This window comes from Ovis canadensis, chromosome 16 (assembly GCF_042477335.2).
Source record: "Ovis canadensis isolate MfBH-ARS-UI-01 breed Bighorn chromosome 16, ARS-UI_OviCan_v2, whole genome shotgun sequence".
NCBI classification, from domain to species: domain Eukaryota; kingdom Metazoa; phylum Chordata; class Mammalia; order Artiodactyla; family Bovidae; genus Ovis; species Ovis canadensis.
In genome coordinates this window covers 44920497-44992585 of record NC_091260.1, presented here as the reverse complement: position 1 = coordinate 44992585, position 72089 = coordinate 44920497, and the positions used below count along the sequence as shown (strand labels likewise).

The 72089-nt window shown below is 47.6% G+C and overlaps 1 pseudogene; it reads left to right on the top strand.

The window, feature by feature from the left end:
* The first annotated feature begins 42752 nt into the window (after positions 1-42752).
* Positions 42753-43673, top strand: LOC138421800 (alpha/beta hydrolase domain-containing protein 17C-like; annotated as a pseudogene).
* Positions 43674-72089: the final 28416 nt, after the last annotated feature.

The window sequence follows — 72089 nt, the reverse complement described above, 5'->3', positions numbered from 1 at the left end:
TCACATCCATTGAGTCCATGATGCCATCCAGCCATCTCATCCTTGGTCGTCCCCTTCTCTTCCTGCCCTCAATCCCTCCCAGCATCAGAGTCTTTTCCAATGAGTCAACTCTTTGCATGAGGTGGCCAAAGTACTGGAGCTTCAGCTTTAGCATCATTCCTTCCAAAGAAATCCCAGGGTTGATCTCCTTCAGAATGGACTGGTTGGATCTCCTTGCAGTCCAAGGGACCCTCAAGAGTCTTCTCCAACACCACAGTTTAAAAGCATCAATTCTTTGGCACTCAGCCTTCTTCACAGTCCAACTCTCACATCCATACATCACTTCATGGGAAATAGTGGAAACAGTGTCAGACTTTATTTTGGGGGGCTCCAAAATGACTGCAGATGGTGACTACAGCCATGAAATTAAAAGACGCTTACTCCTTGGAAGAAAAGTTATGACCAATCTAGATAGTATATTCAAAAGCAGAGACATTACCTTTAAAACTTTAAAAACGAATTCAGTCAACCGGTAACAGAGCAGGACCCCATGGGGCCTTTGTGGTGGTGGTGGTGGGGGGGGAGTGGCCGTGTGGAGGACCAGCCTTCCCCCATATCCTCTACTTTAGCTCCTCTCTGAAGTTCCTAGATAATAGTATTTTATGCAAATGTCCTGAGTTGTTTTGCAGATGTGAACTTCCACAAGACCACCACCAAAAGGAAAATGTTAACTACTCGATAATCTGAAGCACGCACTCCCAGGCCTCCTGGAGCCTAAGGCCTGATAGGCTGTGAAACCGCCTGCTATCTCACCATCAACCAGTCAGAGGGCTGTGCACAAGCTGACCCTAGACACTGCCTCCACACCCGCCCCCCTCACCTGGCCTTCAAAAGAGACCTTTTAGGCTTTGCCTAAACCTTTTGGGGAGCTCAGGTTATCTTAGGGCATGAACCACCCTTCTGCTTGCACGGCCCTGCAAGAAACCCTTCTCTGCTCCAGACTCTAACATTTCTGTTTATTTGGCCTCACTGTGTGGGAACTGGCACTAACAAATCTGGAGTAAATCTGCCAGGTGATGCCTGCGGAGCTCCTTCTGCTGACCACACTTTAAATAGCAAAGTAGACTACACACTATCCCAGCTGGCATCCCACCCAATGGGAGGGCAAGGTAGGAAGTGGGGAAAGCCATTGCTGTTTTCCATTAACCAATCAGGCCCTGCTGTTGGCAGCTGCAGCCACTGACTTAACAGTGCAAAGGTGGAAGGTAAGTCCACCTGGGGAGGTATGAATGAACTTCTTTTGAGGGGGACAGCTGGGAATGGGGTACAGGATGAATAATATCTAAGCAAACAAACAATGTTCTGCACTGTTTCTGTTATAAGTCAGTCAGAAACATTCATCTTCCAGGATGTGATCTGGAGACAGCAGTCAGAGCAGTTTCAAATTCTGAATGACACTGAGGTTTTAGCGATGTTGGAGAATAAAGTTTCATTTTAGGCAGTGAAACGCATTTTGAAATCTCACGTCTTTACATTTCCAGATCCAATGATCTCTAGAGTGGTTAAGAATAGATTTTATGAATTACCATTAGCTATGTTTAAAATATTTTCTCTATTTTCTAAAACATCTTGTCACAGACCTAAAAATAACCATAACCAATAGGAGATCAAGAGAGTATCTTTTCACAGCTATTGGTAGGAAACCAGGAAAGTAGAATTTATTTATCTGAATGCTACCATTTATGAATCAAAATTAAGTCCCTTCATTCTTGAGTGAAAGTCACTCAGTCGTGTCCAACTGTTTGCCACCCCTTGGACTGTACAGTCCATAGAATTCTCCAGGCCAGAATACTGGAATGGGTAGCCTTTCCTTTCTCCAGGGGATCTTCCATCCCAGGGATTGAACCCATGTCTCCTGCATTGCAGGCGGATTCTTTACCAGCAAAGTCACAAGGGAAGCTCTCATAAGAGAAGGAATCCCTTTTCTTCCATCCACTCTCTATGTTATTTTTCCCCTCTATTTTTCTCAATCTAAATCAATATGGTGAGAGGGGAAAGGGAGAAATTTCACTTTTCCATCACAAATTATGTCCTTTACCAATAAGAAGATGTAATGAGACTCCTTTATGGAATCCTGAAAGATGGAAGAAGATGGTAGCCAAGGGAGAAGCCAGGCTCTCTCTCTCTGTCCATGTATATATGGAGCACACTTGGGCTGAAGCTAAACACCTCTGAATATAATTTGTAGATTTTTATTTGAAAACAAAGTTTGCTACATTAAAAATTGTTTATAATTATGTAAAATAATTTTTAAAATTGGAACCAAAATGAATAAAAAAGATGCTAAATGTGTAAAAGCTGGTGTCATAGCCACACAAAGAGGAATTCTTTCAAGTGACTTTAAAGACAGTAATTTTACAATTTCTCTCCAGTGGGATATACCTAAGATTGGAAAAACTGCCCCCAAATTATAGCAATTTTGGTTATCGTATTATTGGTGTTGAAACTGTTGTTCTGACAAGGTTTTGTTGCATTGTGTTTGTATTGGAAATGACTGGGTCATAGGAGGGGGAGAGAACAGGGAGGAAACTTGTTTCATCTGGAGGAAACTTCTCTCTCTGGTTCAAACGCCTTTCTGTGCTCCCATTTTTATTTTTGTTTTATTTTTTAAGAAATACAATATAATGATTTAATATACAGTCTGTTGTGAAATGATTAATATAACCAAATTAACACATCCATCACCTCCCGTAGTTGTGTGTGTTGAAAACAGTTAAGAGTGTTCCCCATTCTTCTTTAGTGTCAGGCGGGTGTATTCTCGGTTCTGTCTCATCACAACAAAGATTGGGAGTGATGGACATTAAAGTCCTTGGCACGTCACAGCTCTAGGGTCTTGGACAGACCGTGTAGACAAATCAGTATTACAGCTCTGTGTTACAGTTCTATTTTATTTAGAAAATAGCAGGAAAATCCATCCTTAAGGCGTGAGGGCATGTTGACCCTAAGATGCGAAAAGAGTGCCACAGCACGTGGAAGAGAAAGAAAGAGAGCCCTGGCCCTTTGGCTTCTCTTTTTATGTTTTCTCCCCAACCTGGGCCTGCCCTGTGTAAATTTGGCTAGCCAGGAGAGTTGTTTGTTCTACCTGAGGTCCTCATTCCAGTCCTTGGACCTTCCTTTGTTCTATTTTCCTGGGCTTTTTCCTTCCTTGTCTTTTAGCCACCGCCATTCTGGACTCCTGTTTCCTATTCTTGTTACCTAACATTTAGGTTTCAGCTTTTTTGCTTTAATGGCTACTAACCACTTGGTCACTTTTAATGTAATGTCTTCTTAGTGTTGCCTAATAGTGCTGTGCAATTGGGTCACTAGTCTTATTTTAAGCAAACTTAGATTTGAAATGCAAGCTAATACTTTCAAATACACGCCAGGGCTTAACCTGGAAGGCAAAAGATGAGCACTAAAGACTTGCATTTTCCCAGTTAACTGAGTTCTTTGCTCTCCTCAACATCTAAAGAAAAAAATCAACGAAATGACTTACTTTAGGGCTGGGAAGGTAAATTGTCATGTAAAACATTTCCTCATAATCTATAAAACCTGTCAGGACAAATTGTTACGTTATTATTGACCAAATGAGGGTGATACAGTTTGGGAAATTTTTTATATGCGTAGAAAACGAAAGGTACGGAAAGGAAACTGCCCCTGCCTGCACTGAAGCCCTCGATCACTGTGTATCCCCAGGTCATGACCTCAGTCCGCACTGCGCCCCCCTTTCTGCCTGCTGTGCCCAGTCCCAACACTCGTAAACCCCACAGCGCCTGCAGAATTCTGCACCCGCTTCAGGCTGAAGAGAAGTGGGCATTAGTTGTCTTTGTATTTATAGTGAAGGAGGAAACAGAACAGGCTCTATCTTGAAAGCAGGACTCCATCTTGGCCAGACTGTGGAGCTATATGCCCAGTATCTATGGAAACCACAAACCAACTGGAAAAAACAGGCCCTCTGAAGGAAGAGCCCCAGGGCTCTCCATTGCCTGAAAGAATACCCTAATTATCTGTGTAACAGAATAGAATCATACATTCTATTATGCTTATTGGGGTATGACGACAGGCCTATTGATAATTATCCATTGTTAACTACCTAGGCTTAAGGCATTTGAATCAACCGTTAACTTTGATTGTCAGGGAATTTGGGGAGGTGGGTTTGTGCACAGACACTTAGGGTATATAATGTTTTCCAAAACCTGGTCGGGGTCCTTGGCTAAGAGGAGACTCTACCTTGGGCCTGCCGGCGTAATAAACTGCACTCCACTATATGCATTGTCCTTCTGAGAGAATTTGTTTCCCAGAACACATGGGTACAGTAGTAGCTCTTTTCATAAAAGCTGACAAATGCCAGGCTCTCCATAAAGGATTATTAAATTAATGGCATTATGCAAAGTTTACAACACTGGAGAATAAACTTTGGTCATGAAAGGTACTAAACAGAGGATGGCTATTCTTGTTACAGTTTTACTGTGGATCCATATAATAATGTAAAAATCTACCTTAAGGATATTTTTAAAGGCCATTGGTTCTTCATTGGGAGTATCCTTCTATCATAACGTTGTTTAGTCACTTAGTTGTCGAACTTTTTGTGACCCCCATAGACTGTAGCCCGCCAAGGTCCTCTGTCCATGGGATTTTCCAGGTAAGAAAACTAGAGTGGGTTGCCATTTCCTTCTCCAGGGGATCTTCCCTGCATCCAACACGCCTCTCCTAAATTGCAGGTAGATTTTACTTTACCACTGAACCACCAGAGAAGTCCTCTATCATAATAGTATTGATCAAATAATGATGATTATACCTTTACTAGGGTTATTAATTATATTGTGTTAGAAGTTAGCACTATAAATAAATAAAATTACTTTTTTTTTAAAAAAGAGCAGAGGAATGAGAGGAGAGGAATATATGCATGAGAAAGTGCTTTTTCTTTCTCTTTAATATTTTGAATTACAGTTTTGATCTACAGAAAGGCAAAGGGCAGGGGACCACACTGATCTTGAGCTCTCCTGCTGTCTGCTAACAGGTCCTCTCTTGGTCCTGGGCATGGCAGTGGGAAGTGTTCAACCTGGCCAGTGGCAGAGGCATACTGATTGTCAGCCTCACACAAAGCCGGTCTTTAAATCTGGGCAGCTATGAGAGTGGATATGCAGTGAGGCAGGAATCTGGTTAAGTGGGAGATATTTCTGCTTGGAAAATGTTCCTTTCCTGAGAAACATCTTTTAGGTCTTCCATTTCTTGACCCTCTACGCTTGTCACTGTTATGCCCAAGTCGCGAAATCTCCCAATGACCACCAGGGAGCCGATATCCGATGCAAAAGCAAGAGTTTTTATTACCAAGCTCGAGCTGGGGCTCCCACCGATGACGCAGCAGCTATAGGGAGGAGCCCTGAGCTCTGGGTTACATTGCTTATATAGGGTATTAGCTCGCAAAAAATTCAAAAAACGGGAGTGTCTGGGGCTGATTAGTCACCTTCTGGTGAAGGGTTAGGTGTTGAGTTCTGATTGGTTCTCCTTTCCCGGGCTTGACTCGAATTTCCCTGGCTGGCCAAGGGTTCTGATTGGTTCGCAGGTGGTGGGGTGAGGTCAGGGGATTTCCAAAGGCTCTTTTCCCTGAACCTTACAAAATGGAGTAGCTTTGATTCTTCAGTCACCAGTCCACCACCACCACTCCCAGACCCTAGCCACATTCAGACTCCAGTCTCTGGCCTAGCAGAGCAGCACCCAGCCTGGATCCCACGAGGTCCCAGGATGCAGCCCTCCTCGATCCTGTCCTAAGATCCCCATGTTAATGAAAATTATCACAAAATATCTTTATTTTGATAAGAGATAATTCATAATAGAAAGGCTGATAAGAAAGGAAAAATAAATTCTTAAGATGAAATATTGAGAAAAAATTGGGTTTTTTTCTTTTATATTTCCCTTTTTCTCATCTAAAAGTCATGAATGATATCAAACTAATATTCTCAAAATATCCCAAACACAGAAAAGAAAAAAACCTTGAATACTTGAATATTTTCTAAAGATAATCTAGATTCATTCTATCAAGGTTGTTAGAAGACAGAGAGACTGTAATAAACTTTAAGAAGTATAAAGTTGAATGTCACTGTTGTTTCTTTTTCTGGTGTTTAGCAACAGAAATAGAATGCACTTAACAGTTTAAGCATAACAGGATTTATTAGGATATAAAGATCACTTAAAATTCAACAGAAAGATGAATCCAGATTTTAGACTGAACAACAGAGAGTATCTTTCAGAAGCTCACTGCAAACTAAGGCACAAAGAGAGATTCTGTCAGAAATCAGAAAATACTGCATCTGTGGCTACCACCCCACATCTGCTGAGAACCATGCAGCCACTGGCAAATGTTGGGATTTGGGGTCATTCAGAGTGTTTGTGGGAAATGTGTACATCAAGTGTTAATAAACTTCATGCACTATTTTTAGAGGGTAAATACTACATTCATTCTAAAGAACCACCTAGCAAAAGTTGGTAGAGTTAGGTTTATATATTTTCTATGACATGATTCTGCTCATGGGTATATATCCTACAGAAATTTTCTCACAGATCCATAAGGGACTATTAATGTGGTGGTGACTTAACAGCTATCTGAGCACCCGCCTGGGACAGCAAATATATAATGTGCAGATTTATCAGAGGCTAATGTGCCAGATGTGGAAGCAGATCAAAAGTCCATGTAAAGATCTTGAAGTGAAGTGAAGTGAAGTGGCTCAGTTGTGTCTGACTCCTTGCGACCCCATGGACTGTAGCCTACAAAGCTCCTCCATTCATGGGATTATTCAGGCAAGAGTACTGGAGTGGGTTGCCATTTTCTTCTCCAGAGGATCTTCATCTTAGGAATTTGCAAATGAGTGGGAAATAATAAATAAAATAACATGTTTAGCCTAATATCTTTTACATGAATTGAAAATATAAGCACACAAAAGAATAAATCACATATTACAAGATGGACACAAGAAGAGACTTTTAAAATAAAATATTCATAGGAAGAAACTGCAGTGGAAGAAGGGAAAGCAAATAATAACTAGTTGTGCCTCCCCCCACATTGGATTTCAGCTGTGACTGGAATTCTGAGTTGGCCTCACTCTCCATCCACAAACACAGAGCTCTGCTATGTACTCTGAATATCTTTGAATCTTCACCTTAGCTGTAAATGTCTTTAAATTACCTCCTAAATTCATCCAGCTAGAGTTCTCAATCATCTGCCATCTTTACTGTCTGTTCTGTTTGATTTTTCAGTTTTGTTACTTTTACCATTTATTGTTTCTATTATGGTGTTCCCCCACTGCAGCTAACAATAAAAAGCTGGCTTTCAAAAACAGAAATATAGATCAATGGAACAGTACAGAAAGCTCAGAAATAAACCCATACACCTATGGTCAATTAATCTACAACAAAGGAGGCAAAAATATACAATAGAGAAAATACAGTCTCTTCTATAAGTTGTGATGGGAAAAGTGGACAGCTACATTTAAAAGAATTACATTAGAATATTTTCTCACACCATACAAAAAAATAAAATGGACCAAAGACCTAAATGTAAGACCAGATACTATAAAAATCTTAGAGGAAAACATAGGCAGAACACTGACATAAATTGCAGCATAATCTGTTTGGATTTACCTCCTAGAGTAATGAAAATAAAAACAAAAATAAACGGGACCTAATTAAACTTAAAAGCTTTTGCACAGCAAGGGGAAGCATACACAAAATAAAAAGACAACCCACAGAATTCAAGAAAACATTTGCAAATGAAGTGACCAACAAGAAATTAAGCTCCCAGGTATACAAACTCAATACAGGCTCCAAAGTATTCAGCTCAATAACAACAACAAAAATTCAGTGAAAAAATAAAAGATCCAAATAGACATTTCTTCAATGAAGACATACAGATGGCCCAAAAAACACATGAAAAGATGCTCAACATCACTAATTAATACAGTAATACAAATCAAAACAACAGCTTACATCATCATAAAGTATACAAACAATAAATGCTGGAGAGGGTTTGCAGAAAAGGGAACTTCCTACACTGTTGGTGGGAATGGAAATTGGTACAGCCACTATGGAGGTTCCTTTTAAAAAGTAAAACTAGAGCTACCATGTGACCCAGCAATCCCACTATTTGGCATGTATTTGTATAAAAGCACACTTAGATAAGATACACCCCAACGTTCATTACAACACTATTTACAATAGCTGAGACATGGAAGCAACCTAAATGTTCATCAACAGATAAAGAAGACAATATAGGTATATAGATACAATAGAAAATTGCCTGCCTGCTCAGACTCTGAGACACTATGGACTGTAGCCCACCAGGTTCCTCTGTCCATGGGGATTCTCCAGGAGCAGGTCGCATGCCCTCCTCCAGGGGATCTTCCCAACCCAGGCATTGAACTTGTGTGTCTCACATCTCCTGCGATGGCAGATGAGTTCTTTACCACTAGCCCACCTGAGAAGCCCTTCTATACCCCAGTGTTCGCTCAAACGTTTTTTTCCCTCCAGTGTACTAGTACTTTTCCCTTTCAACCCGAATCCAGCCTATCTTGAAGAGATTTGATCTGTGCAATTTTATCCGAGATATATGTTTTTGTATTAATAGTATTAGGTATTCTGATGCAGTTATATCCTAGGATTAATGCCGCCACCCAACCTCCTTCTATCTGATTCAGCCGCCAGGAGGCCAGAAGAGCATAAAAACTGCGGACTGAGGACTTCTGAATCTCAGACACTCCTGCATCTCCTGGTGTGAGAGCCACGCGTTGGCGCAGCGCTTTCCCAGCTGTGAGCTCAGAGCCTAGGGTACAGCCGGCGGCGCTCCGGGGCCCTAGAAGTCGCCAGACCAGAGCTCCGCGGACTCCCCGTGACCGCCGCTCCCTTTTCACACTGCCCTGTGTCAGCTCTCCTGGCACCGTCCGGGTTTCGATGGGGAAATGCTCTCTAGGTCCTGCGGGCTCCGGCGAAATGGACGCTTTGCTGGAGCCCGGAGCGCCTCGCAGGGGGATGCAGAGCCCCCCTGCCCCGGACACTACGCTGGAGACCCACCCGGACCCAGAGGAGCCCGGGGGAGAGGCGGCCGCCGCCCCTGCAACTTCCCTCGCCGGGTGGCACCTTTTCCTAGACCGACGAGAGGATCCAAGGAGCGCCGAGAGAGGGGACACTACGGAGCCTCGCGCGGCTCCTGCCTTCAGAAGCCACCGCAGGTGCCAAGGCTGGAGGCACCGGATACGACGCGCAGGGGCCTGGAAGACCCAAATATGCCAGGAGTCCGAGGTTTGCGCTGAGTCCCTCATCTCCGCGGGCATATGCTACCGTAACAACTCTGCCTTTGCTCCGCAAGGATGGAGGCCCTTTGCCTTCAGAGTTCTCGGATGATTTTCCTTTCTCTAATCAATAAAGACGACGAAAAACGATGTCACAGTTAGTTGTTCCTCCGGTGAGTGAGTCTCTGGTTTGTCTGTTTGGGAAGACGACACGCACGGACGACGATGGCTGCCTGTTCCCAGCGGAGATCCTGGGTCGCCCGACTTTGATGGACGCCGTTGGGACCCTGGGGTCGCCCGTGCACCCAGGGGAGGGAGGGGGGATATTGGGGGAAGGGCGAGGCCTCCCGTCGACTCCCCGACCCATCTCCAAATAGAGCAGAGTAGCCCCGAGGACTACGCTCGCCCGGGAAGGGCCCGGCTCCAAGGCCGTGGTCCCTTGGGCTCCGGGTCCAGCTCAGGGCCCTCCAGAACCTGCACGAGGTTCTGGAGCCGCCTCCACCGCACTCCTCCACCCCTTCCCCAAACTCTCGCAGAAATTCAGGGTTCCTAAGGCCCAGATGTTTCGGCTTTCTCAGACGCAATCCAAATCCCAAAAGAGTCCTTTAATCCCTCTGACCCTAGCCACCCTCCTTGCCCAACGGAGGCCAGCGACGGGCAGAGATGACCTGCTCCGAGACCGCTGGCGTGGAAACCGAGGGGATGATGACCGTGGACTAGAGGAAACCAGACACCCAGCTCTACTGGGACGGAGCGATCCCGGTCTTTTCTACTCCAGCCGAGTAACTTGGGAAGGTGGGACTCCCAAATAGAGACGATTCTACCACTGAACGGAAACGACCAGGAACGAACCTCTCTCAAAGGGGACCCTCCTCTCCTCCCCTCCCCCTCCTTTAATCCCATCACCGAAAACCACTCAGAATTTACATGCCCCTCCCAGAAAGATGTAGTTTTCTCCACAGTCTCCGGAAACCCTGACGTAATTTGCAAGGCAAATTTGATAGGTGTAACCCACCTATCAAAACCAGAGTATCCCAAAACCCGGTCAGGCCGGCACTATAAAAGGCACACTCCGCACCCAGCCCAGTCATTCGCGCCTGTGCTTAGACCCACTGAGCTCTGGGCCTGGTGAGGAGGCTGAAGCCATGGAAGCGCAGTGCTGCAGGAGGGCACGTCCCGAGCCCGCCTTGCCTCCGGGCCTGAACCGAGAACAGGCCTGGGCCTGGGCTCTGGATAACTTCCCCGCGCTGAGCCGCCCCTCCTGCCTCAGCCCCGAGTTCTGCGGGGACGCGCACTACTGCGCCTGTGGGCTGCCGCGCCACGCTTGCCCCGGACCCGCGGACGGTCTCCGCGTCGAGATGGGCCAGAAACGCTGGCGAGAGCCGCAAGGCCACCAGCCGGCTGCTAGTCCGGGATGGAGCGACAGTCCCGTCAAGAAGAGGCCCAAGCCGCCCAGCGGCGGGCCCAGCAGGGTCTGAACAGCCAGCCGATGCCAGCAGCTGCGGAGGCTGCCAGACCCGCGGCCAGATCGCCGCCAGGAGGCCAGGAGGCCCTCCACCCCACCCCACCGCACACACCTTGAGGTTGCGGAAAAGTGAGACTTGAAACCCGGTGGAACCCGGCAAGGAAAGGAATAGCAGCCTCCTGTCTGGCGCACAGCACCCTTTCAGTCACCACCCTGGACTGGAGCCTGGGTCACCCCAGCGGAGGCCCAATGTGCTGGGGGCGGGGGAGGGGAGGGGACTTCTCCCCTCGGCTCCTCTTCTCTCTGGGACGAGCCTGGAGATATCTGTGGGGCAGAACATTCCTTTTTTTTTCTTCCGTTTTTGGATAATTGACGGGCTTCTCAATTAGAAATCTCTAAAGCCATAAAAAGGAACGCATTTGAGTCTAGTCTAATAAGGTGGATGAACTTAGAGCTTATTATTCAGAGTGAAGTCAGTCTGAATGAAAAAGAAATCTATACTAACGCGCATATACATGGAATCTAGAAAGATGGTGCTGATGAATTTATTTGCAGGGCAGCAATGGAGAAACAGACAGAGAGAACAGATTTATTGACAGGGCAGGGGGAGAGAGGAGAGAGTGAGCTGTATGGGAAAAGTAAGAGGGAAACTTACATTAGCATATGTAAAGTAGACAGCCAATGGGAATGTGCTGCAAACTCCCTGAACTCAAACTGGGGCTCTGTAAAAATCTAGAGGGGTGGGATGGCAAGAGAGATGGGAGGGAGGTTCAGACCAAGGCGGGACATATGTATACCGATGGCCGATTCATGTTGATAGTTGGCAGAAAACAACAAAATTCTCTAAAACATGACCCTTCAATTAAAACATAACTTAGAAAAAAAGAAATCTCTCTTTAGGAATCTATGCTATCAAGGAACTTTCCTGTTGATGTACTCAGAATTGTCATACTTCTTACATTAATTCCAATTTGCACAATGATTAAAACATACTTCCTTATTCTCTGTTTGTGAATTGATTTGGGTGGGTGGAGTCAGGACTGGAAGTGGTATTGGAACGGGGGAGTCTTTGGCTGAAAGAACTGAGACCCAGGTCAGGGATCCAAAAGATTAAGGAAATACAAAATGAACCCATGATATATAACCTTGAGTACCATGGTGGCCTATATTAATCTGTTTCATTTGTTCAAATATTGGTGAAGTAGTCCCCAACATAGCTTTTGAGAAAAATTTTGAAAGGATCTTTGGAAAGCCAGTATAATACACATTAAACATTTCAACAGGAATACTCTTGAGCCAGAGTACTAATTCCATAAGCAGAAATTGTACTTAAAAACAGACATGTATGCCAATACAAGATTAAAAAATGTAAATGATAGTCATATCTGCACAATTCCAAACAATACTGCTCTTAGAGATAAAATGGAAGGCATGGTATTTAAACCATATTACTTCTTGACTGTTATTGCTTTGTTGCTATGCTGGCTTTTCTCTCCTTGTGGTGAGTGGTGGCTACTCTTCAGGGGCAGGTGCGGGCTTCTCATTGCCATGGCTCCTCTTGTTGCAGAGCATGAGCTCTAGGGCTTCTGAGCTTCAGTAGTTGCAGCATGTGGGCTCAAGAGCACGGACTCAATGGTTGTGGCACCAGGGCTTAGCTGTTCCCACAGCATGCAGGATCTTCGCAGATTAGAGTTTGAATCCATGTCTCCTGCCTTGGCAGGCAGATTCTTTACTGCTGAACCACTAGGGAAGACCGTGCAAGACATGATTTTTAAAAGACACCCAGAGGCTGAATCTTAGACAGGTAGTGGCTATAGCAACTAAGCTTGAAGGGCGTGCTTCTAAGCAAGTTGGAAGGGAAAGCACTGAGGCACAGCTACCCATAAGGCTGAGGGAGGGCAGACTTTCCAGAGCCTTTCCTATGAAACATTCTGCTGCAGTTCCTTCCTCAAGTGCCTACCTCGGTCTTTCATGGCTTTTCTGGGTCTCACGCAGCCACCTGATCTACAGTATTCAGCTTCCTGGGGGCTGAAGTTAGAGATGATGGGGAACCATCACTCACCACACAATTCCCATCCCAGTTCAAGTGGAGCATTCCCCCAGGCTCTCAGCTCTGGGGGTGGTTCAGACCCAAGTTCCTGTCCCCTGTGGGTCAGGGATTAACCCAGACTACCCCTCTGGCTTCCAGACAACAAAACGCTTGAGAGTAGACACATGAAGTTCCAAACCTTTGACCTCCTAGATGCTGAATCAATATATCTGGGCTAAGAGGTTGGACCCAGAAAGAGTTTTGTGGAGAATGGGCAATGCCCACGTGACAGTAACATGCAGAGCTGTGTAGCTTTCCAGTGGAAATTACAGATCCCATCATGTGCTAATCAGCACTTCATGCCCAATATGACTTCAATTCTGTAACCCTATATTTTCTTACTTATAAAATGTAATTTATAATAGCACTTAAATAAATGGGATAAGAAAAATGACACAGCACAGTGCTTATCATAAGTTCTTCGTGGCTGTTACCTGTAGTAGCTTGAAAGGTAACGTGAATAGGCATTAGAATCCTTCTATTTCTTGTTGAACTATCTCTAAACATTTTAATATCAAATATTTAATGTAACTATTTTAAAGTGAAATAGGACAGTACCTTATAAATTGAAAATAAAACTTACACCCTATCCCTTACCAACTGATGAGTCACTATATTGATAGATTTTGAAGTCTGTTTTTATGTTTTACAAATGTAAACATACTCATGCAAATTAATGAAACAAGTATTATTTCCCTCCAAAGAACCACATTGTATGCATGGATTAATAACTTGACTTGTCGGTCATTACTACTTTAGACACCTTTCTTTCTTTATTCAAAGGTGCCTGTGTGCATGCTGAATTTCTTCAGTTGTGTCTGACTCTTTGTGACCCAATGGACTATAGACTGCCAGGCTCCTGGGTCCATGGACTTTTCCAGACAAGAATACTGGATTGGGTTCCCATTTCCTCCTCCAGGGTTGCTTCCTACACCAGAGATCTAATTGGAGTCTCTGTGGCTCCTGCATTGGTGGGTGGATTCTCTACCACTGGGCCACCTGGGAAGCCCCATCACACAGGCTACTTGCTGCTAACCTCTGTGGGGGAAGTAGCTGTCATTTGTATTCAAACAAAGTTCTGGGAAGTTTCCACACCACCAGAGCCTAATAGCATCACGCTGAGCCTTCAAAGAGGACAGTGTTGTTGTCCTTCCCTTAAGCCTGGACCAGCAGAGCTTTCAGCCTTGAATATCCTTATTAGATGTCCCCAAGTCAGTTGCTTCCCAGGCGACTCAGTGGTAAAGAATCTATCTGGGACACAGGGAGACTTGGGTTCAATCTCTGGGTTGAGAAGATCTCATTAAGAAGGAAGTGGCAACTCACTGCAGTATCCTTGCCTGGGTAAAACCTGTGGACAGAGAAACCTGGTGGGCTACATATAGTCCATGGGGTTTCAAAAAGTCAGACTAGACGCAGTAACAACAAGAACAAAGTCAGTTGCTCTAATGAACCCCTTTAACTTAGCACTCTTGGCTGCCTTGACCAGAGCTTCCAACGTCCTGCCTCTTGTGTTGTCCATTATTTTCCATCCTCTTTATTTCCTTATTACTCATTTTTGGTTCTGATTCTCTTCCCTTTTTGTCTCTATCTCCTTTCTCACTTTTATTTCTACTTCCCCTCCCCCCACCTCCAGCTCCTGCACAATATGGGCTTTAGTGGGGAACATTTTAGAGTTTACTTTCCTGGCAGAGAATCAACTATCAAAGAGAAGAAGATTCAGCTGTGTCCTCACGGTCTCTTGTCTATGCTCTTCCCTTAAAATTCAGCTCTGCCAAAGCAGGAGCGGGTTCTACAAGTCGGCGTGCAGGACCCATCACAGCACCTTGCTCACGGCAGGTTGTGGAAACACACTTGATTAAAACGCTTTGAATTAAACTGACTTTGTTAAGTTGAAGATAAAAGACTGATCAAGGACATCTAGGCTTGGATGCACTGACATGCTTGCCAAGACAATGTCTGAAACATCTGAGAAAGGATATAAGGAGATGCAATTTCACTATAAATCTGACACTAGAAAGGAAAAGCAAACCACTACGATTATTAAACACAGGAAAAGACAACGTTTTGAGTTTGCTATTGATTGATGTTTTGTTTAATAGCCATGATTATACTATTAAGAATGAAAATGAAAATAACAATAACTGTAATAGCCAACTTGTTATTTTGCCTGAGACTATCTAATTACATAACCTTTGTTAATGAATTTACTCCAAAAAGTTGCCTTTAAAATGGTAAACTTCAGCTACCATCCAGGTAAGAATATGAAGACACGAGAGGTTAGACAACTAGCTGAGTATCTTCTACCAAACAGTCTGCATCTAAATCTGTAGATCTTGACCCTGACACTTCTACTTGTTGGCTGAAAGTCTGAAGCAATTTTGTCTTAGAATTGAAGACCAAAAGGAAAGTCTGAGCAGCAGTGTGGTTTCATGCAAAGATGGTCACAATTTGGTCATCTCGGTAAAATCTAATGATACTCTGTTTCTAGGCAAAAAGCCCTGAGAATCCATGGACATAGGAACCTAAAAATAACAGGCATTTAGGATACTTTTCATAAGAGTAGCCTCCCAAATAGCTTTTCTTGACAGAGCCCCTGTACCTCTATTTCCTTTAAACAAACAACAAAAGTTTTAATCCTCTCAAATCAACAAAATCAACTCAGAGTCTAAGAACTCCACCCAAGAAGTTTGAATTCACCCTTCATCTTCTCAGATCCCACCTGCTGAAGCAATTTGCAACCACCCACCCTAAGCCTCTGGTTGGACGCCTAAGAACCCAGAACACTATAAATTCGTAAGCAAGGGGTCCCAGAAGACTTCTCTTCTCCCCGCTGAAGCGATGGAGCACTTTCCCCGCTGTGTGCGCCAGGCCTGGGATTCCGCGGAGGAGCCCCAGGAACCAGAGGTGCGGCAGCTCCTGCGCTCAGTGAACCCTAAGGAATGGCAGCTCCCTTGCTATCCTACGCTGGGCGAACTCTCTCCGGACGAGGAGGACTTCAATCGGGAAGAACCTTCGGCTCCCTGCCGCCTTCTGCGCCTATATTGCCCCAAACACCGACCCCGAGAACAGAGCCCCTGCATGCGATACGGCCAGTCTTGGGCTCCAGACACCACACCCGCTCCCGGCCAGGAGTCCCGACGCCCTCAGGACAGGAGGACGCCGCGCGCCCAGAAAGTTTCCCTGATCCGATTTTGCCACAGGAGGAACCCAGTGTCTGAAACCGGAGACCTCTGACGCCGGACATGCTTCCGGAGCATCGCCCTCTTGCTGATCTGGAGAGACACCAACAGACGCCCCACGCGCTGGACTGAAAGACCCTAGGTTGTCTCTCAGGTCGCCTTTGTCCCTAGGACCCCTCCTCTCCGCTGAGACCCTTCGTTGGAGGATTCCCTGCGACAGATGCTGTTACAAGAAAACCTCTCCGTTGAGCAATCGTGGAAGGATTCTTCATAGGCTTTTGGGGATCTCTCTGTTATCTCATAAATTGCATCTTTATTACTTACTTGATGGTTAAGTAAATCTCTTAACCAAATTCCAACGTCTTTCTGCTGCTTTGGCTTTTCGGGGAGGACCAGGCGCGCGGGCGGGGTGGCCGGTTCAGTTCTCCCGCGGGACCCTCGGTCCCCTGATTTGCTGAACTGGGGTGGGGGGGTCGTGGGATATCTTGGGCACACCAGGTGGCCAGGGGGCCGACACAGCTGTTGTCAAACTGGGTCAAACTTGCCAGGATCCAGGAGATCACACACAGCGCAGCCGGCAGCCCTGAGAACTCCGCTTCGCCCTGGAAACGCTCCTGCTCGCTCGACCCGCTCTTTCCCTTCCTGTCCATCTGCGGGGCGTCCGGTCATCTGCACGCGGCTCCCCGGCGCCCAGCGCAGGTCGCCGCTCCAAATGCGTCCAGAAGCCTGGACCGCAGCAGCACAGAGCTCCTGTCTCCCTCGGACACTTTCCTGGGTGCGTCCCTTCTTCCTCTGAGCCGCTCCAACCCAATTTCCAGCTCGCACGTCCGAGCTGACGTGGAGCCAGGGTGCTGGGGCCGCGGACAAGCGAAAACTCGAGACTGGCTTCGTGAGGAGGGATTTCTGCGGCCAGATTCTGGAGCGGTTGGCTCCCTTTACATCCTAACTTCAACCCGGCGACTTGCCAAGGCTCCTGACTTCTCATTACCAATCGCAGCAGAACTCCTGTTTCCACCAAACCCGGGGGTGAAATGGGGGAGCTGAGAGAACAATGCAGGCCACCTTTAAGACCTTGTTTGGTTGCTAAATCATGTCCGACTATGCTACTGTGGCCGCCAGGCTCCCCTGTCCATGGAATTTCTCCAGCCAAGAATATTGTAGTGGCTTGCCATTCTCTTCTCCAGGGAATCTTTCTCACCCAGAAATCAAACGCGCACCTCCCTCATTGGCAGGCAGGTTCTTTACTAGTGAACCAACATGGAAGCTCATGTAGGAGTGTAAGAAACACTCACACCGTCATTCTGAGATTTTCTCAACTGCTGTGATTCTTCTGAGGGCAAATCTGTCACTGGGATTAAACTAGTAGGAGTCTGAAAGTGGGGGCTCCTTCCCCAGGGAGCTATTTCCTAGGATTCTTTCAACTCACCTTTCTAGTTTCTGGTATCGCACCTAAGCCAAACTTTTCCTCTTTCCTTGCCAGGATTCCGTGCATCTCCTGCGCCCAGTGCATGGGGTGGCTCAACCAGTGTGTAACCCTGACCTGTACCAAGGAATTACAGAAGTATTCTTTTCACCCCTATTGGAACACAGGATGATATTTTATTTTTTCAGATTCAATTACAAAATTTCCAGCAAGGCAGGAGCCTGTAACATACAGCACATAACCAGAGGACGTGAGGACAGGGCTGTGTGTGGTATTTACTGCTGTGCCTCTATTAATGTACTTTTCATGTTCTACTTTGTCCTTTATTTCTTCAAAAGTGTATGCGAGAAATGAAATCAATAAGAACTGGAAATAAAGACATTACTTTTACATGTCATCTTCATTTTTCAGTAGTAATTTCAAATTCTTAGATAAATAAATGAAATAGCCCTTGAATTCATGGAAACACAGGGTTCTTTATAAGCCCACTTATGGAGAAGCACTGGCAGGCTTTGGAATATGCAGTTCTAGAGGTCTTTTGGAAATTTGAAAATCCAAAATGTTATGCAACCTAACCTTTAATCCAATCACCAAAACCACTCAGAACTTCCGTGCCCCTCCCAGAAAGATGTAGTGATTTCCTCAGTCCCCAGGGACCCCGAGGTAATTTGCAAGGCAAATGAGTGTGGATCCCACCTATCAACACCCGGGTTTCCCAAAACCAGGACCGGCCGGCACTATAAAAGGCACACTCCTCACCCAGCCCAGTCATTCGCGCCTGTGCTTAGACCCACTGAGCTCTGGGCCTGGTGAGGAGGCTGAAGCCATGGAAGCGCAGTGCTGCAGGAGGGCACGTCCCGAGCCCGCCTTGCCTCCGGGCCTGAACCGAGAACAGGCCTGGGCCTGGGCTCTGGATAACTTCCCCGCGCTGAGCCGCCCCTCCTGCCTCAGCCCCGAGTTCTGCGGGGACGCGCACTACTGCGCCTGTGGGCTGCCGCGCCACGCTTGCCCCGGACCCGCGGACGGTCTCCGCGTCGAGATGGGCCAGAAACGCTGGCGAGAGCCGCAAGGCCACCAGCCGGCTGCTAGTCCGGGATGGAGCGACAGTCCCGTCAAGAAGAGGCCCAAGCCGCCCAGCGGCGGGCCCAGCAGGGTCTGAACAGCCAGCCGATGCCAGCAGCTGCGGAGGCTGCCAGACCCGCGGCCAGATCGCCGCCAGGAGGCCAGGAGGCCCTCCACCCCACCCCACCGCACACACCTTGAGGTTGCGGGAAAGTGAGACTTGAAACCCGGTGGAACCCGGCAAGGAAAGGAATAGCAGCCTCCTGTCTGGCGCACAGCACCCTTTCAGTCACCACCCTGGACTGGAGCCTGGGTCACCCCAGCGGAGGCCCAATGTGCTGGGGGCGGGGGAGGGGAGGGGACTTCTCCCCTCGGCTCCTCTTCTCTCTGGGACGAGCCTGGAGATATCTGTGGGGCAGAACATTCCTTTTTTTTTCTTCCGTTTTTGGATAATTGACGGGCTTCTCAATTAGAAATCTCTAAAGCCATAAAAAGGAACGCATTTGAGTCTAGTCTAATAAGGTGGATGAACTTAGAGCTTATTATTCAGAGTGAAGTCAGTCTGAATGAAAAAGAAATCTATACTAACGCGCATATACATGGAATCTAGAAAGATGGTGCTGATGAATTTATTTGCAGGGCAGCAATGGAGAAACAGACAGAGAGAACAGATTTATTGACAGGGCAGGGGGAGAGAGGAGAGAGTGAGCTGTATGGGAAAAGTAAGAGGGAAACTTACATTAGCATATGTAAAGTAGACAGCCAATGGGAATGTGCTGCAAACTCCCTGAACTCAAACTGGGGCTCTGTAAAAATCTAGAGGGGTGGGATGGCAAGAGAGATGGGAGGGAGGTTCAGACCAAGGCGGGACATATGTATACCGATGGCCGATTCATGTTGATAGTTGGCAGAAAACAACAAAATTCTCTAAAACATGACCCTTCAATTAAAACATAACTTAGAAAAAAAGAAATCTCTCTTTAGGAATCTATGCTATCAAGGAACTTTCCTGTTGATGTACTCAGAATTGTCATACTTCTTACATTAATTCCAATTTGCACAATGATTAAAACATACTTCCTTATTCTCTGTTTGTGAATTGATTTGGGTGGGTGGAGTCAGGACTGGAAGTGGTATTGGAACGGGGGAGTCTTTGGCTGAAAGAACTGAGACCCAGGTCAGGGATCCAAAAGATTAAGGAAATACAAAATGAACCCATGATATATAACCTTGAGTACCATGGTGGCCTATATTAATCTGTTTCATTTGTTCAAATATTGGTGAAGTAGTCCCCAACATAGCTTTTGAGAAAAATTTTGAAAGGATCTTTGGAAAGCCAGTATAATACACATTAAACATTTCAACAGGAATACTCTTGAGCCAGAGTACTAATTCCATAAGCAGAAATTGTACTTAAAAACAGACATGTATGCCAATACAAGATTAAAAAATGTAAATGATAGTCATATCTGCACAATTCCAAACAATACTGCTCTTAGAGATAAAATGGAAGGCATGGTATTTAAACCATATTACTTCTTGACTGTTATTGCTTTGTTGCTATGCTGGCTTTTCTCTCCTTGTGGTGAGTGGTGGCTACTCTTCAGGGGCAGGTGCGGGCTTCTCATTGCCATGGCTCCTCTTGTTGCAGAGCATGAGCTCTAGGGCTTCTGAGCTTCAGTAGTTGCAGCATGTGGGCTCAAGAGCACGGACTCAATGGTTGTGGCACCAGGGCTTAGCTGTTCCCACAGCATGCAGGATCTTCGCAGATTAGAGTTTGAATCCATGTCTCCTGCCTTGGCAGGCAGATTCTTTACTGCTGAACCACTAGGGAAGACCGTGCAAGACATGATTTTTAAAAGACACCCAGAGGCTGAATCTTAGACAGGTAGTGGCTATAGCAACTAAGCTTGAAGGGCGTGCTTCTAAGCAAGTTGGAAGGGAAAGCACTGAGGCACAGCTACCCATAAGGCTGAGGGAGGGCAGACTTTCCAGAGCCTTTCCTATGAAACATTCTGCTGCAGTTCCTTCCTCAAGTGCCTACCTCGGTCTTTCATGGCTTTTCTGGGTCTCACGCAGCCACCTGATCTACAGTATTCAGCTTCCTGGGGGCTGAAGTTAGAGATGATGGGGAACCATCACTCACCACACAATTCTCATCCTAGTTCAAGTGGAGCATTCCCCCAGGCTCTCAGCTCTGGGGGTGGTTCAGACCCAAGTTCCTGTCCCCTGTGGGTCAGGGATTAACCCAGACTACCCCTCTGGCTTCCAGACAACAAAACGCTTGAGAGTAGACACATGAAGTTCCAAACCTTTGACCTCCTAGATGCTGAATCAATATATCTGGGCTAAGAGGTTGGACCCAGAAAGAGTTTTGTGGAGAATGGGCAATGCCCACGTGACAGTAACATGCAGAGCTGTGTAGCTTTCCAGTGGAAATTACAGATCCCATCATGTGCTAATCAGCACTTCATGCCCAATATGACTTCAATTCTGTAACCCTATATTTTCTTACTTATAAAATGTAATTTATAATAGCACTTAAATAAATGGGATAAGAAAAATGACACAGCACAGTGCTTATCATAAGTTCTTCGTGGCTGTTACCTGTAGTAGCTTGAAAGGTAACGTGAATAGGCATTAGAATCCTTCTATTTCTTGTTGAACTATCTCTAAACATTTTAATATCAAATATTTAATGTAACTATTTTAAAGTGAAATAGGACAGTACCTTATAAATTGAAAATAAAACTTACACCCTATCCCTTACCAACTGATGAGTCACTATATTGATAGATTTTGAAGTCTGTTTTTATGTTTTACAAATGTAAACATACTCATGCAAATTAATGAAACAAGTATTATTTCCCTCCAAAGAACCACATTGTATGCATGGATTAATAACTTGACTTGTCGGTCATTACTACTTTAGACACCTTTCTTTCTTTATTCAAAGGTGCCTGTGTGCATGCTGAATTTCTTCAGTTGTGTCTGACTCTTTGTGACCCAATGGACTATAGACTGCCAGGCTCCTGGGTCCATGGACTTTTCCAGACAAGAATACTGGATTGGGTTCCCATTTCCTCCTCCAGGGTTGCTTCCTACACCAGAGATCTAATTGGAGTCTCTGTGGCTCCTGCATTGGTGGGTGGATTCTCTACCACTGGGCCACCTGGGAAGCCCCATCACACAGGCTACTTGCTGCTAACCTCTGTGGGGGAAGTAGCTGTCATTTGTATTCAAACAAAGTTCTGGGAAGTTTCCACACCACCAGAGCCTAATAGCATCACGCTGAGCCTTCAAAGAGGACAGTGTTGTTGTCCTTCCCTTAAGCCTGGACCAGCAGAGCTTTCAGCCTTGAATATCCTTATTAGATGTCCCCAAGTCAGTTGCTTCCCAGGCGACTCAGTGGTAAAGAATCTATCTGGGACACAGGGAGACTTGGGTTCAATCTCTGGGTTGAGAAGATCTCATTAAGAAGGAAGTGGCAACTCACTGCAGTATCCTTGCCTGGGTAAAACCTGTGGACAGAGAAACCTGGTGGGCTACATATAGTCCATGGGGTTTCAAAAAGTCAGACTAGACGCAGTAACAACAAGAACAAAGTCAGTTGCTCTAATGAACCCCTTTAACTTAGCACTCTTGGCTGCCTTGACCAGAGCTTCCAACGTCCTGCCTCTTGTGTTGTCCATTATTTTCCATCCTCTTTATTTCCTTATTACTCATTTTTGGTTCTGATTCTCTTCCCTTTTTGTCTCTATCTCCTTTCTCACTTTTATTTCTACTTCCCCTCCCCCCACCTCCAGCTCCTGCACAATATGGGCTTTAGTGGGGAACATTTTAGAGTTTACTTTCCTGGCAGAGAATCAACTATCAAAGAGAAGAAGATTCAGCTGTGTCCTCACGGTCTCTTGTCTATGCTCTTCCCTTAAAATTCAGCTCTGCCAAAGCAGGAGCGGGTTCTACAAGTCGGCGTGCAGGACCCATCACAGCACCTTGCTCACGGCAGGTTGTGGAAACACACTTGATTAAAACGCTTTGAATTAAACTGACTTTGTTAAGTTGAAGATAAAAGACTGATCAAGGACATCTAGGCTTGGATGCACTGACATGCTTGCCAAGACAATGTCTGAAACATCTGAGAAAGGATATAAGGAGATGCAATTTCACTATAAATCTGACACTAGAAAGGAAAAGCAAACCACTACGATTATTAAACACAGGAAAAGACAACGTTTTGAGTTTGCTATTGATTGATGTTTTGTTTAATAGCCATGATTATACTATTAAGAATGAAAATGAAAATAACAATAACTGTAATAGCCAACTTGTTATTTTGCCTGAGACTATCTAATTACATAACCTTTGTTAATGAATTTACTCCAAAAAGTTGCCTTTAAAATGGTAAACTTCAGCTACCATCCAGGTAAGAATATGAAGACACGAGAGGTTAGACAACTAGCTGAGTATCTTCTACCAAACAGTCTGCATCTAAATCTGTAGATCTTGACCCTGACACTTCTACTTGTTGGCTGAAAGTCTGAAGCAATTTTGTCTTAGAATTGAAGACCAAAAGGAAAGTCTGAGCAGCAGTGTGGTTTCATGCAAAGATGGTCACAATTTGGTCATCTCGGTAAAATCTAATGATACTCTGTTTCTAGGCAAAAAGCCCTGAGAATCCATGGACATAGGAACCTAAAAATAACAGGCATTTAGGATACTTTTCATAAGAGTAGCCTCCCAAATAGCTTTTCTTGACAGAGCCCCTGTACCTCTATTTCCTTTAAACAAACAACAAAAGTTTTAATCCTCTCAAATCAACAAAATCAACTCAGAGTCTAAGAACTCCACCCAAGAAGTTTGAATTCACCCTTCATCTTCTCAGATCCCACCTGCTGAAGCAATTTGCAACCACCCACCCTAAGCCTCTGGTTGGACGCCTAAGAACCCAGAACACTATAAATTCGTAAGCAAGGGGTCCCAGAAGACTTCTCTTCTCCCCGCTGAAGCGATGGAGCACTTTCCCCGCTGTGTGCGCCAGGCCTGGGATTCCGCGGAGGAGCCCCAGGAACCAGAGGTGCGGCAGCTCCTGCGCTCAGTGAACCCTAAGGAATGGCAGCTCCCTTGCTATCCTACGCTGGGCGAACTCTCTCCGGACGAGGAGGACTTCAATCGGGAAGAACCTTCGGCTCCCTGCCGCCTTCTGCGCCTATATTGCCCCAAACACCGACCCCGAGAACAGAGCCCCTGCATGCGATACGGCCAGTCTTGGGCTCCAGACACCACACCCGCTCCCGGCCAGGAGTCCCGACGCCCTCAGGACAGGAGGACGCCGCGCGCCCAGAAAGTTTCCCTGATCCGATTTTGCCACAGGAGGAACCCAGTGTCTGAAACCGGAGACCTCTGACGCCGGACATGCTTCCGGAGCATCGCCCTCTTGCTGATCTGGAGAGACACCAACAGACGCCCCACGCGCTGGACTGAAAGACCCTAGGTTGTCTCTCAGGTCGCCTTTGTCCCTAGGACCCCTCCTCTCCGCTGAGACCCTTCGTTGGAGGATTCCCTGCGACAGATGCTGTTACAAGAAAACCTCTCCGTTGAGCAATCGTGGAAGGATTCTTCATAGGCTTTTGGGGATCTCTCTGTTATCTCATAAATTGCATCTTTATTACTTACTTGATGGTTAAGTAAATCTCTTAACCAAATTCCAACGTCTTTCTGCTGCTTTGGCTTTTCGGGGAGGACCAGGCGCGCGGGCGGGGTGGCCGGTTCAGTTCTCCCGCGGGACCCTCGGTCCCCTGATTTGCTGAACTGGGGTGGGGGGGTCGTGGGATATCTTGGGCACACCAGGTGGCCAGGGGGCCGACACAGCTGTTGTCAAACTGGGTCAAACTTGCCAGGATCCAGGAGATCACACACAGCGCAGCCGGCAGCCCTGAGAACTCCGCTTCGCCCTGGAAACGCTCCTGCTCGCTCGACCCGCTCTTTCCCTTCCTGTCCATCTGCGGGGCGTCCGGTCATCTGCACGCGGCTCCCCGGCGCCCAGCGCAGGTCGCCGCTCCAAATGCGTCCAGAAGCCTGGACCGCAGCAGCACAGAGCTCCTGTCTCCCTCGGACACTTTCCTGGGTGCGTCCCTTCTTCCTCTGAGCCGCTCCAACCCAATTTCCAGCTCGCACGTCCGAGCTGACGTGGAGCCAGGGTGCTGGGGCCGCGGACAAGCGAAAACTCGAGACTGGCTTCGTGAGGAGGGATTTCTGCGGCCAGATTCTGGAGCGGTTGGCTCCCTTTACATCCTAACTTCAACCCGGCGACTTGCCAAGGCTCCTGACTTCTCATTACCAATCGCAGCAGAACTCCTGTTTCCACCAAACCCGGGGGTGAAATGGGGGAGCTGAGAGAACAATGCAGGCCACCTTTAAGACCTTGTTTGGTTGCTAAATCATGTCCGACTATGCTACTGTGGCCGCCAGGCTCCCCTGTCCATGGAATTTCTCCAGCCAAGAATATTGTAGTGGCTTGCCATTCTCTTCTCCAGGGAATCTTTCTCACCCAGAAATCAAACGCGCACCTCCCTCATTGGCAGGCAGGTTCTTTACTAGTGAACCAACATGGAAGCTCATGTAGGAGTGTAAGAAACACTCACACCGTCATTCTGAGATTTTCTCAACTGCTGTGATTCTTCTGAGGGCAAATCTGTCACTGGGATTAAACTAGTAGGAGTCTGAAAGTGGGGGCTCCTTCCCCAGGGAGCTATTTCCTAGGATTCTTTCAACTCACCTTTCTAGTTTCTGGTATCGCACCTAAGCCAAACTTTTCCTCTTTCCTTGCCAGGATTCCGTGCATCTCCTGCGCCCAGTGCATGGGGTGGCTCAACCAGTGTGTAACCCTGACCTGTACCAAGGAATTACAGAAGTATTCTTTTCACCCCTATTGGAACACAGGATGATATTTTATTTTTTCAGATTCAATTACAAAATTTCCAGCAAGGCAGGAGCCTGTAACATACAGCACATAACCAGAGGACGTGAGGACAGGGCTGTGTGTGGTATTTACTGCTGTGCCTCTATTAATGTACTTTTCATGTTCTACTTTGTCCTTTATTTCTTCAAAAGTGTATGCGAGAAATGAAATCAATAAGAACTGGAAATAAAGACATTACTTTTACATGTCATCTTCATTTTTCAGTAGTAATTTCAAATTCTTAGATAAATAAATGAAATAGCCCTTGAATTCATGGAAACACAGGGTTCTTTATAAGCCCACTTATGGAGAAGCACTGGCAGGCTTTGGAATATGCAGTTCTAGAGGTCTTTTGGAAATTTGAAAATCCAAAATGTTATGCAACCTAACCTTTAATCCAATCACCAAAACCACTCAGAACTTCCGTGCCCCTCCCAGAAAGATGTAGTGATTTCCTCAGTCCCCAGGGACCCCGAGGTAATTTGCAAGGCAAATGAGTGTGGATCCCACCTATCAACACCCGGGTTTCCCAAAACCAGGACCGGCCGGCACTATAAAAGGCACACTCCTCACCCAGCCCAGTCATTCGCGCCTGTGCTTAGACCCACTGAGCTCTGGGCCTGGTGAGGAGGCTGAAGCCATGGAAGCGCAGTGCTGCAGGAGGGCACGTCCCGAGCCCGCCTTGCCTCCGGGCCTGAACCGAGAACAGGCCTGGGCCTGGGCTCTGGATAACTTCCCCGCGCTGAGCCGCCCCTCCTGCCTCAGCCCCGAGTTCTGCGGGGACGCGCACTACTGCGCCTGTGGGCTGCCGCGCCACGCTTGCCCCGGACCCGCGGACGGTCTCCGCGTCGAGATGGGCCAGAAACGCTGGCGAGAGCCGCAAGGCCACCAGCCGGCTGCTAGTCCGGGATGGAGCGACAGTCCCGTCAAGAAGAGGCCCAAGCCGCCCAGCGGCGGGCCCAGCAGGGTCTGAACAGCCAGCTGATGCCAGCAGCTGCGGAGGCTGCCAGACCCGCGGCCAGATCGCCGCCAGGAGGCCAGGAGGCCCTCCACCCCACCCGACACACCCTGAGGTTGCGGAAAAGTGAGACTTGAAACCCGGTGGAACCCGGCAAGGAAAGGAATAGCAGCCTCCTGTCTGGCCCATGGCACCCGTTCCTCCGCTGCCCTGGACTAAGTCCCTCCAGCGGAGGCCTCATTCTGCAGGGTTAGACTTCTCCCCTGGGCCCCGCTTCGCTCAGCTATCTTAAGGAACTTAAACTTGTAGCTGCACTCAGAATCGTTGTCTTTCTTATGTATTCCAGTTGTGCACGATGATTACAGCCAGTTGCCCTATTCTCTGCCTGTGGAATTGATTTGGGCGTGTGGAGTCAGGACTGGAAGTGGTATGTGTGAGGGGCAAAGCTGTACCTGAAGAGGGAGCTAGGACCCAGGTCCGGGCTCCTTAACATCAATGAACCAAAAAGGGAAACAGTGGCATAACTTTGAAACCAAGCTGCTGCTGCTACTAAGTCGCTTCAGTCGTGTACGACTCTGTGCGACCCCATAGACGGCAGCCCACCAGGCTCCCCGTCCCTGATATTCTCCAGGCAAGAAGAGGCCTATATTAAACTTTTTCCTTTTATCCACTGTTGGTAACATAAAAACTCCACAACACAGCTTTTGGGAATTGATTTGAAAGGATCTTTGGACAGGCAATGTTGTATGGAAAGCACATTAAACATTTCAATGTGAACACTATTTGGATGCAGAATTTCACTTCTTACAAGCAAAGAATTATACTTTTTTAAAAATAGTGCTTTCCAGTAAAGGCTGGGAAATAAATATGATACGTCTCCAGGAGCCCCTCTCCCATTTTAACAACTATTTCCCACTTCCCTATTCATATGTCTGCAGGAGTAGCCTAGTTAATGCTTATAAGTTGTTGGGGTGTTTTGTTGTTGTTGCTGTTGTTGTTTTGGCTATGCTGGGTCTTTGCTGCACCAGGCTTTCTCTAGTTGTGGCGCATGGGGGCTACTCTTCACTGGGGTGTCCGGGCTTTTCATTGCATTGGCTTCTCTTGCTGAGGAGCGGGGGCTCTAGGCGCTTGGGCTTCAGTAGTTACCCACAGGCTCAGCAGCTGTAGCTTGTGGGCTCCAGAATGCTGTCTCAGTAGTTGTGGCTCAGGGCCTTAGTTGCTCCACAGCATGAGAAACCTTCCTGGATCAGGGATTGAACCTATGTCCTCTGCAATGGCAGGCAGATTCTTAACCACTGGACCACTAAGGAAGCCCTAGAACTTGATCTTAACATGTACTCTAAGTACCAATTTACTTCCCAATTTCTTGTTATCTATCTCAAGTCTACATGTAAAGGGACGTTCACATGTCTCTTCCTGGATCATTCATACAACCATTACATCACTGTGGCCCACTCTGTTATTCCCAGCTCCTCTATAAGAAAACGTCACATCACTGCTCCTCTCCCGCTGGATGGATGGATGCCTGGACATGTGTGCGTGTTAAGTCACTAAGTCGCTTAAGTCGTGTCCAACTCTTTGTGATGCTATGGACTGTACCTGCCAGGCTCCTCTGTCCATGGGATTCTTCAGGCAAGAATATTGGAGTGGGTTGCCATGCCCATCTCCAGAGGGCCTTCCCAGCCCAAGAACTGAACCTGGATCTCCCACATTGCAGGCAGATTCTTTACTGTATATTCTGCACTAAAGTCTCCTGCATGGCAGGCAGATTCTTTACTGCTGAGCTACCAGGGAAGCCCCCTGATGCTAGGACATCGTCACCCTAACAGCACACAGTTGTCAGTGAGCTGGTTCTGAAAAAAAGATGACTGTTTCAGGATGCATTTCCTCTTTACTGCCCATTCTTTAATCCCATGAAGTATCATCACACAAAGGTGAACAGCTATATTGATTTTTATAGAAGGATGGGGAACTGAAAGAAACTACACATCAAAGAGGAGAAAATTACACTAAGTATTTAATTTTTTAAAAGTTAGCATTCTGAGAGTACCCTTTGACCCACAGTAGAAGATGAGACTCTTTAGAATTAGCCTACTTACAGGGCACAATAACAATTCAAAACAGAATCTGAATATTTACCCTGTGCACTAAACTGAGCCACCTGGGTTTCCCAGACTGTCCAGAGTGTACTGCTTCCTTAAAACAAGTGGGCTCACAGCTATCACCTACTTGTGCTGAGAGGGCTGAAAGACAACACTGTGGCTCCTCCTTCTGACTGGACTGGAGCCTGAGTCACTCCAGCTTCCTTCTTCTGAACATTTTGTTTCAGTTCTTTCTCAAAACATAAAGAACAGCATCACTAAGCAGGTGGTCAATAAGCAAGGTCTCCTCATACTCAAACTGGAATCCCAACCCCCTGCAAAAGGAACTCACCTTTTGAAACATGTAGTTGGCATCCCTGAGAATACAAGGATCCTTGAGGATCCTGTAGTCCCACACTAAGACTGTCCCTGACTCTCACCAGAAGCCAATCCGTGCCTCGCATACCCTTGCTAACTCTTCTCACAGATCTATCTATATTCTATTACGATGCTCTTTTTTGTAACAATGGACCAATACTTATTCTTGGTATTGCTAGAAAATGAAATGGTTTACTTTGTTCATAGGCCTGTCTACCTTATTTCACATTCATTTTGGTGATTATTCATTGAATCTATAAAATGCTCGTTCTTTCTTCCCTTCTTGAAACCACCTCATTCCTGCCTTGAGACTATAGCTACCTGGAAGATATATTCCTATTTCATATGCCCAGTATTGAAGGATGAGTTTGCTCCATGCTGGCTTACAGGATCAATGGAATTCTCCTATTCTTGATGCTCAGAAGTTATTTATGAATGAAATTTAGAAAAAAAAACAGGTGGGACAGAGTACTTGATTTGCCATTTTCTTTGAAAATTGGAAGAGAAAACATAAAAGAGAATGGAAACCCTTGCAGATTAAAAGAGACGGTTGCTGTCTAGTCGCTCTGTCATGGCGTCCAGCTCTTCTGTAACCCCATGGACTGCAGCTCGCCAGGCTCCTCTGTCCATGGGATTTCCCAGGCAAGAATACTGGAGTAGGTTGCCGTTTCTTTCTCCAGGGGATCTTCCCAACCCAGGGATCAAACCCACATCTCCTCATTAGATTCCCCCCAAATCAGGTGCAGCCATTCCATGTTATTCTCATGAACCCCCTCAACTTACCACTATCGGCTCTCTTGACCAGAGCTTCCAACCCTCTACTTCCTCTGCTGTTCATTCTTTCATCCACTTACTTTATTTACTTATATCTCATCTTTGTCATTTTGATTGTTTGCCTTCTTTCCTCGGTTTCCTTTTCCCTCATTTTTACCCTACCATTGTCTTTTTTCCTCAGCTTATGCAAAATATTGGCTTTAGTGAGTCTTTCAAATATTCGAGTTTGCTTTCCAGGCAGCAAATCCACTGTCACAGGGAACAAGATTCAGCTGTATCTTCATGTTCTCTTGTCTGTGTCTTTGCTCTCCCCTTAAAATTCAGCTCTGCCAAAGCAGGACCCAGTTCTACATTTCTGTATGTGCAGCACTATCACAGCACCTTGCTCATGGTAGGCTGTCAAAACATTCTTGTTTAGAACTCTTTGCATTAAACTGGCTTTGTTAAGTTGAAGAGAAATGACTGATCAAGGAAATTTAGGCCTGGATGCACTGACATGTTTGCCAAGACACTGTCTGAAAGAAATGAGGAAGGATGTAAAGAGATGCAATTTCACTTTAGATCTGACACTAGAAGGGAAAAGCAAATCACTCTGATTGAACACACAGAAAAAGACATTTTCAGTTTGCTATTGATTGATGCTACGTTTAATATCCATGATCATATTACTAAGAATGATGATGATAATAACAAGTGTAAGTGAGTAATAGCTTCTTTTGGATAGGAAATATCTAATTATTTGACTTTGTTATTGAATTAGCCATAAAAGCTTCCTGTTAAATTTTTGCTATTATCCAGGTAAAAACATGAAGACAAGAAAGGTTAGGTAACTAGCTGAGTCATATAGAAATAATAGACAGAACTTGTACCCAAAACGTCTGCATCTAGATTCCTAGACCAACTCCCCCTACCAACATGTTGGCTCAAAGTCTGCAGTAGTTTTAGTTTAGAACTGAAGAACTAGAGTGAGAGTCTGATCAGCAGGGTGATTTCATACAAAAATGGCCAACTTCTCATACTGATCACCTGGGTAATATTTGATGGAACTTTCCCAGCAGAAGGGCCTTGAGACTCCATGCACATACAATTACCTAAAAGAGTCAGGCACTTGGGATACTTTTCATAAAAGAGTAACCTTCCAAAGGACTTGTCTTGACAGAGCTCCTGTACCTGTTATTCCTGTAAAAACAAACAACACAAGAACATTAATCCTCTCAAACCACTAAATCAACTCAATTTTGAATAACTCAATCAGATGACTGCGTTTTCCTTTAACCTCCTGGGATCCCTCCTTCTAAACCAATTTGCCACGGGAATAAAAAGGCAGGTCAGGATCCAAAGCCTTGCTGCTGTAGAGTCACTAAGTCCCCTCTGACTCTCTTGCTACTCCAAGAACTGTAGCCCGCCAGGCTCCTCTGTACATGGAATTCTCCAGGCAAGAATACTGGATGGAGTGAGTTCCATTTCACTCTCCAGGGTATGGAACAGGGTCTCCTGCATTGCAGGCAGATACCTTACCGCTGAGTCTGAATTTTCCTTTCATCTCCTCAGGTCCGGCCTTCTGAACCAATTTGTCACAGGAGGACAACCACACATCAGGGCTATAAGTCCAGGAAAGCATAAATTCGCAAGGAGGGCATTCCTGGAAACTTCTCTTCCGCTGAGGGGCCAAGCGATGGAGCACTTTCCCCGCTGTGTGCACGCGGCCTGGGGTTCCTCAAAGGAGCCCCAGGAAACAGAGGTGCTGCAACTCTTGAGCTTAGCGGACCCTGAGGAATGGCAGCTGCCTTGCTTTCCTACTCTGGGCGAACGCTCTTCGAACAAGGAGAACTTCAGTCGGAAACAACTTTCTACCCCCCGCGGGCTTCTGCGCCCATACTGCCCGAAACACGGACCCGGACGCAGAGCAACTGCGGGCCGGGAGCCTGGCGGCCAGCTCTGGACACCAAGCCCGCGCCCGGCCGGGAGCCGCCGGCGCTCTCAGAAGGGGAAGACGCCCGCGCGCCCCCAAAGCTTCCCTGGGCGGATTTTGCCGCAACGGGAGGACCTAACGTCTGAAACCCGACCTCTGACCCCGGGGACTGTTCCGGAGCATCGCCCTGCTCCTGACCTGGGGAGACACCACCGCGAGTCCCAAGAATGGTAGCCGCGGACCTATTCTCAGCGGCCGCAAAGACCTAGGCTGCCTCTCCCGCCGCCTTTGGCCCCAGGAGCCCTCATTTCCGCTGAGACTCTTCTTCATTGGACGACCCTCTGGGACAGAAGCAATTACAATAGCACCTCTCTGTTTAGAAATCGTGGAAGAATTCGTCTTCATAGACATTTGGGAATTTCTCTTTCTCTTAATAGAGTGAGTGAAGTCGCTCAGTCGTGTCCGACTTTTGGCGACCCCATGGACTGCAGCCTATCAGACACCTCCCTCCATGGGATTCTCAAGACAAGAGTACTGGAGTGGGTTGCCATTTCCTAATAAACGGTACCAAATTCCAACGTCTTTCTCTCTCCTGCTTTAACTTTTGGGGGAGGACCGTGGCGGGGCCGTGGCGGCCGGTGCTGTTCTCCTGGGAGACCCTCAGTCCCCTGATTTGCTGAACTGGGGGTGGGGGAATCGGTGGGGTCTCTTGCGCACACCGAGTGGACAGGGGCCCACACAACTGTTGTCAAACTGGGTCACACGTGTCAGAATCCAGGAGATCCGGCAAAGCGCAGCCAGCAGCCTTGAGAATTCCGCTTCCCGGGATCGCTCCTGCTTTCTCGCTGGGACTTGTTCCCGTGCAGTCCATTTGCCCGCGTCCAGTCTTTTGCACGTGGCTCCCTGGCCCCCAGCGCCCGCCGCTGCTCCAAACGTTTCCAGAAGCCTGGACTCAGCAGCGCAGAGCTCCTGTCTCCCTCGGACACTTTTCTGGGCGCGTCCCTTCTTCTCTGAGCCGCCACGAACCTGATTTACAGCTCGCACGCTCCAGCTGACCTGGAGCCAGATCGGTAGGGCCGCAGACAAGAGAGAACCCGGGAATGGCTTTGCGGTGAGGGATTTCTGCGGCCAGATTCTCAAGCGGTTAGGCTCGCTTCACATCCTAACTCCAACTCCACCACTTGCCAAGGCTCCTGACTTCATTACCAATCAGAGCAGAACTCTATTTCCCCCAAACCTGGGGTTGAAATGGGGCGCTGAGAGGACAATTGCAGGCCAAGCGTAAGAGCTTAATGACTGTTAACACAGTCATTCTGAGTATCTCTCAACTGCTGTGATCTGGGGGTAAAATCCTTCACCGGGATTAAGCTCACAAGAATCTAAACGTGGGGACCCCCTTCCCAGGTAGCTATTTCTCTTAATTTGTTCACCTCACCTCTCCAGTCTCTGGTATACCACCCAAACCCACCCTTTCTCTCTTTTCCTGCTAGGATTCCATGGACCACCTGTGCAGACTGCATGCTGTGGCTCAACCAGTATGTAACCCTGACCTGTCCCCAGGGAATTGCAAAAAGGATTCTTTTCACCCACCTCTTGGGCCCCAGGGTGATATTTTACCTTTTAGACTCAAATATAATTTTTCCAGTGATACTTCAGCATGGGAAACATACAGCACATAATAAGAGGATGGAAAAGCAGCTTCATACGGGGACAAATGATGCAACCTGGGAGCAGAAACAGATAACTGGCAAGTGATTATTGGGAAACTTCAGCAGTGATCCCCAAAAAAACTGGTTGCAGCATTGCTGTGCCAAGTAGCAGGAATATGTCTGTCCCAGGATGAACAGTGAATTGACCTTTGCATAGTAGAGACAGAAAATAGCCTGAGGGGCTATAGCACACAAGAGGAGTGAGGTTTCCCAATGAGGAGCCCCATTAACCAGGCAAAGACCTATTAAGCAGCTTTCCAGCTGACACCCCTCTCCCTCCAAGCCATACAAATCATGTTATTGGTTCCTTACAACCTCCCCAGAAAGAAACTGCTGAGAGGGGAGATAATGTATTAGAGAATCTTCAGTGTATACAATTCAAATCACACTGTTGTTTTAAAATTCTACCAGTCACTAGTGTCTTGGAAAAGCTTCTGGACTCATCACTTACAATATGTTTCTTACATACATTTGTATCTACCATGGAAAAACAGTGTCATAACCTAGAAACTAAATAACTCAGCTGATGTATGGAGTCATATCATCTGACAGAGTCAGGAAGGAAATGTGAACACATCTTCAAACACCATCAGTTAGGTCTCCCTTATCAATCCTTCAGATACATCTATAGTCAATCTCATAATTTACTAGGTCAATATCATATTTGAGCAGTTTCATAGCCAGTAATCAAGTCATCCAATCAAAACCAACTAAAAACTTCAGCCGTCATCCAAATGATCTATCAAGTGTACCTTGAGGCTCTCAGGGCCTCTTGAACAGAGAACTCCACAACTGCTGTGGTCAAGATACAGTACACTTAGGATTGGTTCAGAATGGTGGAGTAGAAGGACATGCACTCATTTCCTCCTGCAAAAGCACCACAATCACAACCAGCTATTGAACAACCATTGACAGGAGGATGCTGGAACCCACCAAAAAAAGATACCGCACTTCCAAGGACAAAGGAGAAGCCAGGAGGCAGTGGGAGGGGAGCTATCAGGATAAAATGAAATCCTATGCCCATTGGGTGGGCAACCTACAAACTGGGAAAACAATAATACCAAAGAAGTTATCACACTGTTGTAAAGGTTCTAGGCCCCACATAACGCCTCCCAGGCTGGAAATCCAGAAAGGGACTGGGGATCCCCAGTGAATCCAACTTTGAAGGCCAGAAAGATTTGATTACAGGACTTCCACAGCACTGGGGGAAACAGAGTCTCCACTCTTGGAGGGCAAAACAAAACCTTGTGCACACTAGGACCCACGGGAAAGGAACAGTGACCCCACTGGAGACTGAGCCAGACCTACCTGTGAGTGTTTGAGGGTCTTCTGTGGAGGCATGGGTTGGCAGTAGCCCTCTGCTGCAAGGATGGGGGCACTGGCAGCAGCAGTCCTGAGAGATGTGTGTTGGCATAAGTCCTCTTAGAGGTTGCCATTAGCCCTATCATAGAGTCTGTAGATTCCAGAACTGGGTCACATCAAGCCAGACCACTAACAGGGAGGGAGTACTGCCCTACCTGTCAGCGGACGATTGGATCAAAATTTTACTGAGCACAGCCCTGCCCACCAGAACAAGACCCAGTTTCCCCCACAGCCAGTCCCTCCCATCAGAAAGCTTACACAAGGCCTCTTATCCTCAGCCACCAGAGGGCAGGTGGAAGAAACAGGAACTACACTCCCGCAGCCTCCAGAACAAAAACCACAATCACAGAAGTCTAAACAAAATTAAAAAAAAAAAATTATGTCCCAGATGAAGGAACAAGATAAATCTTCAGAAAAACAACTAAATGAATTGGAGATAGGCAACCTTCCAGAAAAAGAAGTGAGAATAATGATACCGAAGATGATCCAGGATCTCAGAATAAGAATGGAGAAGATGCAAGACATGTTTACCAAAGACTTAGAAGCAGTAAAGAAAAGACAGAGATGAGCAATACACTAGAAAGCATCAATAGCAGAATAACTGAGGCAGAAGAACAGGTAAATGACCTGAAAGACAGAATGGTGAAAATCACTGCAAAACAGACTATAGAAAAAAAGAATGACAAGAAATGAAGGTTCATTATACTTGGGCCACGTGAAGCCGGAATTTGCCCTCCTTCTCTTCCTGACTCATTAATCTTGTTCTATGGTGGCCCTCAAATTGATATGCTCTCTTCATGATGACCCCTCCTCTAGATTTTGCATGATTTTCTATCACATAACTCAGATCTAAGTTGAAAGGACACTCCCATACCTCTAATAATTCTATCCTGACCCTTGCAGATAGGAGGAGCACCCTCCCAAAAACGTTCTTTCAATTAGTTTATAACATTCTCGATACACTAAAATAACCTTATAAATTTACTTGTTGACATGTTTACTGTCTGTTCTTCCCATGAAAGTATCTGGCACTTTATGGCAGATCTCACTGTCTGCTGGGTTTTGTGTTTATACCCAGGACCATGTACACAGGTAGCATAATATTTGTGCTTAGTAAGTCTTGGGAATGAAGAAAGAATGAATACACAGAATATATTCTCCAGCCCCAGGCTGAACAGAAGAGGGGCAGATTTCTCTGAAAAGGAGAAAAATACCTTTCTTGAAGGGAATTGTTTGTTTTTCCATGCTATTTCTCAGAAGATGCTACTAGACTTACTGTAACTTTCTAATGCTAACACAACCGAACCAATCAAACCTGACCAAACCTTCCTCAACTTTGTGTCATTGAGTGGCATTCAAGAAGGGCATATTTAGATATTTCTTCTCACCAGTGCTGGCATCCTGAAGCAATGTGCAATGCAAGTTACCACATCCGTGTTTTAGCACCTTGTTTCTGATGCCTTAGAGGTCCTAGGCTTGAAGACTTCTGTTTCCTGCTCTTCTCTCTCTATGTGGGGTCATGCTGCTTCACCCTATAGGAGAGTGAAGGTTTGGCACTTCACCTGTCTTGCTGCAAAGGTGGTCTGCAAGCAAGAGGCAGGAATCTGGCTACTGTTCTCCCTTCCCTGAGTAGAAGCCTGGGTCTGGACAACCTCTAGGGGCTGGGCAGAGGCTCCGGGAAGTGCTCTGCTTCTGGGAGCATACTATGTGGGAGAGAAATAATGAGAGCTCAGATGCTATCTCTGTGCTAAGAATAGTAGGGAAGCTTCCAAAAAGGCCTGCCTGGGAGTTGACACTTGGGTTCCTGCCTGGTCCCACTGCAGCCCCAGAGAAGCTGACTACCCAGAAAAGCCACAAAAGTCCATTGCAGGAGGTCAGAGGGCACCCACAGGGTAAGGACCTGGAATTCTGTCTTCTCTTAAGCCTGCGTGGGCAGTGACCTGTGTTTTCTCCTCTAACTTGGTTAAAACCATCTCCTTGAATTCAAAGTCCTGTTGTTATAGTCACCGCCTGCCCAGTGTTCAGTCCCCCTACTATACCTTCAGCCTCTGGGACAGCTTTTCAAAATCATGCCTTCCATTTATTTCTTCTGTGTTTTCTTGGTGGCTAAGATGGTAAATAATCCGCTTGCAATTCGGGAGACCTGGGTTTGAGCCCTGGGTTTGGAAGATCCCCTAGAGGAGGGCATGGCAACCCACTCCAGTGCTCTTCCTGGAGAATCCTCACTGCCAGAAGTCCTCTGGGGATTCTCCAGGCCTGGCCGACTACAGTCCGTGGGGTAGCAGAGTCGAACACGAGAGACTAACCACAACCATTTATTTCTAGGGCTGTGTCGTTTTGGATCATGCTGATATAACCATAATTTTTTTAATGGTGTAAAAGGATAATCCCCAGGTTGCTCGCTGGCTGGCAGCTGTGTGCACTCGCTCCTTCTCAGTACTTGTAAGCGTCCCCGGGGCGTCCTTTCCTGAGTCTGTGACTGGCGCACCAGAAGGGCGGTTTATCCTTCCAACCTAGGTGTTTCCGAATGTGTGCACCAAACCTTCTCCACTGTCCCCGCTCTCTCGCCAGCAGACCAGTAACTTTTGAGCGGCCCGGGGATATTTCCTTTGGTAAAAGCAGTAAGTTGCCCAGAAGCCTCCGTGCGGCACAGAACTCCCTTCCAGTTCGACCGGAGCGCAGGCCGTGGGAAAGCTCTCCACAATGGAACTCCTAAATTCTCCAGGACATCTTCCCCACCCCTGTTACCGGTGGCACTTTCCCTGGTGTGCTGAGCCCGAGGCCTTTCTATCACAGAACACATTTGCATGCAGTCGTTTTCTCGGTGGCCTTGGTGCTCCTCCTGCGTCCCTGCGCGGTTCCTTGCTCCGGGGCCGCGTTGCTTGGAGCCAGCGCAAGTTGAGGCGCCGGCGTTCGTGTTTTGCTAATCCCGGCTGGAGAAAGCGCTGGTCAGCGTGGTTTCTCGAGCAAAGCGAGTCGCTATTCAGGATCAGCAGGGGGTTAGTCCTGTCTGCGATTTCTCAGTCGTAGAAAGTCGGGCTTTAACCTTGCTCTCGGGATTTTTTAGTCTGAGCAAGCCGGGCTAGAGGGATTCCTTAGGGTAGCAAGTCGCCCTTCATTGCGGCCTGTGAGTTTTCAGTCGTAGGAAATTTCGGTTTCAGAACAGCAAGTCGTGGCTGGCGGTTCCTGGTTTGCGGTGCCGCTGAAGCTCCAAAGCCAAAGTATGGGCCTGGCGGGCCGATCCCTCCCCTAATGTGGTCCCTTTGTGGGACCTCGCAAAGCTAGTGTCTGCCTGATGCCCTTGGACGGTGGTGGAACGATGAGATTAGCCTCGTGCGATTGTAGCCCTTAGTGGCAGTGTGTGTGTGTGTGTGTGTGTGTGTGTGCGCGCGCGCGCGTGCGCGCGCGCACTCTCAGTTGCTCAGTCCGACAGGACTCTTTGCGACACCGTGGACTGTAGCCTGCCAGGCTTCTCCATCAATGGGATTGTCCAGGGAAGGATACTGGAGTGGGTTGCCATTTCCTACTCCAAGCGATCTTCCCAACCCAGGGACTGAACCTTTCCATTGGCAGGTGGACTCTCTACCACTGAGTCACCTGGGAAACCCTTAGTTTTGTTTACGTGGCCCAAACCCGTTATGTCCCCTAAGGGGATTTTCAAGCCTTATCTATATTTTGTTTCCTTTCATCCCACCTCATTCATCTCATTTTATCCCCCGAAACTCTCAGTTTTCCTGAGAGTTGCTGCTGCTGCTGCTGAGTCGCTTCAGTCGTGTCCAACTCTGTGCGATCCCATAGGTGACAGCCCACCAGGCTCCCCCATCCTTCGGATTCTCCAGGCAAGAATACTGGAGTGGGTTGCCATTGAGTTAGCAGCCCTCATTTCTCAGTGTCCGCTCTTTTTAGTGCCTTGAAAGCTCCAAAATGAATAGTTGCCTTTGAACACAATGCCCCTCAACTGTACCTGCCTGGCTGGTTCCCTGCACTGGCCCCATTAGAGGCTCTGTGTCATAGTTTTGGAGGTTGTGGCCCTGGCCAGTATACTGGACCGGAGTTTTCTCAGAATTTGCCATTAGAGCCCAGTCGGCACTTTCTCAGGGTCCGAGCCCCTCGGCAATCCCCATCCTCAGAACGAGGGGCCAGAGGCAATGTACTTGCTTAGAGCCGGTTTCAATTTGGCAAGTTCCACATTAACCTCTGCTTCCCAGTTCACTCTTGTACAAATCACAAGCCTTATAAGTCGTAGTATGGCCCGCTCAGCAATTTTCAGGGGGGTCAACACTGATTTAGCAAGAGTGACAGTAATCATTTAATGGTAGTGTTACTAACCGGGGTTCTTGGCCTCTTTAATCAATAAAAATTGAAGACAGGCTAGACGAGAAATTCAGGCAAGTCTTTACTGGGGCCCCTGCTGCAAACTAGCTTTCTCAAGGAGGAGGGGCAGCTGGGGTGAGGATAGGGGTGTGCCCAGGGGTTGGTGGATTGGGTGGTTTACCAACCCCTTAGAGGGTGTCCTAGGCAAGGAGCATGCGCAGTACCCTGCACATGCTCTTCGCTCTGTGTAAGTGGCAGGTAGGATTTTAGGTCTCTTTGTGTCTCCGTGTCCAGAATTTGCCTCAACTGGGCAGGCAGGCGGTTCTTTTTAGTTCCGTATAGTCTTTTTTTTTCTTTTTTTTTTTTTTTTTTGTATCTTGGTGCCTCTGGAGGAGACATTTTTGTCCAGGTGCAAGCATTGCAGGACTGCAGCAAAGGGTCCCAGATCTCAGGCCATCGCAGTAGACTATACCTATCCACGGTGTCTGCTGTCAGATCTCTGTAGAGTTAGCTTCTCTGAACGGTTGGCTTGCAGAAATTCCTTTTCGGCGTGGTTTGCTCTGCAATCGCTGCGATCGTGTTGTTTTGTTTTTACTTGTATCTGTGCCTGAGGACTTATTCTCATTTGTATTAGCATAATGTAAGTGTAGTTTTCCACCGAGTCGCTGGGTCTGTCGGCGCTCAACGGTAACCCTCTGGGGCACATCCGGATCTTGCGCCGCCAGTGGAGGGTCCGGGAGCCAAGGTTGCGGGCAGTTCCAGCCGCCCAGCCGGGGATGTCTCAGCCTCCCTTCGGTCTGCAGCGCCTAGCCGGCGCTTTCTCTTTGGCATACACCCTCCCGGCACCAGAGGGAACTTCTCTCCCTCGCGTGGGCCCCAGGTCCCCTGTGCTGTCGCTTCGCGGCCCTAGCACCGCTCGGTTCGTGCAGTCGGGTCAGCCTCGCGGCGCCGGGATTCACCCCGACCTGGGTATCTATTAACATCTCCGCTGGGAGGAGGACGGGCTGCCATTGTTCTGACGCAAGCTGAGTCTGCTACCCGCTGGGTGTCTTGTTGGCAGCGGCACCGTTCCTTCCTCCAAACCCGAAGTTTCTCGGCGCTGACCTCTAGGGTCTCAGAGTTTCTCGGTGAGTTTCCCGGCGCCAGGCGCCTCACCTCCCTAAAGGAAGGGGGAGTTGAACTAGAGTATAGACGCCTTGTCCCGACCTGGTGTCGGGCGCCGAGTTAGAACCACGTCCAGCACCGGTTGGAGGCTGGTGAATGTTAACTACAAGTCTTCTTAGAACCGTTCTCCTACTGCGGTTTCTCGGGGACAGAAATAGTTCCAGAGGATTGAACTCAGCGGTGATTGAAAATCTATATGCTCTTCCTCGAGCGCCGTCTCCTATAATCTCTTCGTCTCCCTTGGCTAGTGTCTGGCACCCCAGACTCCCCCTCCCTTCGCTGACAGGACTCTGTGTGCGCAGTTGTAGACCTGAGTGCTGTGACTCAGCTGTTACAAAGCTGCGACCCAGAGAAAGAGCCACCTCGGCTCTGGTGGAAACTACTGAGAAAACACCGGTCCAGTGCACTCGCCCGAGAGCGATCGACAAAACGTTGCCCCAGAGACCCAAGGGTGGCGGCACCCAGCAGGCGGGCACAGCGCAGATCGCAACGTTGTGTCCAAAGGCACACGTCAGTTTTGGAGCTTTTCGAGGGTGCTGTCCCCTAGAAACTGAGAACCGAGTTTCAAAAGAGTTTGAAATCTTGAAAGATCAGAGATGCTGGGGATAAATGGCATGAATAAAGTGGAGTGAAAAAAAAAAAAACATAGACCAGCCGTGAAAACTCCCCTGATCGAGAAAACTGAATAAGGCACGGAAGCAAAACTAAATCGAGTTTATTCAAAACACATGGGTAATTTAACTCAGCCCATTTCTTACAAATGCCTTTGAAAGTGATTTTTTAAAACTGTTGTTATCTTCTTAAAACAAAGTAGGATAATCACTTTAACCAGTCCCCTGCTTCCTGGAAACCCTGAGCGTAATAACCAAGCATTGTAAAGGTCAGTTTCCTCATGCTCACTTTATAAGCTGCCCTGAGACATCAAGGCTCTGAGCTTCATACTAGTTTTAAATTTGAAATCTTCCCTTTTGAGAAGTTTGTTTCTTCTTCAATAAAATATTTATATGCAGTAAAGCTCTCTGAACTTTCTTTTAACTATTCTTGTTAAAATAGGGTAGGAAGTAATCTAAAGCTGGTGAGTAACTGCAACAGGTACCCATGGAGCCCATTGCGCTCACTGATTTCTGACTGATTCGAGATCTCAGCTCTTCTCCCTTTGTGTTGAGTTCTCCAATTCTGTTGAGGGGCCTTTGTGGAAGCTTCCTGGTAAGTCAGTCTACTCTGTTCAAAAGGGGGGACCTCATGATTCTCTGTATTTTCTGAAGAACAGCCTGGCAGTGTTGTGGCCTTAGGGAATAAACGCAAAGACGGGTTTCACTGGTACAAAACTAGAAATACGATCTTGTTTCTTTTGGGGAAATGGGTCAACTATTGGATGATTTGTGAGGAAATGAAATTTCTATTTCAAGGCAGGACAATAAAATTTAACATAAAACTCTCCTTCCCTTCATGCTCGCCCTTTCAGCCTCCTCATTCGCTCCTAGTGTGTATCCTGTGATACACACCAGCCAGACCTCCTGAAAGAAAGGAATGCCTGTTCCGCAGCAGAGATATTTTCCCCTCTTTTTGTGACCCTAGCAATGCAACTTCTTAAGGATGACGATTCTTTTCCAACTCCATAGGGGGTCATAGTGACATACTGCTTGCTTTGTGTTTACTTGGACAATGTATCTTTGGTGAACTTAATGTAAAGTGGCCTTTTGTAAGCTCCTTTGTCTCAAAAATGTATTTGACTATGCCTTGGGCTGCTAATAGGAGGAACTGTTCTCATAGCTTCTAAGGGTCTATCTCCTGGGTTACAATCCACAGTGTGACTTGAATGAAATTCTCTTTTTGTTCTTGAGTGTTAATTGAATTCCTGTCAATATTTGCTTGGCATAGTTGGCAGGATATAAGAGGCACCCAACAGAGGAAATCTGGACTCTACCCTGAACAGGTGCTTGGACACATGCTCTGCCCTTGGAGCTTAACTGGCTTTTCGGTATTCCTTTTCAGTATTTATCTTTTGGGTAAATTCTCCTGATATCCCGGCATCATTGCTTTAAATTTAAAGTTTAAATGACATCCAAAGTTTCACTCAAGCTGTTTTCCTTGGGACTTGGCGTCCCAGGTGAGTACTGAGATTCCCTACGCTGGGACGGGGAAGGGGATTTGGAGTGAACAAGCTTAATTGACTTTTTAATTTTTGATTTAAGTTGGAAAGACTGTGTACCTGTGGTCTGAACAAACCGTTTACTAGTGAGAGACAGCCGGCTTAGCTCCGAAGTAAAGGGATCCTTGTTCCTCCCAGCCACCTGGCGTTCTCCAGCGACTGGAACCTAGCAGACGTGTCTGAGGGTTAGTCCTCATGAAGGGAGGCAGGGATCCCGCCATCCAGCCGGCTGGGCTGCCGCGGGCTATGTCCGCGGCACAGGGTCCCCGGCCGTCCGCCCCTTGCCCGCCCTCGGGACGACCGCTGACCCGCCGGGCTGGAAGCGCCAAGCCGGCCCAGGCCAGCCGCGCCTCCCAGCTCTTCCAGGTCCAGCCGCCAGGCGGGCTGGCCGCAGCCGCTCTGCTCGCCCTCGCTGCAGACCCAGTCTACCTGTCTGCCGTGTCGGCGGCCGCGGGTTCGAGGCCGCCTGGATGCCCGAAACAGACCCCAGGATGCAGGGCTTCTCGCTGGAAAGCGGAGCTGGCTCTTCTGCTGCTGGGCTTGCCGGAGCCGCATAGCCGTCAAGCTGGCCTTGCCGCCTCCTGAGCCCACCTACCTCGATGCCGGCGACCTTTCCTGGCCTCGGTTGCCGCCACCGCCCTGGCCCAGCCGCACAGCAGCCGCCAGAGGAGGGCGCGGGGCCTGGCGTGTACAACCTGCGCCAGAGCGAGCGCGCACACTTGGAGGTGCTCCCGGTGCGAGCTGAACGCCGCTCAGGTTTTCTAGCGCACCGCTTGGGACAAGCGGCTCGGCTGCATGTTCCTGTGCTGGGCGCCTTCAGCTGCTGCACGCTGTTCTCTCCCACCGCAACGCCGCGCGCCTGGGCGAGATGCGCAGCTTCTATTGATACATCGGCCTCCGTTCGCGCATCAACTGCAACATCTCCTACCACGACTAGGGCTACGGCATCAACTAGGGCAAGCCCTCCAAACTGATACCGACGCCACCTGGCGGGTGCTGCACCCAATATGGCGTTAAGTCCTGAGACCATCATCTCGTATGATCATAGCTTTGGGAAGCACCTACCCCGTGGTAGACCTGACCTCCAGGTATGAGTGTGCAGCTGTAATTCTCCATTCGCCGCTGATATGTGGATTGCGTGTGGCTTTTCCCGATACCAGGAAAACATACTGCTTTGATGCTTTCTCTAGCATTGATAGATATTTAAAGCCACCTCTCCCATGCTTCCGCAGTACACAGGACGAAGTTATGGCCACGTACGTACGAGCGCTTTCCCGGGGCCGTGGAGCCCCTCTGGGCCAAAGGGACGGGGATAATGACATACAGTTTTATATATACAATACCTAGAAAGACTAAGACAGTTCCTATCTCACGAACTTCCTGATTCCTGAATATGACTTGATTTTACTTCAACTGTGGACGTGCTTCAACTGGATGGCTCTCATGGGCCTGATAACCACGAGGAAATGCTCAGCGTTTTGGGGCGTCCTAATCAAAGAGCTGAGGACATCTTGGTCTTTGGTATATAGAGGTTCTTCTAACTCACACGTCATGTGAAACCAAACAGTTGTGATTTCCAGCTTTGTTGCCTGGTGGAATGGAAAGGAGAGCTGAGTGGGGGGATGGTTTTCTTCTGCTCTAAGAAGGATGCTCACACCCCTTTCTCCACCTTGCCCATCAGGTGGGAATCATTTATGCAGGACTCAACCTCTCTCCACCAGTGCTCTCGGTATCTGACCCTTTCAACCCCTGGATTTACGGCTCTAATCCATTGTGAAGCTGTGGTAGTGTAACTGGAAACCACTCTGATGAAAATTCCTTTGTTAATTTTTGTTAACATGCTGATCTTTCCCCGACACAAATCAAATTAAAGGGTAATTTATTGGAACAATTGTGAACAGCTTCATCAACTGGAACAAAATAAATATAACTGGAGCCTTCTTATATAAAAGTAAAGAGGATTTTTAAAGTGTGAATTTATTGCTAGTCCACAGAGTTTTCATATTTTGATCACCTGATTAGTCTAACAAGGAATCTAGCCCATTGTCCTTCTGTAAAGTCCTCCTTGTAGGCTTCTTTAAAGTGCTGTACATATTTGCAATTACATTGTGCATAGATTGTTAATAGGTAACTTTCTTTTGCCAGGCTTCAACAACAAAACTGCAAATTTATTTGTAATGTAAATGACTGTATATGTTTTCTTAATATGTTTTCCTCCTATATTTTGCTATTAAAAAGTTAGAACATTTCTGAGACAAAAATTACAAGTTTATGCTTTGAAAAAATTATGTAATTAAAATTTCACTAAATTTTTAGTTTAGGAGTTACTTGGGTCTGACACAGGAGTTGTGCCAATAAGCATCAGAAGTGTAAAAATACTAAAACTGCTACACTACTTGTATTGGTTGGGGTTTGTGTTTGAGGAGGTCTTTGGTTTTATTGAAATGATTTTCTTCCCCCAATTTGAAAGCCTTAAATGTACTGTAACCCTTAGATTGCTCTCCAGTTGGATTAAGATTGATTACCAGTTTGTGTACTGTTGCTTGGATATGACACAGTAATTGGTCATGGAATAAAGGATGCATGGATCAGAAAGAAATTTTAAAAGGAATTCTGAAAAAAAGAGTTTTATGCATGGTGAACACTCAATAAAAATAGATTGAATTCAATCAGGTGAATGAATTTTAATAGTGAAGTTGTACAAAACTAGACTTGTCTTTTCCCTTGTTAAGAGGACAAAGTTTTCTTGAAATACTGATCTTTTTTGATAAATAGATTGTAAACTTTCTTTGCTAACTCTTATGCAATATGTTGTAATTTTCTGTATTTGCCTTTGAAGTCTTTTATTGTCGCTTTGGTTGAATGACTAAGTGGTTTTTCACAGTGACTATGATCCTAGTTAGCCAAATGTTAAAAATCCTTCTGATATTTGACAAACTTTTTCAAATCAAATTCTGAATAAAGTTCTTCTGATCTCTGGTTAATTTTGGAATGCTTGAATGTGTCCTTGAACATCTCAAAGAGAGAAAGTAAACTAATTAGGCTTATTTGGTATGCTAAATTACATGGAAAATACTGACAAATAGTGATAAACCTTCTTAGGTTATAAATGTTCTAGAAATTATATGATCTTTCCTAAAACATGAAATGTTGTGGTATGTTCTCAATCATTTCCAGTTATTATCTCAAAATGTTATATGTCACAGAAATAGCCAAATTTCCTTGATAACTGTATTATAACCAGATCTTTAGCTATGTGTTTTGTCTTTTGTCATTTATAGTTATCATCTCACTCTGATGCTTTTACAAAAATCTATGTAGATGACTTGCTTTTATGCTTGTAAACTAAATTTGAGGAGCTTGGTGGGGTACAGTCCTTGCAATCACAAAGAGTCCAACAAGACAGCACATTTCTCATTCATAATCTCAGACCTGCCTATACTCTGATTTTAGATTTTAATTATTCTCCTTGAATTTCCTTTTCTTTGTGCTAGCTTGTCCTTGTCCCTAGGATTCCAAAGTTTAGCAGTCTTCTGTTTTCTTTATCTGCTATTTCCATCCATTCCACACCCTATTCTAATGAGCTTTCCCATCCCGTGTGAGCAAAACCAGAGGACTAGTTTCAGCAGAAATCTCAGGGCTCCTAAGATGCTTAGGCTCTGCTTCCAGCATCATTGGAACTGGCGATGGTGGTCCCTGGGCCAGGAGCTGAACTGTAATGCTTGGAAGCGTCCAGGACACTAGAGTGTCCATGCTGAGTTCGCAGAGTCAGGGAACTCCGGCTGATGATGAGATCCCTCATCAACAGATCTCCTCCACAGCATCCACCTCTTCTGGGGACTCCTTGTATGGATCCTTATGACTCTCGGGAGTGGGCTCTAGGCTGCTTCTGTACACTGCCACTGGATGCACTGTGTTCTGGGTCTGTGTCACCAACAGTTGCAATGCACAAACTCACAGAGACCTGAAAACAAATCTCACTCGAAGTCCTAGAGGTCCCAAGAGAGTGGACTCACCCCGGGATAGGATCAAAAGGTGACACCTCCTGGCTCCCTCATCCTAGACCATCCTTTAAGTGTCCCCTCCACCCGCTAGCTTCCCAGGTGGCACTAGTGGTAAAGAACCTGGCTGCCAATGAAGGAGATGTAAGAGACGGGGGTTCGATCCCTAGGTAGGGAAGATCCCCTGGAGAAGGGCGCAGCAACCCTCTCCAGCATTCTTGCCTGAAGAATCCCATGGACAGAGGAACCTGGTGAGCTACAGTCCATAGGGTCACAAAGAGTCAGACAGGACTGAAGTGAACTTACCCACCCCCGCAACCCCCATTACCATTTCACTGGGCAGGACCTGTGCTTCAGTCTCTGCTCCAGCACTACCAGCACAGTGCTCTGTGTGAGCTGGTCTGAGAGCTACGCACTGGAACAGAACTTCCAGGCTGTGAGTTGCAGGCCTGTGATTGCACAAAAGAGTGGTGAGCATAAAGATCAGCAGATTCCAGACCCTGCCAAAGTCACCTATGCATTAAACATTTCAACAGGAACACTCTTGAGCCAGAGTACTAATACCATAAGCAGAAATTGTAGTTAAAAACAGACATGTATGCCAATACAAGATAAAAAATATAAAAGATAGTCATATCTGCACAATTCCAAATGATACTGCTCTTAGAGATAAAATGGAAGGCATGGTATTTAAACCATATTACTTCTTGACTGCTATTGCTTCCTCGCTATGCTGGCTTTTCTCTCCTTGTGGTGAGTGGGGGCTACTCTTCAGGGGCAGCATTCGGGCTTCTCATTGCAGTGGCTCCTCTTGTTGCAGAGCATGAGCTCTAGGGCTTCTGAGCTTCAGTAGTTGCAGCATGTGGGCTCAAGAGTACAGAATCAATGGCTGCGGCACCAGGGCTTAGCTGTTCCCACAGCATGCAGGATCTTCGCAGATTAGAGTTTGAATCCATGTCTCCTGCCTTGGCAGGCAGATTCTTTACTGCTGAACCACTAGGGAAGACCGTGCAAGACATGATTTTTAAAAGACACCCAGAGGCTGAATCTTAGACAGGTAGTGGCTATAGCAACTAAGCTTGAAGGGCGTGCTTCTAAGCAAGTTGGAAGGGAAAGCACTGAGGCACAGCCACCCACAAGGCTGAGGGAGGGCAGACTTTCCAGAGCCTTTCCTATGAAACATTCTGCTGCAGTTCCTTCCTCAAGTGCCTACCTCGGTCTTTCATGGCTTTTCTGGGTCTCAGGCAGCCATCTGATCTACAGTATTCAGCTTCCTGGGGGCTGAAGTTAGAGATGATGGGGAACCATCATTCCACACAATTCTCATCCTAGTTCAAGTGGAGCATTCCTCCAGGCTCTCAGCTCTGGGGGTGGTTCAGACCCAAGTTCCTGTCCCCGGTGGGTCAGGGAGGAACCCAGGCTACCCCTCTGGCTTCCAGACAACAAAACGCTTGAGAGTAGACACATGAAGTTCCAAACCTTTGACCTCCTAGATGCTGAGTCAATATATCTGGGCCAAGAGGTTGGACCCAGAAAGAGTTTTGTGGAGAATGGGCAATGCCCACGTGACAGTAACATGCAGAGCTGTGTACTTTTCCAGTGGATATTACAGATCTCATCATGCGCTAATCAGCACTTCATGCCCAATGTGACTTCAATTCTGTAACCCTACATTTTCTTACTTATAAAATGTAATTTATAATAGCACTTAAATAAATGGGATAAGAAAAATGACACAGCACAGTGCTTATCATAAGTTCTTAGTGGCTGTTACCTGTAGTAGCTTGAAAGGTAACATGAATAGGCATTAGAATCCTCCTATTTCTTGTTGAACTATCTCTAAACATTTTAATATCAAATATTTAATGTAAATATTTTAAAGTGAAATAGGACAGTACCTTATAAATTGAAAATATAACTTACACCCTATCCCTTCCCAACTGATGAGTCACTGTATTGATAGATTTTGAAGTCTGTTTTTATGTTTTACAAATGTAAACATACTCATGCAAATTAATGAAACAAATATTATTTCCCTCCAAAGAACCACATTATAGGCATGGATTAACAACTTGACTTGTCGGTCATTACTACTTTAGACACCTTTCTTTCTTTATTCCAAGGTGCCTGTGTGCATGCTGAATTTCTTCAGTCGTGTCTGACTCTTTGTGACCCAATGGACTATAGACTGCCAGGCTCCTGGGTCCATGGACTTTTCCAGACAAGAATACTGGATTGGGTTCCCATTTCCTCCTCCAGGGTTGCTTCCTACACCAGAGATCTAATTGGAGTCTCTGTGGCTCCTGCATTGGTGGGTGGACTCTGGACCACTGGACCACCTGGGAAGCCCCATCGAACAGGCTACTTGCTGCTAACCTCTGTGGGGGAAGTAGCTGTCATTTGTATTCAAACAACTCTCTGGGAAGTTTCCACACCACCAGAGCCTAATAGCATCACGCTGAGCCTTCAAAGGGGACAGTGTTGTTGTCCTTCCCTTAAGCCTGGACCAGCAGAGCTCTCAGCCTTGAATATCCTTATTAGATGTCCCCAAGTCAGTTGCTTCCCAGGCGACTCAGTGGTAAAAAATCTATCTGGGGCACAGGGAGACTAGGGTTCAATCTCTGGGTTGAGAAGATCTCATTAAGAAGGAAGTGGCAACTCACTGCAGTATCCTTGCCTGGGAAAAAACCCGGGACAGAGAAACCTGGTGGGCTACGTATAGTGCATGGGGTTTCAAAAAGTCAGACTAGACGCAGTACCGACAAGAACAAAGTCAGTTGCTCTAATGAACCCCTTTAACTTAGCACTCTTGGCTGCCTTGACCAGAGCTTCCAACTCCCTGCCTCTTGTGTTGTCCATTATTTTCCATGCTCCTTATTTCCTTATTTCTCATTTTTGGTTCTGATTCTCTTCCCTTTCCTTCTCTACCTCCTTTCTCACTTTTATTTCTACTCTTTTCTTCCCCCCATCAGCTCCTGCACGACACGAGCTTTAGTGGGGATCATCTTAGAGTTTACTTTCCTGGCAGAGAATCAACTATCAAAGAGAAGAAGACTCAGCTGTGTCCTCATGGTCTCTTGTCTATGCTCTTCCCTTAAAATTCAGCTCTGCCAAAGCAGGAGCAGGTTCTACAAGTCGGCGTGCAGTACCCATCACAGCACCTTGCTCACGGCAGGTTGTGGAAACACACTTGTTTAAAACGCTTTGAATTAAACTGACTTTGGTAAGTTGAAGATAAATGACTGATCAGGGACATCTAGGCTTGGATGCACTGACATGCTTGCCAAGACAATGTCTGAAACATCTGAGAAAGGATATAAGGAGATGCAGTTTCACTATAAATCTGACACTAGAAAGGAAAAGCAAACCACTACGATTATTAAACACAGGAAAAGACAACGTTTTGAGTTTGCTATTGATTGATGTTTTACTAGCCATGATTATAGCACTACGAATGACAATGAAAATAACAATAACTGTAATGGAGCAACTTGTTATTTTGCCTGAGACTATCTAATTATGTGACTTTTGTTAATGATTTTACTCCAAAAAGTTGCCTTTAAAATGGTAAACTTCAGCTACCATCCAGGTAAGAATATGAAAACACGAGAGGTTAGACAACTAGCTGAGTATCTTCTACCAAACAGCCTGCATCTAAATCTGTAGATCTTGACCCTGACACTTCTACTTGTTGGCTGAAAGTCTCAAGCAATTTTATCTTAGAATTGAAGACCAAAAGGAAAGTCTGACCAGCAGTGTGGTTTCATGCAAAGATGGCCACATTTTGATCATCTCTGTAACATCTAATGATACTCTGTTTCTAGACAAAAAGCCCTGAGAATCAATGGACATAGGAACCTAAAAATAACAGGGACTTAGGATACTTTTCATAAGAGTAGCCTCCCAAATAGCTTTTCTTGACAGAGCCCCTGTACCTCTATTTCCTTTAAACAAACAACAAAAGTTTTGATCCTCTCAAATCAACGAAATCAACTCAGAGTCTAAGAACTCCACCCAAGAAGTTTGAATTCACCCTTCATCTTCTCAGATCCCACCTGCTGAAGCAATTTGCAACCACCCACCCTAATAGCCTCTGGTTGGACGCCTAAGAACCCAGAACACTCTAAATTCGCAAGCAAGGGGTCCCAGAAGACTTCTCTTCTCCCCGCTGAAGCGGTGGAGCACTTTCCCCGCTGTGTGCGCCAGGCCTGGGATTCCGCGGAGGAGCCCCAGGAACCACAGGTGCGGCAGCTCCTGCGCTCAGCGAACCCTAAGGAATGGCAGCTCCCTTGCTATCCTACGCTGGGCGAACTCTCTCCGGACGAGGAGGACTTCAATCGGGGAAGAACCTTCGGCCCCCCGCCGCCTTCTGCGCCTATATTGCCCCAAACACCGACCCCGAGAACAGAGCCCCTGCATGCGATACGGCCAGTCTTGGGCTCCAGACCCCACACCCGCTCCCGGCCAGGAGTCCCGACGCCCTCAGGACAGGAGGACGCCGCGCGCCCAGAAAGTTTCCCTGATCCGATTTTGCCACAGGAGGAACCCAGTGTCTGAAACCCGAGACCTCTGACGCGGGACACGCTTCCGGAGCATCGCCCTCTTGCTGATCTGGAGAGACACCAACAGACGCCCCACGCGCTGGACTGAAAGACCCTAGGTTGTCTCTCAGGCCGCCTCTGTCCCTAGGACCCCTCCTCTCCGCTGAGACTCTTCGTTGGAGGATTCCCTGCGACAGATGCTGTTACAAGAAAACCTCTCCGTTGAGCAATCGTGGAAGGATTCTTCATAGGCTTTTGGGGATCTCTCTGTTATCTCATAAATTGCATCTTTATTACTTACTTGATGGTTAAGTAAATCTCTTAACCAAATTCCAACGTCTTTCTCTCTGCTGCTTTGGCTTTAGGGGGAGGACCAGGCGCGCGGGCGGGGTGGCCGGTTCAGTTCTCCCGCGGGACCCTCGGTCCCCTGATTTGCTGAACTGGGGTGGGGGGTCGTGGGTTATCTTGGGCACACCAGGCGGCCAGGGGGCTGACACAGCTGTTGTCAAACTGGGTCAAACTTGCCAGGATCCAGGAGATCACACACAGCGCAGCCGGCAGCCCTGAGAACTCCGCTTCGCCCTGGAAACGCTCCTGCTCGCTCGACCCGCTCTTTCCCTTCCTGTCCATCTGCGGGGCGTCCGGTCATCTGCACGCGGCTCCCCGGCGCCCAGCGCAGGTCGCCGCTCCAAATGCATCCAGAAGGCTGGACCGCAGCAGCACAGAGCTCCTGTCTCCCTCGGACACTTTCCTGGGTGCGTCCCTTCTTCCTCTGAGCCGCTGCAACCCAATTTCCAGCTCTGACATCTGAGCTGACGTGGAGCCAGGGTGCTGGGGCCGCGGGACAAGCGAAAACTCGAGACTGGCTTTGTGAGGAGGGATTTCTGCGGCCAGGTTCTGGAGCGGTTGGCTCCCTTTACATCCTAACTTCAACCCGGCGACTTGCCAAGGCTCCTGACTTCTCATTACATTAATGAGAAGTACATTTAATATTTGATATTAAAATGTTTAGAGATAGTTCAACAAGAAATAGAAGGATTCTAATGCCTATTCACCTTACCTTTCAAGCTACTACAGGTAACAGCCACGAAGAACTTATGATAAGCACTGTGCTGTGTCATTTTTCTTATCCCATTTATTTAAGTGCTATTATAAATTACATTTTATAAGTAAGAAAATGTAGGGTTACAGAATTGAAGTCATATTGGGCATGAAGTGCTGATTAGCACATGATGGGATCTGTAATTTCCACTGGAAAACTACCCAGCTCTGCATGTTACTGTCACGTGGGCATTGCCCATTCTCCACAAAACTCTTTCTGGGTCCAACCTCTTGGCCCAGATATATTGACTCAGCATCTAGGAGGTCAAAGGTTTGGAACTTCATGTGTCTACTCTCAAGCGTTTTGTTGTCTGGAAGCCAGAGGGGTAGCCTGGGTTCCTCCCTGACCCACTGGGGACAGGGACTTGGGTCTGAACCACCCCCAGAGCTGAGAGCCTGGGGGAATGCTCCACTTGAACTAGGATGAGAATTGTGTGGTGAGTGATGGTTCCCCATCATCTCTAACTTCAGCCCCCAGGAAGCTGAATACTGTAGATCAGGTGGCTGCGTGAGACCCAGAAAAGCCATGAAAGACCGAGGTAGGCACTTGAGGAAGGAACTGCAGCAGAATGTTTCATAGGAAAGGCTCTGGAAAGTCTGCCCTCCCTCAGCCTTGTGGGTGGCTGTGCCTCAGTGCTTTCCCTTCCAACTTGCTTAGAAGCACGCCCTTCAAGCTTAGTTGCTATAGCCACTACCTGTCTAAGATTCAGCCTCTGGGTGTCTTTTAAAAATCATGTCTTGCACGGTCTTCCCTAGTGGTTCAGCAGTAAAGAATCTGCCTGCCAAGGCAGGGGACATGGATTCAAACTCTAATCTGGGAAGATCCTGCATGCTGTGGGAACAGCTAAGCCCTGGTGCCACAACCATTGAGTCTGTGCTCTTGAGCCCACATGCTGCAACTACTGAAGCTCAGAAGCCCTAGAGCTCATGCTCTGCAACAAGAGCCACTGCAATGAGAAGCCCGCACGCTGCCTCTGAAGCGATGAAGGAATAGCAGCCAAAATTGAATACGGTTTAAAAACCATGTCTTCCATTTTATCTCTAAGAGCAGTATTGTTTGGAATTGTGCAGATATGACTATCATTTACATTTTTTTATCTTGTATTGGCATACACGTCTGTTTGTAACTACAGTTTCTGCTTATGGAATTAGTACTCTGGCTCAAGAGTATTCCTGTTGAAATGCTTAACGTGTATTATCATACTGGCTTTCCAAAGATCCTTTCAAAATTTCCCCAAAAGCTATGTTGGGGAGTGCTACTTTCCCAATATTTGAACAAAGGAAAGCGATTAATATAGGCCACCAAGGTACTCAAGGTTATATATCATGGGTTCATTTTGTGTTTCCTTAATCTTGGAGCCCTGACCTGGGTCTTAGTTCTTTCAGCCAAAGACTCCCCTTGTCCCAGTACCACTTCCAGTCCTGACTCCACCCACCCAAATCAATTCACAAGCAGAGAATAGGGAAGCATGTTTTAATCATTTGCAAATTGGAATTAATATAAGAAGTATGACAATTCTGAGTACATCAACAGGAAAGTTCCTTGATAGCATAGATTCCTGAAGAGAGATTTCCTTTTTCCTAATTTATTTTTTAATTGAAGGGTCATGTTTTACAGAATTTTGTTGTTTTCTGTCAACTATCCACAGGAATCGGCCATCGGTATACATATGTCCCCCCCTTGATCTGAACCTCCCTCCCATTTCTCTCACCATCCCACCGCTCTAGATTCTTACAGAGCCCCAGTTTGTGTTCAGGGAGTTATACAGCACATTCCCATTGGCTGTCTACTTTACATATGCTAATGTCAGTTTCCCTCTTACTTTTCCCATACAGCTCACTCTCTCCTCTCTCCCCCTGCCCTGTCAATAAATCTGTTCTCTCTGTCTGTTTCTCCATTGCTGCCCTGCAAATAAATTCGTCAGCACCATCTTTCTAGATTCCATGTATATGCGCGTTAGTCTAGGAGATTTCTCTTCCTCATTCAGACTGACTTCACTCTGAATAATAAGCTCTAGGTTCATCCACCTCATTAGACTAGACTCAAATGCGTTCCTTTTTATGGCTTTAGAGATTTCTCATTGAAAAGCCCGTCAATTATCCAAGAACGGAAGAAAAAAAAAAGGAATATTCTGCCCCACAGATATCTCCAGGCTCTTCCCTGAGAGAGGCGGAGCCGAGGGGAGAAGTCCCCTCCCCTCCCCCGCCCCCAGCACATTGGGCCTCCGCTGGGGTGACCCAGGCTCCAGTCCAGGGTGGTGACTGAAAGGGTGCTGTGCGCCAGACAGGAGGCTGCTATTCCTTTCCTTGCCGGGTTCCACCGGGTTTCAAGTCTCACTTTTCCGCAACCTCAAGGTGTGTGCGGTGGGGTGGGGTGGAGGGCCTCCTGGCCTCCTGGCGGCGATCTGGCCGCGGGTCTGGCAGCCTCCGCAGCTGCTGGCATCGGCTGGCTGTTCAGACCCTGCTGGGCCCGCCGCTGGGCGGCTTGGGCCTCTTCTTGACGGGACTGTCGCTCCATCCTGGACTAGCAGCCGGCTGGTGGCCTTGCGGCTCTCGCCAGCGTTTCTGGCCCATCTCGACGCGGAGACCGTCCGCGGGTCCGGGGCAAGCGTGGCGCGGCAGCCCACAGGCGCAGTAGTGCGCGTCCCCGCAGAACTCGGGGCTGAGGCAGGAGGGGCGGCTCAGCGCGGGGAAGTTATCCAGAGCCCAGGCCCAGGCCTGTTCTCGGTTCAGGCCCGGAGGCAAGGCGGGCTCGGGACGTGCCCTCCTGCAGCACTGCGCTTCCATGGCTTCAGCCTCCTCACCAGGCCCAGAGCTCAGTGGGTCTAAGCACAGGCGCGAATGACTGGGCTGGGTGAGGAGTGTGCCTTTTATAGTGCCGGCCGGTCCTGGTTTTGGGAAACCCGGGTGTTGATAGGTGGGATCCACACTCATTTGCCTTGCAAATCACCTGGGGGGCCCCTCGGGACTGAGGAGATCACTGCCTCTTTCTGGGAAGGGCACGGAAGTTCTGAGTGGTTTTGGTGATTGGATTAAAGGTTAGCGTGCATAACATTTTGGATTTTCAAATTTCCAGAAGAACTCTAGAACTGTATATTCCAAAGCCTGCCAGTGCTTCTCCATAAGTGGGCTTATAAAGAACCCTGTGTTTCCATGAATTCAAGGGCTATTTCATTTATTTATCTAAGAATTTGAAATTACTACTGAAAAATGAAGATGAAATGTAAAAGTAATGTCTTTATTTCCAGTTCTTACTGATTTCATTTCTCGCATACACTTTTGAAGAAATAAAGGACAAAGTAGAACATGAAAAGTACATTAATAGAGGCACAGCAGTAAATACCACACACAGCCCTGTCCTCACGTCCTCTGGTTATGTGCTGTATGTTACAGGCTCCTGCCTCGCTGGAAATTTTGTAATTGAATCTGAAAAAATAAAATATCATCCTGTGTTCCAATAGGGGTGAAAAGAATACTTCTGTAATTCCTTGGTACAGGTCGGGGTTACACACTGGTTGAGCCACCGCATGCACTGGGCGCAGGAGATGCACGGAATCCTGGCAAGGAAAGAGGAAAAGGGTGGCTTAGAGTGTGATACCAGAAACTAGAAAGGTGAGTTGAAAGAATCCTAGGCAATAGCTCCCTGGGGAGGGAGCCCCCACTTTCAGACTCCTACTAGTTTAATCCCAGTGACAGATTTGCCCTCAGAAGAATCACAGCAGTTGAGAAAATCTCAGAATGACGGTGTGAGTGTTTCTTACACTCTTACATGAGCTTCCATGTTGGTTCACTAGTAAAGAACCTGCCTGCCAATGAGGGAGGTGCGCGTTTGATTTCTGGGTGAGAAAGATTCCCTGGAGAAGAGAATGGCAAGCCACTACAATATTCTTGGCTGGAGAAATTCCATGGACAGGGGAGCCTGGCGGCCACAGTAGCATAGTCGGACATGATTTAGCAACCAAACAAGGTCTTAAAGGTGGCCTGCATTGTTCTCTCAGCTCCCCCATTTCACCCCCGGGTTTGGTGGAAACAGGAGTTCTGCTGCGATTGGTAATGAGAAGTCAGGAGCCTTGGCAAGTCGCCGGGTTGAAGTTAGGATGTGAAGGGAGCCACCCGCTCCAGAATCTGGCCGCAGAAATCCCTCCTCACGAAGCCGGTCTGGAGTTTTCGCTTGTCCGCGGCCCCAGCACCCTGGCTCCACGTCAGCTCGGACGTGCGAGCTGGAAATTGGGTTGGAGCGGCTCAGAGGAAGAAGGGACGCACCCAGGAAAGTGTCCGAGGGAGACAGGAGCTCTGTGCTGCTGCGGTCCAGGCTTCTGGATGCATTTGGAGCGGCGACCTGCGCTGGGCGCCGGGGAGCCGCGTGCAGATGACCGGACGCCCCGCAGATGGACAGGAAGGGAAAGAGCGGGTCGAGCGAGCAGGAGCATTTCCAGGGCGAAGCGGAGTTCTCAGGGCTGCCGGCTGCGCTGTGTGTGATCTCCTGGATCCTGGCAAGTTTGACCCAGTTTGACAACAGCTGTGTCGGCCCCCTGGCCGCCTGGTGTGCCCAAGATAACCCACGACCCCCCACCCCAGTTCAGCAAATCAGGGGACCGAGGGTCCCGCGGGAGAACTGAACCGGCCACCCCGCCCGCGCGCCTGGTCCTCCCCCTAAAGCCAAAGCAGCAGAGAGAAAGACGTTGGAATTTGGTTAAGAGATTTACTTAACCATCAAGTAAGTAATAAAGATGCAATTTATGAGATAACAGAGAGATCCCCAAAAGCCTATGAAGAATCCTTCCACGATTGCTCAACGGAGAGGTTTTCTTGTAACAGCATCTGTCGCAGGGAATCCTCCAACGAAGGGTCTCAGCGGAGAGGAGGGGTCCTAGGGACAGAGGCGGCCTGAGAGACAACCTAGGGTCTTTCAGTCCAGCGCGTGGGGCGTCTGTCGGTGTCTCTCCAGATCAGCAAGAGGGCGATGCTCCGGAAGCGTGTCCCGCGTCAGAGGTCTCGGGTTTCAGACACTGGGTTCCTCCTGTGGCAAAATCGGATCAGGGAAACTTTCTGGGCGCGCGGCGTCCTCCTGTCCTGAGGGCGTCGGGACTCCTGGCCGGGAGCGGGTGTGGGGTCTGGAGCCCAAGACTGGCCGTATCGCATGCAGGGGCTCTGTTCTCGGGGTCGGTGTTTGGGGGCAATATAGGCGCAGAAGGCGGCGGGGGGCCGAAGGTTCTTCCCCGATTGAAGTCCTCCTCGTCCGGAGAGAGTTCGCCCAGCGTAGGATAGCAAGGGAGCTGCCATTCCTTAGGGTTCGCTGAGCGCAGGAGCTGCCGCACCTCTCTGGTTCCTGGGGCTCCTCCGCGGAATCCCAGGCCTGGCGCACACAGCGGGGAAAGTGCTCCACCGCTTCAGCGGGGAGAAGAGAAGTCTTCTGGGGCCCCTTGCGTGCGAATTTAGAGTGTTCTGGGTTCTTAGGCGTCCAACCAGAGGCTATTAGGGTGGGTGGTTGCAAATTGCTTCAGCAGGTGGGATCTGAGAAGATGAAGGGTGAATTCAAACTTCTTGGGTGGAGTTCTTAGACTCTGAGTTGATTTCGTTGATTTGAGAGGATCAAAACTTTTGTTGTTTGTTTAAAGGAAATAGAGGTACAGGGGCTCTGTCAAGAAAAGCTATTTGGGAGGCTACTCTTATGAAAAGTATCCTAAGTCCCTGTTATTTTTAGGATCCTATGTCCATCGATTCTCAGGGCTTTTTGTCTAGAAACAGAGTATCATTAGATTTTACAGAGATGATCAAAATGTGGCCATCTTTGCATGAAACCACACTGCTGGTCAGACTTTCCTTTTGGTCTTCAATTCTAAGATAAAATTGCTTGAGACTTTCAGCCAACAAGTAGAAGTGTCAGGGTCAAGATCTACAGATTTAGATGCAGACTGTTTGGTAGAAGATTACTCAGCTAGTTGTCTAACCTCTCGTGTCTTCATATTCTTACCTGGATGGTAGCTGAAGTTTACCATTTTAAAGGCAACTTTTTGGAGTAAAATCATTAACAAAAGTCACATAATTAGATAGTCTCAGGCAAAATAACAAGTTGCTCCATCACAGTTATTGTTATTTTCATTGTCATTCGTAGTGCTATAATCATGGCTAGTAAAACATCAATCAATAGCAAACTCAAAACGTTGTCTTTTCCTGTGTTTAATAATCGTAGTGGTTTGCTTTTCCTTTCTAGTGTCAGATTTATAGTGAAATTGCATCTCCTTATATCCTTTCTCAGATGTTTCAGACATTGTCTTGGCAAGCATGTCAGTGCATCCAAGCCTAGATGTCCCTGATCAGTCATTTATCTTCAACTTACCAAAGTCAGTTTAATTCAAAGCGTTTTAAACAAGTGTGTTTCCACCACCTGCCGTGAGCAAGGTGCTGTGATGGGTACTGCACGCCGACTTGTAGAACCTGCTCCTGCTTTGGCAGAGCTGAATTTTAAGGGAAGAGCATAGACAAGAGACCATGAGGACACAGCTGAGTCTTCTTCTCTTTGATAGTTGATTCTCTGCCAGGAAAGTAAACTCTAAGATGATCCCCACTAAAGCTCGTGTCGTGCAGGAGCTGAGGGGGGAAAAAAAGAGTAGAAATAAAAGTGAGAAAGGAGGTAGAGAAGGAAAGGGAAGAGAATCAGAACCAAAAATGAGAAATAAGGAGCATGGAAAATAATGGACAACACAAGAGGCAGGCAGTTGGAAGCTCTGGGCAAGGCAGCCAAGAGTGCTAAGTTAAAGGGGTTCATTAGAGCAACTGACTTTGTTCTTGTCGGTACTGCGTCTAGTCTGACTTTTTGAAACCCCATGCCCTATACGTAGCCCACCAGGTTTCTCTGTCCCGGGTTTTTTCCCAGGCAAGGATACTGCAGTGAGTTGCCACTTCCTTCTTAATGAGATCGTCTCAACCCAGAGATTGAACCCTAGTCTCCCTGTGTCCCAGAGAGATTCTTTACCACTGAGTCGCCTGGGAAGCAACTGACTTGGGGACATCTAATAAGGATATTCAAGGCTGAGAGCTCTGCTGGTCCAGGCTTAAGGGGAGGACAACAAGACTGTCCCCTTTGAAGGCTCAGCGTGATGCTATTAGGCTCCGGTGGTGTGGAAACTTCCCAGAGAGTTGTTTGAATACAAATGACAGCTACTTCCCCCACAGAGGTTAGCAGCAAGTAGCCTGTGCGATGGGGCTTCCCAGGTGGTCCAGTGGTCCAGAGTCCACCCACCAATGCAGGAGCCACAGAGACTCCAATTAGATCTCTGGTGTAGGAAGCAACCCTGGAGGAGGAAATGGGAACCCAATCCAGTATTCTTGTCTGGAAAAGTCCATGGACCCAGGAGCCTGGCAGTCTATAGTCCATTGGGTCACAAAGAGTCAGACACGACTGAAGAAATTCAGCATGCACACAGGCACCTTGGAATAAAGAAAGAAAGGTGTCTAAAGTAGTAATGACCGACAAGTCAAGTTGTTAATCCATGCCTATAATGTGGTTCTTTGGAGGGAAATAATATTTGTTTCATTAATTTGCATGAGTATGTTTACATTTGTAAAACATAAAAACAGACTTCAAAATCTATCAATACAGTGACTCATCAGTTGGGAAGGGATAGGGTGTAAGTTATATTTTCAATTTATAAGGTACTGTCCTATTTCACTTTAAAATAGTTACATTAAATATTTGATATTAAAATGTTTAGAGATAGTTCAACAAGAAATAGGAGGATTCTAATGCCTATTCACGTTACCTTTCAAGCTACTACAGGTAACAGCCACGAAGAACTTATGATAAGCACTGTGCTGTGTCATTTTTCTTATCCCATTTATTTAAGTGCTATTATAAATTACATTTTATAAGTAAGAAAATGTAGGGTTACAGAATTGAAGTCATATTGGGCATGAAGTGCTGATTAGCACATGATGGGATCTGTAATTTCCACTGGAAAACTACCCAGCTCTGCATGTTACTGTCACGTGGGCATTGCCCATTCTCCACAAAACTCTTTCTGGGTCCAACCTCTTGGCCCAGATATATTGACTCAGCATCTAGGAGGTCAAAGGTTTGGAACTTCATGTGTCTACTCTCAAGCGTTTTGTTGTCTGGAAGCCAGAGGGGTAGCCTGGGTTCCTCCCTGACCCACTGGGGACAGGGACTTGGGTCTGAACCACCCCCAGAGCTGAGAGCCTGGGGGAATGCTCCACTTGAACTAGGATGAGAATTGTGTGGTGAGTGATGGTTCCCCATCATCTCTAACTTCAGCCCCCAGGAAGCTGAATACTGTAGATCAGGTGGCTGCGTGAGACCCAGAAAAGCCATGAAAGACCGAGGTAGGCACTTGAGGAAGGAACTGCAGCAGAATGTTTCATAGGAAAGGCTCTGGAAAGTCTGCCCTCCCTCAGCCTTGTGGGTGGCTGTGCCTCAGTGCTTTCCCTTCCAACTTGCTTAGAAGCACGCCCTTCAAGCTTAGTTGCTATAGCCACTACCTGTCTAAGATTCAGCCTCTGGGTGTCTTTTAAAAATCATGTCTTGCACGGTCTTCCCTAGTGGTTCAGCAGTAAAGAATCTGCCTGCCAAGGCAGGGGACATGGATTCAAACTCTAATCTGGGAAGATCCTGCATGCTGTGGGAACAGCTAAGCCCTGGTGCCACAACCATTGAGTCTGTGCTCTTGAGCCCACATGCTGCAACTACTGAAGCTCAGAAGCCCTAGAGCTCATGCTCTGCAACAAGAGCCACTGCAATGAGAAGCCCGCACGCTGCCTCTGAAGCGATGAAGGAATAGCAGCCAAAATTGAATACGGTTTAAAAACCATGTCTTCCATTTTATCTCTAAGAGCAGTATTGTTTGGAATTGTGCAGATATGACTATCATTTACATTTTTTTATCTTGTATTGGCATACACGTCTGTTTGTAACTACAGTTTCTGCTTATGGAATTAGTACTCTGGCTCAAGAGTATTCCTGTTGAAATGCTTAACGTGTATTATCATACTGGCTTTCCAAAGATCCTTTCAAAATTTCCCCAAAAGCTATGTTGGGGAGTGCTACTTTCCCAATATTTGAACAAAGGAAAGCGATTAATATAGGCCACCAAGGTACTCAAGGTTATATATCATGGGTTCATTTTGTGTTTCCTTAATCTTGGAGCCCTGACCTGGGTCTTAGTTCTTTCAGCCAAAGACTCCCCTTGTCCCAGTACCACTTCCAGTCCTGACTCCACCCACCCAAATCAATTCACAAGCAGAGAATAGGGAAGCATGTTTTAATCATTTGCAAATTGGAATTAATATAAGAAGTATGACAATTCTGAGTACATCAACAGGAAAGTTCCTTGATAGCATAGATTCCTGAAGAGAGATTTCCTTTTTCCTAATTTATTTTTTAATTGAAGGGTCATGTTTTACAGAATTTTGTTGTTTTCTGTCAACTATCCACAGGAATCGGCCATCGGTATACATATGTCCCCCCCTTGATCTGAACCTCCCTCCCATTTCTCTCACCATCCCACCGCTCTAGATTCTTACAGAGCCCCAGTTTGTGTTCAGGGAGTTATACAGCACATTCCCATTGGCTGTCTACTTTACATATGCTAATGTCAGTTTCCCTCTTACTTTTCCCATACAGCTCACTCTCTCCTCTCTCCCCCTGCCCTGTCAATAAATCTGTTCTCTCTGTCTGTTTCTCCATTGCTGCCCTGCAAATAAATTCGTCAGCACCATCTTTCTAGATTCCATGTATATGCGCGTTAGTCTAGGAGATTTCTCTTCCTCATTCAGACTGACTTCACTCTGAATAATAAGCTCTAGGTTCATCCACCTCATTAGACTAGACTCAAATGCGTTCCTTTTTATGGCTTTAGAGATTTCTCATTGAAAAGCCCGTCAATTATCCAAGAACGGAAGAAAAAAAAAAAGGAATATTCTGCCCCACAGATATCTCCAGGCTCTTCCCTGAGAGAGGCGGAGCCGAGGGGAGAAGTCCCCTCCCCTCCCCCGCCCCCAGCACATTGGGCCTCCGCTGGGGTGACCCAGGCTCCAGTCCAGGGTGGTGACTGAAAGGGTGCTGTGCGCCAGACAGGAGGCTGCTATTCCTTTCCTTGCCGGGTTCCACCGGGTTTCAAGTCTCACTTTTCCGCAACCTCAAGGTGTGTGCGGTGGGGTGGGGTGGAGGGCCTCCTGGCCTCCTGGCGGCGATCTGGCCGCGGGTCTGGCAGCCTCCGCAGCTGCTGGCATCGGCTGGCTGTTCAGACCCTGCTGGGCCCGCCGCTGGGCGGCTTGGGCCTCTTCTTGACGGGACTGTCGCTCCATCCTGGACTAGCAGCCGGCTGGTGGCCTTGCGGCTCTCGCCAGCGTTTCTGGCCCATCTCGACGCGGAGACCGTCCGCGGGTCCGGGGCAAGCGTGGCGCGGCAGCCCACAGGCGCAGTAGTGCGCGTCCCCGCAGAACTCGGGGCTGAGGCAGGAGGGGCGGCTCAGCGCGGGGAAGTTATCCAGAGCCCAGGCCCAGGCCTGTTCTCGGTTCAGGCCCGGAGGCAAGGCGGGCTCGGGACGTGCCCTCCTGCAGCACTGCGCTTCCATGGCTTCAGCCTCCTCACCAGGCCCAGAGCTCAGTGGGTCTAAGCACAGGCGCGAATGACTGGGCTGGGTGAGGAGTGTGCCTTTTATAGTGCCGGCCGGTCCTGGTTTTGGGAAACCCGGGTGTTGATAGGTGGGATCCACACTCATTTGCCTTGCAAATCACCTGGGGGGCCCCTCGGGACTGAGGAGATCACTGCCTCTTTCTGGGAAGGGCACGGAAGTTCTGAGTGGTTTTGGTGATTGGATTAAAGGTTAGCGTGCATAACATTTTGGATTTTCAAATTTCCAGAAGAACTCTAGAACTGTATATTCCAAAGCCTGCCAGTGCTTCTCCATAAGTGGGCTTATAAAGAACCCTGTGTTTCCATGAATTCAAGGGCTATTTCATTTATTTATCTAAGAATTTGAAATTACTACTGAAAAATGAAGATGAAATGTAAAAGTAATGTCTTTATTTCCAGTTCTTACTGATTTCATTTCTCGCATACACTTTTGAAGAAATAAAGGACAAAGTAGAACATGAAAAGTACATTAATAGAGGCACAGCAGTAAATACCACACACAGCCCTGTCCTCACGTCCTCTGGTTATGTGCTGTATGTTACAGGCTCCTGCCTCGCTGGAAATTTTGTAATTGAATCTGAAAAAATAAAATATCATCCTGTGTTCCAATAGGGGTGAAAAGAATACTTCTGTAATTCCTTGGTACAGGTCGGGGTTACACACTGGTTGAGCCACCGCATGCACTGGGCGCAGGAGATGCACGGAATCCTGGCAAGGAAAGAGGAAAAGGGTGGCTTAGAGTGTGATACCAGAAACTAGAAAGGTGAGTTGAAAGAATCCTAGGCAATAGCTCCCTGGGGAGGGAGCCCCCACTTTCAGACTCCTACTAGTTTAATCCCAGTGACAGATTTGCCCTCAGAAGAATCACAGCAGTTGAGAAAATCTCAGAATGACGGTGTGAGTGTTTCTTACACTCTTACATGAGCTTCCATGTTGGTTCACTAGTAAAGAACCTGCCTGCCAATGAGGGAGGTGCGCGTTTGATTTCTGGGTGAGAAAGATTCCCTGGAGAAGAGAATGGCAAGCCACTACAATATTCTTGGCTGGAGAAATTCCATGGACAGGGGAGCCTGGCGGCCACAGTAGCATAGTCGGACATGATTTAGCAACCAAACAAGGTCTTAAAGGTGGCCTGCATTGTTCTCTCAGCTCCCCCATTTCACCCCCGGGTTTGGTGGAAACAGGAGTTCTGCTGCGATTGGTAATGAGAAGTCAGGAGCCTTGGCAAGTCGCCGGGTTGAAGTTAGGATGTGAAGGGAGCCACCCGCTCCAGAATCTGGCCGCAGAAATCCCTCCTCACGAAGCCGGTCTGGAGTTTTCGCTTGTCCGCGGCCCCAGCACCCTGGCTCCACGTCAGCTCGGACGTGCGAGCTGGAAATTGGGTTGGAGCGGCTCAGAGGAAGAAGGGACGCACCCAGGAAAGTGTCCGAGGGAGACAGGAGCTCTGTGCTGCTGCGGTCCAGGCTTCTGGATGCATTTGGAGCGGCGACCTGCGCTGGGCGCCGGGGAGCCGCGTGCAGATGACCGGACGCCCCGCAGATGGACAGGAAGGGAAAGAGCGGGTCGAGCGAGCAGGAGCATTTCCAGGGCGAAGCGGAGTTCTCAGGGCTGCCGGCTGCGCTGTGTGTGATCTCCTGGATCCTGGCAAGTTTGACCCAGTTTGACAACAGCTGTGTCGGCCCCCTGGCCGCCTGGTGTGCCCAAGATAACCCACGACCCCCCACCCCAGTTCAGCAAATCAGGGGACCGAGGGTCCCGCGGGAGAACTGAACCGGCCACCCCGCCCGCGCGCCTGGTCCTCCCCCTAAAGCCAAAGCAGCAGAGAGAAAGACGTTGGAATTTGGTTAAGAGATTTACTTAACCATCAAGTAAGTAATAAAGATGCAATTTATGAGATAACAGAGAGATCCCCAAAAGCCTATGAAGAATCCTTCCACGATTGCTCAACGGAGAGGTTTTCTTGTAACAGCATCTGTCGCAGGGAATCCTCCAACGAAGGGTCTCAGCGGAGAGGAGGGGTCCTAGGGACAGAGGCGGCCTGAGAGACAACCTAGGGTCTTTCAGTCCAGCGCGTGGGGCGTCTGTCGGTGTCTCTCCAGATCAGCAAGAGGGCGATGCTCCGGAAGCGTGTCCCGCGTCAGAGGTCTCGGGTTTCAGACACTGGGTTCCTCCTGTGGCAAAATCGGATCAGGGAAACTTTCTGGGCGCGCGGCGTCCTCCTGTCCTGAGGGCGTCGGGACTCCTGGCCGGGAGCGGGTGTGGGGTCTGGAGCCCAAGACTGGCCGTATCGCATGCAGGGGCTCTGTTCTCGGGGTCGGTGTTTGGGGGCAATATAGGCGCAGAAGGCGGCGGGGGGCCGAAGGTTCTTCCCCGATTGAAGTCCTCCTCGTCCGGAGAGAGTTCGCCCAGCGTAGGATAGCAAGGGAGCTGCCATTCCTTAGGGTTCGCTGAGCGCAGGAGCTGCCGCACCTCTCTGGTTCCTGGGGCTCCTCCGCGGAATCCCAGGCCTGGCGCACACAGCGGGGAAAGTGCTCCACCGCTTCAGCGGGGAGAAGAGAAGTCTTCTGGGGCCCCTTGCGTGCGAATTTAGAGTGTTCTGGGTTCTTAGGCGTCCAACCAGAGGCTATTAGGGTGGGTGGTTGCAAATTGCTTCAGCAGGTGGGATCTGAGAAGATGAAGGGTGAATTCAAACTTCTTGGGTGGAGTTCTTAGACTCTGAGTTGATTTCGTTGATTTGAGAGGATCAAAACTTTTGTTGTTTGTTTAAAGGAAATAGAGGTACAGGGGCTCTGTCAAGAAAAGCTATTTGGGAGGCTACTCTTATGAAAAGTATCCTAAGTCCCTGTTATTTTTAGGATCCTATGTCCATCGATTCTCAGGGCTTTTTGTCTAGAAACAGAGTATCATTAGATTTTACAGAGATGATCAAAATGTGGCCATCTTTGCATGAAACCACACTGCTGGTCAGACTTTCCTTTTGGTCTTCAATTCTAAGATAAAATTGCTTGAGACTTTCAGCCAACAAGTAGAAGTGTCAGGGTCAAGATCTACAGATTTAGATGCAGACTGTTTGGTAGAAGATTACCCAGCTAGTGGTCTAACCTCTCGTGTCTTCATATTCTTACCTGGATGGTAGCTGAAGTTTACCATTTTAAAGGCAACTTTTTGGAGTAAAATCATTAACAAAAGTCACATAATTAGATAGTCTCAGGCAAAATAACAAGTTGCTCCATCACAGTTATTGTTATTTTCATTGTCATTCGTAGTGCTATAATCATGGCTAGTAAAACATCAATCAATAGCAAACTCAAAACGTTGTCTTTTCCTGTGTTTAATAATCGTAGTGGTTTGCTTTTCCTTTCTAGTGTCAGATTTATAGTGAAATTGCATCTCCTTATATCCTTTCTCAGATGTTTCAGACATTGTCTTGGCAAGCATGTCAGTGCATCCAAGCCTAGATGTCCCTGATCAGTCATTTATCTTCAACTTACCAAAGTCAGTTTAATTCAAAGCGTTTTAAACAAGTGTGTTTCCACCACCTGCCGTGAGCAAGGTGCTGTGATGGGTACTGCACGCCGACTTGTAGAACCTGCTCCTGCTTTGGCAGAGCTGAATTTTAAGGGAAGAGCATAGACAAGAGACCATGAGGACACAGCTGAGTCTTCTTCTCTTTGATAGTTGATTCTCTGCCAGGAAAGTAAACTCTAAGATGATCCCCACTAAAGCTCGTGTCGTGCAGGAGCTGAGGGGGGAAAAAAAGAGTAGAAATAAAAGTGAGAAAGGAGGTAGAGAAGGAAAGGGAAGAGAATCAGAACCAAAAATGAGAAATAAGGAGCATGGAAAATAATGGACAACACAAGAGGCAGGCAGTTGGAAGCTCTGGGCAAGGCAGCCAAGAGTGCTAAGTTAAAGGGGTTCATTAGAGCAACTGACTTTGTTCTTGTCGGTACTGCGTCTAGTCTGACTTTTTGAAACCCCATGCCCTATACGTAGCCCACCAGGTTTCTCTGTCCCGGGTTTTTTCCCAGGCAAGGATACTGCAGTGAGTTGCCACTTCCTTCTTAATGAGATCGTCTCAACCCAGAGATTGAACCCTAGTCTCCCTGTGTCCCAGAGAGATTCTTTACCACTGAGTCGCCTGGGAAGCAACTGACTTGGGGACATCTAATAAGGATATTCAAGGCTGAGAGCTCTGCTGGTCCAGGCTTAAGGGGAGGACAACAAGACTGTCCCCTTTGAAGGCTCAGCGTGATGCTATTAGGCTCCGGTGGTGTGGAAACTTCCCAGAGAGTTGTTTGAATACAAATGACAGCTACTTCCCCCACAGAGGTTAGCAGCAAGTAGCCTGTGCGATGGGGCTTCCCAGGTGGTCCAGTGGTCCAGAGTCCACCCACCAATGCAGGAGCCACAGAGACTCCAATTAGATCTCTGGTGTAGGAAGCAACCCTGGAGGAGGAAATGGGAACCCAATCCAGTATTCTTGTCTGGAAAAGTCCATGGACCCAGGAGCCTGGCAGTCTATAGTCCATTGGGTCACAAAGAGTGAGACACGACTGAAGAAATTCAGCATGCACACAGGCACCTTGGAATAAAGAAAGAAAGGTGTCTAAAGTAGTAATGACCGACAAGTCAAGTTGTTAATCCATGCCTATAATGTGGTTCTTTGGAGGGAAATAATATTTGTTTCATTAATTTGCATGAGTATGTTTACATTTGTAAAACATAAAAACAGACTTCAAAATCTATCAATACAGTGACTCATCAGTTGGGAAGGGATAGGGTGTAAGTTATATTTTCAATTTATAAGGTACTGTCCTATTTCACTTTAAAATAGTTACATTAAATATTTGATATTAAAATGTTTAGAGATAGTTCAACAAGAAATAGGAGGATTCTAATGCCTATTCACGTTACCTTTCAAGCTACTACAGGTAACAGCCACGAAGAACTTATGATAAGCACTGTGCTGTGTCATTTTTCTTATCCCATTTATTTAAGTGCTATTATAAATTACATTTTATAAGTAAGAAAATGTAGGGTTACAGCATTGAAGTCATATTGGGCATGAAGTGCTGGTTAGCGCATGATGGGATCTGTAATTTCCACTGGAAAACTACCCAGCTCTGCATGTTACTGTCACGTGGGCATTGCCCATTCTCCACAAAACTCTTTCTGGGTCCAACCTCTTGGCCCAGATATATTGACTCAGCATCTAGGAGGTCAAAGGTTTGGAACTTCATGTGTCTACTCTCAAGCGTTTTGTTGTCTGGAAGCCAGAGGGGTAGCCTGGGTTCCTCCCTGACCCACCGGGGACAGGGACTTGGGTCTGAACCACCCCCGGAGCTGAGAGCCTGGGGGAATGCTCCACTTGAACTGGGATGAGAAGTGTGTGGTGAGTGATGGTTCCCCATCATCTCTAACTTCAGCCCCCCAGGAAGCTGAATACTGTAGATCAGGTGGCTGCGTGAGACCCAGAAAAGCCATGAAAGACCGAGGTAGGCACTTGAGGAAGGAACTGCAGCAGAATGTTTCACAGGAAAGGCTCTGGAAAGTCTGCCCTCCCTCAGCCTTGTGGGTGGCTGTGCCTCAGTGCTTTCCCTTCCAACTTGCTTAGAAGCACGCCCTTCAAGCTTAGTTGCTATAGCCACTACCTGTCTAAGATTCAGCCTCTGGGTGTCTTTTAAAAATCATGTCTTGCACGGTCTTCCCTAGTGGTTCAGCAGTAAAGAATCTGCCTGCCAAGGCAGGAGACATGGATTCAAACTCTAATCTGCGAAGATCCTGCATGCTGTGGGAACAGCTAAGCCCTGGTGCCACAACCATTGAGTCCGTGCTCTTGAGCCCACATGCTGCAACTACTGAAGCTCAGAAGCCCTAGAGCTCATGCTCTGCAACAAGAGCCACTGCAATGAGAAGCCCGCACGCTGCCCCTGAAGCGATGAAGGAATAGCAGCCAAAATTGAATGTGGTTTAAAAACCATGTCTTCCATTTTATCTCTAAGAGCAGTATTGTTTGGAATTGTGCAGATATGACTATCATTTACATTTTTTTATCTTGTATTGGCATACACGTCTGTTTGTAACTACAGTTTCTGCTTATGGAATTAGTACTCTGGCTCAAGAGTATTCCTGTTGAAATGCTTAACGTGTATTATCATACTGGCTTTCCAAAGATCCTTTCAAAATTTCCCCAAAAGCTATGTTGGGGAGTGCTACTTTCCCAATATTTGAACAAAGGAAAGAGATTAATATAGGCCACCAAGGTACTCAAGGTTATATATCATGGGTTCATTTTGTGTTTCCTTAATCTTGGAGCCCTGACCTGGGTCTCAGTTCTTTCAGCCAAAGACTCCCCTTGTCCCAGTACCACTTCCAGTCCTGACTCCACCCACCCAAATCAATTCACAAGCAGAGAATAGGGAAGCATGTTTTAATCATTTGCAAATTGGAATTAATATAAGAAGTATGACAATTCTGAGTACATCAACAGGAAAGTTCCTTGATAGCATAGATTCCTGAAGAGAGATTTCCTTTTTCCTAATTTATTTTTTAATTGAAGGGTCATGTTTTACAGAATTTTGTTGTTTTCTGTCAACTATCCACACGAATCGGCCATCGGTATACATATGTCCCGCCTTGGTCTGAACCTCCCTCCCATTTCTCTCACCATCCCACCCCTCTAGATTCTTACAGAGCCCCAGTTTGAGTTCAGGGAGTTATACAGCAAATTCCCATTGGCTGTCTACTTTACATATGCTAATGTCAGTTTCCCTCTTACTTTTCCCATGCAGCTCACTCTCTCCTCTCTCCCCCTGCCCTGTCAATAAATCTGTTCTCTATGTCTGTTTCTCCATTGCTGCCCTGCAAATAAATTCGTCAGCACCATCTTTCTAGATTCCATGTATATGCGCGTTAGTCTAGGAGATTTCTCTTTCTCATTCAGACTGACTTCACTCTGAATAATAAGCTCTAGGTTCATCCACCTCATTAGACTAGACTCAAATGCGTTCCTTTTTATGGCTTTAGAGATTTCTCATTGAAAAGCCCGTCAATTATCCAAGAACGGAAGAAAAAAAAAAGGAATGTTCTGCCCCACAGATATCTCCAGGCTCTTCCCCGAGAGAGGCGGAGCCGAGGGGAGAAGTCCACCCCCCCCCGCTCCCCCCCCCGCTCCCCCCCCCCTCCCCGGCAGATTGGGCCTCCGCTGGGGTGACCCAGGCTCCAGTCCAGGGTGGTGACTGAAAGGGTGCTGTGCGCCAGACAGGAGGCTGCTATTCCTTTCCTTGCCGGGTTCCACCGGGTTTCAAGTCTCACTTTCCCGCAACCTCAAGGTGTGTGCGGTGGGGTGGGGTGGAGGGCCTCCTGGCCTCCTGGCGGCGATCTGGCCGCGGGTCTGGCAGCCTCCGCAGCTGCTGGCATCGGCTGGCTGTTCAGACCCTGCTGGGCCCGCCGCTGGGCGGCTTGGGCCTCTTCTTGACGGGACTGTCGCTCCATCCCGGACTAGCAGCCGGCTGGTGGCCTTGCGGCTCTCGCCAGCGTTTCTGGCCCATCTCGACGCGGAGACCGTCCGCGGGTCCGGGGCAAGCGTGGCGCGGCAGCCCACAGGCGCAGTAGTGCGCGTCCCCGCAGAACTCGGGGCTGAGGCAGGAGGGGCGGCTCAGCGCGGGGAAGTTATCCAGAGCCCAGGCCCAGGCCTGTTCTCGGTTCAGGCCCGGAGGCAAGGCGGGCTCGGGACGTGCCCTCCTGCAGCACTGCGCTTCCATGGCTTCAGCCTCCTCACCAGGCCCAGAGCTCAGTGGGTCTAAGCACAGGCGCGAATGACTGGGCTGGGTGAGGAGTGTGCCTTTTATAGTGCCGGCCGGTCCTGGTTTTGGGAAACCCGGGTGTTGATAGGTGGGATCCACACTCATTTGCCTTGCAAATCACCTGGGGGGCCCCTCGGGACTGAGGAGATCACTGCCTCTTTCTGGGAAGGGCACGGAAGTTCTGAGTGGTTTTGGTGATTGGATTAAAGGTTAGCGTGCATAACATTTTGGATTTTCAAATTTCCAGAAGAACTCTAGAACTGTATATTCCAAAGCCTGCCAGTGCTTCTCCATAAGTGGGCTTATAAAGAACCCTGTGTTTCCATGAATTCAAGGGCTATTTCATTTATTTATCTAAGAATTTGAAATTACTACTGAAAAATGAAGATGAAATGTAAAAGTAATGTCTTTATTTCCAGTTCTTACTGATTTCATTTCTCGCATACACTTTTGAAGAAATAAAGGACAAAGTAGAACATGAAAAGTACATTAATAGAGGCACAGCAGTAAATACCACACACAGCCCTGTCCTCACGTCCTCTGGTTATGTGCTGTATGTTACAGGCTCCTGCCTCGCTGGAAATTTTGTAATTGAATCTGAAAAAATAAAATATCATCCTGTGTTCCAATAGGGGTGAAAAGAATACTTCTGTAATTCCTTGGTACAGGTCGGGGTTACACACTGGTTGAGCCACCGCATGCACTGGGCGCAGGAGATGCACGGAATCCTGGCAAGGAAAGAGGAAAAGGGTGGCTTAGAGTGTGATACCAGAAACTAGAAAGGTGAGTTGAAAGAATCCTAGGCAATAGCTCCCTGGGGAGGGAGCCCCCACTTTCAGACTCCTACTAGTTTAATCCCAGTGACAGATTTGCCCTCAGAAGAATCACAGCAGTTGAGAAAATCTCAGAATGACGGTGTGAGTGTTTCTTACACTCTTACATGAGCTTCCATGTTGGTTCACTAGTAAAGAACCTGCCTGCCAATGAGGGAGGTGCGCGTTTGATTTCTGGGTGAGAAAGATTCCCTGGAGAAGAGAATGGCAAGCCACTACAATATTCTTGGCTGGAGAAATTCCATGGACAGGGGAGCCTGGCGGCCACAGTAGCATAGTCGGACATGATTTAGCAACCAAACAAGGTCTTAAAGGTGGCCTGCATTGTTCTCTCAGCTCCCCCATTTCACCCCCGGGTTTGGTGGAAACAGGAGTTCTGCTGCGATTGGTAATGAGAAGTCAGGAGCCTTGGCAAGTCGCCGGGTTGAAGTTAGGATGTGAAGGGAGCCACCCGCTCCAGAATCTGGCCGCAGAAATCCCTCCTCACGAAGCCGGTCTGGAGTTTTCGCTTGTCCGCGGCCCCAGCACCCTGGCTCCACGTCAGCTCGGACGTGCGAGCTGGAAATTGGGTTGGAGCGGCTCAGAGGAAGAAGGGACGCACCCAGGAAAGTGTCCGAGGGAGACAGGAGCTCTGTGCTGCTGCGGTCCAGGCTTCTGGATGCATTTGGAGCGGCGACCTGCGCTGGGCGCCGGGGAGCCGCGTGCAGATGACCGGACGCCCCGCAGATGGACAGGAAGGGAAAGAGCGGGTCGAGCGAGCAGGAGCATTTCCAGGGCGAAGCGGAGTTCTCAGGGCTGCCGGCTGCGCTGTGTGTGATCTCCTGGATCCTGGCAAGTTTGACCCAGTTTGACAACAGCTGTGTCGGCCCCCT